The sequence below is a fragment of the Drosophila tropicalis genome, unplaced genomic scaffold (genome assembly GCF_018151085.1).
Source record: "Drosophila tropicalis isolate 14030-0801.00 unplaced genomic scaffold, ASM1815108v1 contig_758, whole genome shotgun sequence".
Classification (NCBI taxonomy): Eukaryota; Metazoa; Arthropoda; class Insecta; order Diptera; family Drosophilidae; genus Drosophila; species Drosophila tropicalis.
The window spans coordinates 175,060-247,148 of NW_027173245.1; the positions used below are offsets into that span (position 1 = coordinate 175,060).

The 72,089-nt window shown below is 40.4% G+C and overlaps 3 protein-coding genes across 3 annotated transcripts; 2 read left to right on the forward strand and 1 right to left on the reverse strand.

The window, feature by feature from the left end:
* The first annotated feature begins 29,849 nt into the window (after positions 1-29,849).
* On the forward strand, positions 29,850-31,208 carry LOC137579670 (uncharacterized). The gene is made up of 2 exons (XM_068293432.1): positions 29,850-29,978; positions 30,165-31,208. Exons 1-2 carry the CDS (start codon positions 29,850-29,852, stop codon positions 31,206-31,208), a joined length of 1,173 nt encoding a protein of 390 aa, XP_068149533.1.
* Positions 31,209-34,003: 2,795 nt separating this feature from the next.
* Positions 34,004-38,405, reverse strand: LOC137579671 (uncharacterized). Its single transcript, XM_068293433.1, has 3 exons — positions 37,475-38,405; positions 35,259-36,940; positions 34,004-34,090 (listed from the first exon to the last, which is right to left on the reverse strand). Exons 1-3 carry the CDS (start codon positions 38,403-38,405, stop codon positions 34,004-34,006), a joined length of 2,700 nt encoding a protein of 899 aa, XP_068149534.1.
* A 12,221-nt stretch (positions 38,406-50,626) lies between these two features.
* Positions 50,627-55,983, forward strand: LOC137579672 (uncharacterized). Its single transcript, XM_068293434.1, has 3 exons — positions 50,627-51,781; positions 51,841-54,887; positions 54,975-55,983. The coding sequence occupies exons 1-3, from the start codon at positions 50,627-50,629 to the stop codon at positions 55,981-55,983; spliced, it is 5,211 nt and encodes a 1,736-aa protein (XP_068149535.1).
* Positions 55,984-72,089: the final 16,106 nt, after the last annotated feature.

Sequence of the window (72,089 nt, forward strand, 5' to 3'; positions counted from 1 at the left end):
TTAGTCCACTAAGAGCGTGGGACCATTCTTTGTTTACACAAGTGTTCAGGACCATTCTTTGTTTATTGCCGAAATTTGTGGAGTGATTCTGGGTATCAGGCTTGTTGTTTATCCTAGCGATCGGACTGTTATTTGAGACAGGCGATCATGCGACAAATGGGCCTGTGACAACTGAGTGGGGTTGACCGATGGTAATTGCTTGTGTTGATGAAATAGGATCGGCCAATGGGCATGTGTTGACGGACTTGGTTTTTATGGTATAAGTACTTGACTCCTTGTTATGATAGAAGTGCTTAACTTGTATAAAGCTAAGCTACCTTCTTCATTTAATTACTATCTGTCTTTAGCTTAAGCTTTTTCGTCGACTGCTGTGTTAGTTGACGTAAATAAATAAATACGACCAAAATATGAATAAGCCTGTACGTCTTTCGCAAATATATATGAGTAAGTCGTTGCTTTACAGCAGGGGTAGGAACGCATACAATCAAAAATTAGGTTTTCCATCTGTGTGTGGCAACAAACACAAAGTACGAAACTTTTTCTTGCTTTACACTGAAAAAACAGTATAGCAAAAATAACTATTTTTTGCTGAACAGCAACTGATTTGTGTGTTGCAACAAACACAAAGTCCGCAACTTTTGTTTTTATTTATTGTATTATAACCTACTTTAAAGAAACTTGAAAGCAAATAACGCATTGCACATCGAATTAAAATTGTTAATCAAGAGAAAACAAATTTTTCCATTTGTCAACAAACATTTTTTTAAGTGTAGTTTTGACATGTGAACCAATTTTTTTTTTTTTTTTGAGAATCATTTTTTCTGACAAGCACGAGTCGAATTGTTTCCGAAGTGCCATTTCCGAACCTTCACGAGCATTTACAGTGTATGTGAGGCGACAGCGCTGCGGCAGAGTTAGGCTCTAGTCCGGGGAATGGGCCGTGCCGACCACTGCTTTAGAGAAAGTCATAGACTTTGCAAAACTCAAATGCTAAGTACAAAGTAACCATTTTAATCCATACAAACGGTACATAACCTGCACTCAAACAATTGTATATCTCAATGAATTCTGGAAAAGATTGAAAGCAGTTCACCACATACCCAGTTATGCCAACATTCTAGAACACGATCTGACAGATACCGCTGCAAAAAACGCTGGACTCTGAATGACGTCATTAACCAAATGCTAAACTACATTAAAATATAGTGGGAGAGTAAGTATAGTGCCATCTGCATTGATCGAAATAAGGGTTACTGTTTCCTATTCCCAATCGTCAAGTTGCACCCTTGGTTACACAAGATAGATGCATTTGAAAGACTAGACGTAAAGCAATTCAACAGAACAATAAGTAAACACGTCTTTGATAAAAACACCTTGGCAAAGATTAATGTTTTTAACGATTCCTTGTGCGATAGTTGTAACACCGTGGAGGACATTTCCCATGTTCTGCTGAAATGCACGAAATTCGCTCACATTCGGAGAGACTACCCTATACCACTACAAAACCAGGACATATATCGGCTTCTTACTATTGAACCAGTTGATAACTACATATCGATAGCACGATTCACACAAAAATCCACATCACACGCATTTCAACAAATACATTTCTTGCAGATTTGCTCCCAGAATTTGCATTGAAATTGGTTTTCGCACATTCGCTGTGGCGTTTACCCTTTCGATACGGGAAGGCCAAATAATCCTTCCTGAATTCCATGGAAGTAACTGTATGTTGGAATGTATGTTGGGTTTAGTTAATTGCTTATTGGCAGATTTTTAAAGGATGTGGAAGGTTTTCAAGTGCATATGGTAACCCATATCAGAGCGTTTTGAGCATTCAAAAAAATAAACGACACTGGATCAAAAATTAAAGATCAAATGTAAAGTGTAAAGTAAAATATAAAAGTATTAAATTAATCTATCCAAATGTCAGAATGGCCGAGTTGTGATAGGCTATACATAATTTTCCTTATCTATTCAAATAATAATCCTGATATACTTACCTTAAATAAATAATAATAAATAATAAATAATATATATTTATATATAAAATAGCCCTATTGTATATACGATAACCTGTGTTCTATAGCGATCAAGTTACATCGCTGACAATTAAATGAAACAACTCTGTTACGCTCTTTCTATTTAAAGCTGATAATAAACAAGCCATCCATCCATCCAAGACAGTAAAGTTTTTCACCTCATACAATATGTACATAGACACATTTTTACATTTTTGATGTTGCATTTATTAATCCTGCAAACGTCGTATTTGTGTATATGCTAGTTCAAGAATTGGTCTATGTAAAAGAAACTAAGAATTCTGATTTGTATTTTTGTAAATTGATGAATTTTTCTTTGGCTAAATTTAAATCATATTTAAAAAGAATAGAATAGTTTGTATTAAGCTTCTTTCGAAACAAATTTGTACGATTAGAAAAAGTGTTAATATTTTTATACCCTAGCAACTATAGACCGTATGTCAGTTAAATGCACCTATTAATGACTGCGCCAAATTTGATCGAGATCTGATGACTGTACCAAATAGCTTTTATAGGGACGAAAATTGAAAAACAATTGTTTTGGTAAAAAAAAAATTGTTTCTTCTTATGCGAACTATAAACTAAGTAATAAGCTTACGCATGTGATATTACATGATTCGGTAAAATTTCATAAAATGGGATCATTAAATTATATTGCTGTCAATTAAAACATACTTTAAAATATCATTCCGGATGCTCCACACTACCCAGAATGAGTTTTTTGACTGTGCTATGACGGAAACTCAACTTTTAGGTAATGATAAATGAAAGAAAATTGAAAACTTTGGCACATCTTAAATTAGCACGGCCCTTTTAAACTCTGTAGACTTAATTTGTCTTAATCTAAATATGTACCCGTTCAGGCATTTGTAGAACTTTGGTATCAACCACAGCTTTGTTACACAAATTTGATCGGATCAAACAAACTGTTGTATCTCGACTTTTAAATATGAGACTGTGGGAACAGTTTTACACATCCTAGAACTTTCTTTTTGATTTTCATTGTTTTACGTCAGTAACTATATTTTCTTGAAAATGTGAAGTTAATTCGCCGTCGAAAAGGATATTTCATCTAGCTACCAAGTGGGTAGACTTCTTCGCCTACCAAAATGCATTTAATAACAAATCATAAACTCTTGAAATATGCGTGGCTGTAAAGACATGTATAATTCAAATTTATCCTTACACTCAATACATTTTTGTATTTTTTCTTTGCAGGTGTCTATTAATAGTAAACCGTTTAAGCAACAAGATGTTAAAAATTAATGCAGAACTTGCTTTCTTCACAGAAGTATTTACGGAACTTAAATCTTGCGGCCAATTTCATTCTTCTTCTTTAAGAAAATCCTCGTGTGGTGGTGCCTGACGGAAGAATGATCGGGAGATCGTAGTTCGACTGTCACTGTCCGCGCATCAGCAGATATTTCTGGAAAAATGATATAAAAATAGTTATAATAAAAGTAAATATTTTATAAATCTTTAGACAATTTCATTATCTCACCATCCCAATCGTTCAAATAAATAATTAAGGCATACTGTTCAACTTAAAATATTTTGTTGTTGAATATCGCTTCTTGGATTCTTTTTTTGTAGCTTGCACCGATAGAGTAAAATGGTACATTAAAGTCGACAAAATAAGTGTAACCCATAAAATATGTAAATATATTCATGATCAGCATTAACAGCCGATGATCAGCATTAGAGCGAGCAATTTTTTTTGTAGAGTCGTGTGGCACATAGGGGACAGTGCGGCTAATCGTCGCATGGGGCAACCCGGTGCAGTCGAATTATCTTGAAATATAATAGCACGATCCAAAAGGTGACAAGTGTCCTAAGGTCGCATTTTGGTAGGCTATATTTGGATAATAAACTTAGACATATCTAATCCGTAGAATCCGAATTTTTTGGGATTATTTAATTTTTAACCTCAAAAATTAATTTCTTTTCGACAAGAAATATTTTAACTTATGGTGTTCAATTCGTTTTTTTTTTTTTAAATTGACACAGTTTTAAAATTTTTAGTTTAAAATGATAACTAGAAATTTCAATATGGCTTTTTAAAAGCATAACTATTTTTGAATAAAAGTCAGACATATAAACTAGTTATTGATAAAAACAGTGAAGATTTTAGAATCAGACGGATCAGAATACTGTATCATATAACTACCATACAAACGATGAAATTAACAATCATTAATGAAAGTCCAAACCAATCAACATTGTTGGTGGTACAAAAAGTTTTTTTTATAAAACAAATGTTTTAATATTAAACTATATTTTGATTCTTTTCGAAAAATCGCTTTACTCTATATAAAAAACTTGCAAAACGCCGATGCGCCAATTTGTCCCGCGATTTTCGACAACGCCAATTTGGGTGTTCTTAGTTGTATGGGGGAAAAAATATTAATATTTTTTTAAGTGCCGGGCATTTTTAGAGCGAAGCTCTCTTAGGCACGTCGCGGTAGGAAATTATTTTTAAAAATCGTCAGACGTCAGATCTGCAGCGCGTCAGATTTATATTTCTTGTAGCGCAATAAAACGATAATTTATCCATTAACTTCTACATGCCAATGTAGTTCTGAAGGTGTGTGTTGACCTCCCCTGCACCTGGCCCGTGGTTCAAATGATGTAGATGTCGTCGAATATTTTTTTTTTTTTTTTTTTAAATCATATGCTTTTATTATAAATATGTACATACATATGGATATATACATTGTACACAAATATATCATCTGTACTTTTATATGTATAATTTGTATAATAATTATGTTAACAAATTTTTAAGAATATATGTATGTATGTATGTATATATATATGTATATATGTACATATATGAACGTGAAACTTTATGTATATGTATAACTTTATTATATGTACCTATGTATGTATGTATGTATGTAACGTACATTTTTCTCATTTAGCTTTGAAAACGCATGCATATACAACCATGTAAATGCATTCATATGTATGTACATACCCTTCAGTACCGGTCGCCGCAAATTCCTCAGAAAATCCGAGGCAATTTTTCAGATGTCGCCTCGGATTTTCAGGGGACATGCCATACAAATTTGCGGCGACATTTAACAGCGGCGACATGTCCTAGCGCCTCGGACATTCTATCGATTTTTCGGCGACATGTCGACGGAATTTCCTCTGAAGAAGAATAACAAAGTCGGTCGTGTGTTCAACGGAACTTGCGGCGACATGTCGACGGAATGTCCCCGCAAAATAGTGGTTGATTTTTCAATCGAATTAGCGGCGACATGTCGACGCAATGTCCCAGCGAAATTATACCTCGGATTTACAATCGACATTGCGGCGACATTGTCGATAGAATATCCCAGCAAAATTATACCTCGGATTTACAATCGACATTGCGGCGACATTGTCGATGGAATATCCCCGCATTTTCCCAAAAATAAATAAAAACTTGACTTGATTTGGTTTTTTAACACGCATTAGTTTTTATTTAATAACATATATATAAGTTAATAGTTTCGTTGCTTTCAAATTTATTTAGGTTATTTATTTAGTTAGGTTAATTTATAAGTATGTATTAAACATCTACCGCTTTAGCATTGCGTGTAGTGCCTTTTGAGTTCTTTTTGATACTACTTTCGCACACGTGGGTGCGGGCTTCAAGCCTATCGAGCTCAAGCTGCTATCAGCTGCAATAAATAAGCTTTGTGGGACCAAAGCCTCGAGTGATAACTGTAGAGCTGGATATCACCTGCGAGCTGCGCAAGCTTTGGAGTCTTAAAGCTTTATATGATAACTAATCCCCCCTCAATCGGGGACGTCCTCGGTGCCGCAAAAGATGATTAACTCCTCTCCGAGATTGGCCATAAGTGTTTGCGCATAGCTGTACACATATGAGTTTTAGGCGTTTTGGTTGAAGCGTTGGTCCAGTAATTCAGGCAATACGGTATCGGTTTTGATTTTTGTTGGACTGTGGATAATCTTCTATTAATTTTAACTAATTTTACAAACTAACAAAATTCGTATGAATATAACGATGTGAACTGCTCAACCAGCATGAATTTTTGTTTATCTTTTTTCCTCTTTTTTTTTTTTTTTTACTCTTTATTTTTCATTCCTTTTCATTGATTTCATTATTTTTTCTCATTTTCTTTTTAGTTTTTTTTTTTTTTTTTTTTTTTTTTTATTTATTTTTTTATTTGATATTGTCTTTGTGCACAACTCTTCCCTTAACCTTAACCGTTGATCCTAAGTCTTCCTCAATTACCTCTTCTGTATATAAGGGCGTTAGTTTGTTACCAAGTCTCTTATTGGATTTCACCATAACTTTATCTCCTGTTTTATATTTACGATCAACAGTGTTCCTATTATGATTTATTAATTCAGTTTCTTAAGCTTTCTTTACTTGATTTATAGTCGCATTAATTCTTTCATCGTTCGAATTATATAAGTCAATTGGTTTTTGCCCTGTTACAGAATGAATACTTCGATTGTACTCTATAGTGGCTAGCAATATTATGTCTGTTGTGTCCTGGATTCCTCTTTCTAGCTTTAGGCATCTGCCTATTTCGCACAAGGTGCTGTGAAACCTCTCAACTTGCCCGTTAGAAGAGCTATGCATAGGAGCAGAGTTTGCAATTTCGATACCAAAATGATCGCGAAGACAGGACACAATAGTATCCGAGTTCAAAGAGCGCTCGTTATCACAATAAATTGTTTTTGTTCGATGGAATACATTTAACAGCTGCAGAAGTTGTATTTTTACATCCAAAATTGTACGAGAAGCTATCTTTTGTACTATTGCGAATTTAGATAACTTATCCACACATGTCAGAAAATAAGTTGAGTCCGTAGAGTAGATGTCAACATGCAAAAGTTCCCCGACATAAGTTGGAATAGGAGTCTCGCATACCGGGTGTCTCGTTGGATGTCTAGCATACTTGCCCTTTGAACAAATCTTGCAATTTAACGCAACTTCTTTTGCCTTTTTTTCCATTCTAGGAAAAAAATAATCGCGAAGAATTTGTTTGACGTTTTCTTGAGAAGATCTATGAGCTCTATTATGTTCTTGATTAATAATTTCTAGTTGTTCGTTTGGGTTAACAATATCTGTTACCATTACTTCAGTGTGTCGGAAAACTGTCTTAGGAAAAATCTTCACTAAACGATGCTGAATTTTGCCAAGCACAGGCAATTCGCACTTAATTGCGTTAACTACACCTAACTTCACGCAATCCTGTACAGTGTTAATTAAGTTTTGAAAATCAGTAAATACGATCATATGTCTTAATTTCTTGCCAAACAAAATAGTGGTTTTCTTAGAGTGAGATTTTCCATGTTCGAGAATTATTTGGTTGGCGTAACAGTTGACCGGTCTAGTAACGGATTCTATAGTATTTGAATACGACTCCTCACTAAGAATTGTTGCAGCGTCCGAATTTTGATCTTCCTCAGTATAATTTAAATATTGTCGAGACAAAGCGTCCGCAACCAAATTATCCTTGCCGGGTTTATAGAGAAGTGTAGCATCGAATTCTTCAATAATCGCGTTCCATCTTTGGATTTTAGAATTCGGATTTCGATCCGATATGGCGTAAGTAAGAGGCTTATGATCCGTATAAATCTTAAGACCTTTTACACCGTAAAGGTAGTTTCTTAATGATCTGAGAGCCCAAACAATTGCGAGCAACTCTCTCTCGTTGGTCGCATAATGCTCCTCTGCTTTTTGTAGGATTCTCGAGATCATCGTGATGGGCCGGCCATCTTGGGATAAAACTGCTCCCAAGGCATTTGAAGAAGCGTCGGTCGTAAGATCGAATGGCTTTCGAAAGTTTGGATATGAGAGCATTACCTCCTCTGAGATCAAAATCTGTTTTAATTTACTGACGCGCTGATTCTCGTCTAATGAAATTACTATTTTTTTTGACTGCGACGCTGGAACACTGCCGTTTTCGCCTCTCAGAATATCTGTTAAGGGTTTAGCTATTTTTGAGTAATCCCTTATAAATCGTCTATAGTATCCGGATAAGCCCAAGAAGGAGCGAAGCGATTTTAGGGTGCGTGGTTCCGGAAAAGCTTTCATTGCTTCCACTTTCTTGGGACAGGTTTTAATCCCACTGCGACTGACTATAAATCCCAAATACTCAACTTCTTCTTCAAAAAATTTAGATTTTTCAAGGGATACTCTCATATTTGAGGCAAAAAGGCTTGATAAAATTAACTCTACATGTTTAAGATGTTCCTCCATTGTTTTTGAAAAAATGATAACGTCATCTATATAAACAAAGCAATATTTCCCGATGTGTTCACGCAAAACATCATCGATGGCCCGTTGAAACACACTGGGGGCGTTTTTGAGTCCGAAAGGAAGGCGACAAAATTCAAATTTTCCACCGCTAACAGAAAAAGCTGTTTTTTCTCGATCCCGCTCTGCGAGCTCAATTTGGTGAAATCCAGATTTTAGATCAAGTGTTGAAAAATAATTAGAACCGCCCAGATTGGATACAATGACTTCGATGTTTGGAATAGGATACGAATCCTCGATTGTTTTTGCATTTAATTTTCTAAAATCTATAACCAACCGCTTCTTCCTAATTCCGTTTTCATCGTATCCTTTCTTATCGACAACCCATATAGGATTGTTGTATGGGGATATCGATGGCCTAATAATCCCATCTTCGAGCAGTAATTGTATTTCATTATTGACAAACGACCTAACACTCATAGGGTACGGGTATAATTTAGAATATGTTGGCTCTTCATATCTTGTTCGGATTGTTGCAACAATATTAGTATTGTAGGGAAGCTTCTCATTAGGATCGGCGAAGACCCCGAATTTTAGCTTTATCATTTTATGAAAAGGTTCCTTTATGGCAGAAGGCACTTCCTCAGCTTGTAACTGTAAATGACTCACATCTTGGCCTACCAAAAACTGAATAAGTTCACTGCCAGAATCATGAGTAATTACTTTGGTTTTGAAATTCAGAGTCGCGTTAACATTTTTTAATAGATCAAGTCCTATAACACCATCGAAAGATGCCAAATTCGGGAGAATAAAAAAGTCTGAAGTTACACCGAACAAGTTAATTTTACATTTATGAGATACAGAGGTAGTTCCATGAATGGATTTTACAAAAAATACTTTATCGACTAGCTGTATACCCTTTAGCATAGGTAATGGTTTGATATAGCTTCTCGATGCTCCTGTATCGATCAGCAACTTTATTTCTTTCCCCCTACATATCTACGAATCCATGGCAGGAGGGAACTACCCCTAAAAAATTAATCTCGTCATCTCTTGTTCTTTAAGCTCGTTGTATGCTGCGTCAGAGTCAGGCTTCTCCTCATTAAGATGATTAATTCGATTAGTTCTAGAGCTTTGACGATCAGGCGGGCTATTAACCCACTGCTGAGTTTCAAGGTTTTGTCTACCTAATTGGCCTCGGCCTAAGTGCGCGGTGTTTTGTCTGAAACGTGACGTGGAAGGGTCAACATCCATTGGTTCGCCCAAAGATTGTACGACACCCGGCGTGCTGTTAGTTTTTTGCGATACCCGGTTGTCAGTGACGGTCCTATTGGTCTGTGCTACAACATTGGCATCGCTACCTAAGTTTGGTTGTCTATTAGAAAAATATGGATTGCGATGACCTGGAGCTGAATCTGAGTTAATAATTTTTTGTGCTGGTTGCCTGTTCCTTACAGGGATTTCAGCACTACCCTTTGCAACATGCGAAGCAAAAGTATAACGCTCATGATTTGCTCCGACTTCTTGTGCTAGTGCCAATGCACATGGTAAATCAGTAGGTCTTGATGCAAACACTATATCGCATAGGGGCTTTTTTAGTCCTGATATAAATACTCTTAAAGCGTCTCCTCTATATTTTTCGTTTATTGCATCAGCAATATCTGTTTCATAGGTCATAATGGACTTGTTAGTTAACAGAGTCAATTTCTTTTCTATCTCATCATAAAATTCGAGAATTGTCGTTGTTCCCTGTCTTAAAATAGACAGTTCCTGTTCGATTAGATAAGCAGGGCGCTTATCCGAGTAAGTAAAGTCTAGCCTAGCAATTATGGCATCAAAACTGAGCACTGTACTAAAAGATGATAATACACCGTCAGCAGCACCTCTAATTTTATTTCTAATTATTGTTACCGCCTGAAAATGTCGTGAGCTTCCATCATATTCTTTGAAAATCTCGTACACATTATGTGCCGCCTCTCGCCAAGACACATATGTCCCGGGTTGGCCGGAAAATTCGGGAAGAGTTTTCACAGCATCGAGCGTGTCTTCACATTTTATTCCAGGAACAATTTTTACTTTTTCCCACTTTTTCGCTGTCGGCTTATTAGTAATGCCGTTTATTTTATTTTTAATATTATTTAATTCGTTTTCAAACTCTTTTCGAGTATTTTCAACTGCTTCCCTTACTAACAATCTAACCTGATCTGCATTCATTTTTAAGCTAATCTCGTTTAAATTTAGTTGTCCGAAAAAATATTCTAATTCAAGCAAGGAAGAGTCGCACATGAAGAATTATAGTTCATGGTTTTTTTTACAAAAAAAAATTTGAAATGAAAATTGAAATAATTGTTGGAAAAACATTATTTTTTTTTGCACGTGTTGGAGAATATTCATACACTGTGAGCAGAACACTTACAAAAATTTTGATTATTTTTAATTTTTGATTTTGATTTTTCTTTATTCAGTTTTACGAAGATTTTTCCGTAGTTTCCAGTTTTCCGTTGTTACGGGTTTTTCCGTTGGTACAGGTTTTTTTCGTTGGGCCCCAGTTAATAGTTTCGTTGCTTTCAAATTTATTTAGGTTATTTATTTAGTTAGGTTAATTTATAAGTATGTATTAAACATCTACCGCTTTAGCATTGCGTGTAGTGCCTTTTGAGTTCTTTTTGATACTACTTTCGCACACGTGGGTGCGGGCTTCAAGCCTATCGAGCTCAAGCTGCTATCAGTTGCAATAAATAAGCTTTGTGGGACCAAAGCCTCGAGTGATAACTGTAGAGCTGGATATCACCTGCGAGCTGCGCAAGCTTTGGAGTCTTAAAGCTTTATATGATAACTTATACATTTAAATTTGTTTATTTTTATTCTTAAATATATTACATTAAATTTAAATATTTATGTATATTTACATTTTTTTAAAGTTTTTTATTGCTTTACTTATTTTGGCTTTTGTCAACCAATGCTCATCCGGAATAGGATTTTGGATGGATTCTAAAAAGAACAAAATTGATTAGGGAATGAAAACTTCACAATATTTTAATAACACTTACCTTTACTGTATGTACATATGTATGTATGTATGTATACATTTTCGGCAGGCAAGTGTGCATGCATATAAGTATGTATGTATGTATGTATGTATGTATGTATGTATGTATGTAAGTACATTTGTCAATGCTGGCCGAGGAAACTAAAAAATTTGCAGAGTTCTTGCAAAGCTTTGGAATGGCGTGTTTGCTAATTGTTGAATATATTACTAATCAACTTTCTTTTCACGGGTTCTACCTGTAGCAGCGGCTGCCAAGTATCCTAAGCGCATGTTTTTTTTTTCTTTAAATTACATACATATGTATGTATGTATATTATTTTTCATACATACATATTTAATCTTATATACATATGTATGTACATACATATGTTTTGTGCTACATATGTACATATTCATTTACCTGTAAAACCTATACATATACATATATGTACATGTTTATATGTACATATATCTATGTCAGTACATACATACATACATATATATGTACATACATTTGTACATATCAGATTTAGTCTTGTAAACGTATGCATACGTATACATAACTACATATATGGAAATACGTATGTACATATGTATGAACATACATACATATGTATGTATGTATGTATAAGAGTTACGCTTAAACCAGAGGGCCGGGGCTAACTTTGACCGCGTCAAAGTTTGTATACCCTTGCAACATTTTTGGTAACTCTTTTTTTACATATAGCCATCAAAGTGGAAAAACGTTTAAGCTAAAAAGGCTAATGTTTCCGAAAAAACGGCGTACAATCTTAGCATAGGAAATAACGAAGTTATTGACAAAAGTCACTGTTTTCGAAAGATCGTTCCTATAGGAGCTATATGATATAGTCACCCGATCTTGATCAAATTTGGCATAGTCGTTTATGTGTAATTAACTCACCAATATTAAATTTCACGACAATAGCTCAGAAAATAACGAAGTTATTAAGAAAAGTCACTGTTCGTGCCTTTGTCATTTGTATGGGAGCTAAATGATATAGTGATCCGATCCGGCTGAATCCGAGATATACAAGCCTACATGCAAAATTTCAGCTCTATAGCTCTTACGGTCTAGGAGGAGTTTGCGTTGATCCAGACGGACGGACGGACATGTCTATTTGAACTCGTCTTGTCGTGCTGATCAAGAATTTATATACTTTGTATGGTCGGAGATGCTTCCTTCTATGCGTTGCACACTTTTGACCAACATTAATATACCCTGTTTGCAAGGGTATAAAAAGTATGTGTACACAAGGGCGTCGCCTAGTACTGGCATGGGGTGTTACCTTCACTCCCCCAATATTGCGATCAATTTAGTGAGACTTCAAATCGAAATGTATTAACAAAATTCAGCTACACTTCAGTGACCCCCTAAATTTGACGAATTCCTAGAGAGCTTCGCTTTACCCGGGTGTCCCGTGACACCTCATTGCTTTTTTTTTTTGTAATATAACATCAATAGTGTTCACAATGTACTGACATTTTATGGTGCTATGTATGCTTATATGGGAGCATCATATATGAGTTCCACGCCCATCAAACATTATCCGATCGGCCCCAAATTTTTTTGAGATTTTTTTTAGACTAAAAGATAAAAAAAGAACGGCACTTGGTGAATTTCGAATTTTTGAAAATAAGAACACCCTTAATGTACAGTAATCACTTTTAGCAGATTTAATATATCGTACCACATGCTTCTCTTCCTCCCAGCTGCTCAAACCAAACACTGGTAATCCTACTAAATGATACCGGCATTATCCCTATTCCTATCCTAGGATAAGAACTTACTGATCCGGGTTTTGCGCAAATATGCACATCACTTTCATAACCAATTTTCTCCAAAAAGAAGTTCGTTTTATGGGTACGGTAGAGGTAACAGTACAAAAACAAAAAGGTATGAGTCAAGACAGCTGATTTAGTCTCATTCTTTTCAATATCTATACAGCTGAAGTACACAACATCATCGATGCACCAAATCGCATTTTTTTTCCAATATGCTAATCATTTTTTCTTAACAAGCTTCCACAAAAACTCTCATTCTTTTCAATATCTATACAGCTGAAGTACACAACATCATCGATGCACCAAACAGCATTTTTTTTCCAATATGCTAATCATTTTTTCTTAACAAGCTTCCACAAAAACTTTTTAGCAGCTAAAAATAATTTAGAAAATCTAGTCAATAACTTTAACGAAACGTGCAATAAGATTATTCTAACTTTTAACTTCAATTTGTCGTCAGTAATACATTTTAACTTAAGTAGACATGAACAAAAAAATCCTGAAAGTCACTAACAGGTACCAAAGTAGACAAAACAATTTCTGCGCAGAAAATAAACGAGAACTATTGCCAAGGCAAAATCTTGAAAAAGCTTCCGAGCCCAACGTATATGACGTTATTGTAAATGACGAAGTACGAAAAGTAGTGACCTTGCGAATAACTGATTCCTCGACTACATTCAAACATGACAAGAAAGTTATAGCAAGAATTGACATTTGCGATATGTATACCAATGGAATTCTCGACTTAGGTCAGTTTTTTCAAAGGCTCGAAAAAAGAAGCCGGTATACTTAGTATATAAAAAGATCTTTGAAACTATTTCAATAGAATCTTTCAAAAATATGGGCAATAGAATTTTACAATTTTTAAGAGTAGCGCTACTCTAGCCAGTGACCCAAGTAAATAATAAGAATGAAAAAGAAGCTATATTGTCTACATTCCATGACGATCCAATTCAAGGAGGTCATACAGGCATAAATAAAACAATTACAAAAATAAAGAGACGATATTATTGGAAAAACATGACTAAATGTGTAAAAAAGTACATTAATAAATGTCCAAAATGCCTGACGTCGAAAACGACAAAACATACAAGATCACCTATGATTATAACCGAAACACCACTATATGCTTTTGACAGAGTGATAGTAGACACGATCGGTCCACTACCACATTCGGAAAATGGGAATGAATACGCAATCACATTAATATGTGACCTGACAAAGTATTTAGTAGCAGTTCCTGTTGCAAACAAAAGTGCAACAACTGTAGCAAAAGCCATATTCGAATCTTTTATTCAATAGTACGGTCCAATGAAGACGTTCATTACGGACATGGGAACAGAATATAAAAATTCCATTATTACTGAGCTGTGCAAATATTTGAAAATAGATAACATAACATCTACAGCACACCATCACCAGACATTAGGTACCGTTGAAAGAAGTCATAGGACCTTCAACGAGTACATTCGTTCATATATTTCAGTAGATAAAACTGATTGGGCCATATGGTTACAGTATTTCGTGTATTGTTTTAACACAACACCATCAGTAACACATAATTATTGTCCATATGAACTTGTATTTGGTAGACAAAGTAACCTACCAATTCAATTTAATAGCGTTAATACTATAGATCCAATATATAATATAGAAGACTATTCTAAGGAAGTTAAGTTTAGATTAGAAAACGCGTATAAAAGAGCTAGAATACTTTTAGAAAACAATAAAATTAAGCAAAAAGAAATAAATGATAAAAAAAGTATCAGATTTTAAAATAGAAATAGGAGACACGGTTTTCTTAAAAAACGAAACTGGTCATAAGCTTGATTCAGTGTATTTAGGACTCTCGATGTTTTAGAAATAGGTAAAAATAACAATATAAAAATTAGAAACAATAAAGGTAGGATACAAAAAGTACATAAAGATAGATTAAAAAAAAAAATAATAAAATAAATATATAATATCAAAAGGTAATTAAAAAATATATATATATATATAAAAATTTTTTATGGATTCATCTATTATCGAAAATATATTCATATGATTTCGAAAAGAAAAGAGAGAAAGAAAATTTGTCTAAGCAGACACAATCTAAAACACAAAAAAAATTTTTTTTCCCTAATATACACATTTACCTTACCCTTATTTTACCTTTAATTAATTAACTAATGATTATTAATAACTCCATAATATTACGTTATTCTCTAAAAAGGGGAGGTGTAGTATATTCATACAAATAATCATTCAGTACAATGAGCTCAACTTGTAACACTATAAACAATTAAACATATACGCATTAAAATATAATTGTGCACTTGAATATGTTTATATATATACATTGATGTATGTACATAAACATATTCACATAAATGTACAGCTAAGCATGATCATATATGTATGTACATTTGTATATGCACATACATATATTCACAAAAGCAATGTATGCACAAGCGTAACATGAGCTAGAGCCAGGCCAGCGTGTGAACGCTGACCAAGCACTTTGATGCAAGCGCTCCAACAATATGTATGTATGTACTGACACTCTCCCTCTCTTTTGTAGCTGTCGCATAAGTCGCAGCATAAGAATATATACATATGTAAACTTAGCTTAAGCAAAATAATAATTTGGAATAAAGAATCATTCTGAAAACGACTATGCATGGACACTGACGTGTTCATCTTGGATATATTATTTTTACTAAAGGAACCCGGTCTTGGCTTATATAACTCACAAAATATTGATTTGAAATTCACGAATATATTGTTATTGATAATTGTTGTAATATTATGTGCATATGTTTTATACAAAGCGTATTTATTACACAATAAATGTGTAAATAAAAGAGCCCTCAGCGTCGCAAACGATTTGGATAAAGTATACAATTTTTTTTTCTATATGCACACAAACAATTGATATAACAATACATTGCGCAAATAAAATATTTTTTATTGATTATGGCAATTTAAAAAAAAAGTAATAAACTTATAATAACTCTGAAAATCTCAAAAAAAAAAAATGTCCACTATTTATAAATATTTCGAGAAAGTAAATAATAGTAACCCTACAATTTGTTGAAAATTTTTAAAAGTGAGCAAATAACCTCACCTCAGCGCTCAATAAGCTTAGCGCAAATCAAATTAGCGTATTTAGACTTCACAGGAGAAACATTCCCTGTACAAGGAAATAGTAGAGTGCAAATGAGTTTCATTCTAACGTTACCATATGTATGCTGTTATCTAAACGCAGCGGGTACGTTATGTTTCTACTTGTAGGATGAAACACAGCACAGAAATTAGAAAAGTATAATGAATAAAGTAGAATTAGTACATTTACAAGTATACATACCATTTCTTGATTACCTGATACACTCAGGCGAAAGAAATTACAAATACAAAGAAATTAGGTATTGGATATCCAATAATTTTAAATTTGAAAGAAAAATAGTAGAACTTATGGAGAAAGCCATAAAGATAGCATATAATAGATTACTTGTTAAGGTGCCAAGAAGAAAAGACGTGCCTGAATGGGTTTACGAACTTTTCATGGATACAGTCGAAACGGTAATTATAGATGATTCTGATGTGGAAATAATAGAATCAGAGGATTAAATTAAAATGATCAGAGGCAGAACACATGCCAATTTATTAATACAGAATCCCTAAGAATGGATTGGGAAGAACTTGTCCCATATATTCTTCAAATTAAGGAAACGTTTACAAAATCTTATAAATGTTTAAACCAAAACAGAAAAATCCAAAAAGAAACGTTAGACAAGCACGCAAAGATTCTTGTGGACTCTTTTAACGAAGCAAGAAGCCTAGTGCATGCAAACAGAGAAAAGATAGACGGAACAAACTGGTCAAAAGTATCCAAAATATTAACCAGGTTACGTTCTAACTTAGTTACCGTTCAGAAAAAGTATAAAGTTAATATATTTATACCGACGATCCTAAATACACCTTTAACAATAGACGTAGAATCAGAAAGCCAACAAGAAATAGACTCAGAAGAAGAGGAGAATTTGGAATCTGACGAAGGTGCAGAAGTAGAAGGAAAAGATCCCTGCACGATTGACATTATCAGAACAGGATAAAGATTCAGAATCAGAAGTAGAAATAAAACAAAACATCATGGCTGATTTAAGCGCCCAAAGGGCATATATGAAGGACACTTCAAGCGCCGTTCCAGAATTCAATGGACAAAAATTACATCTCCGAAAATTCATAACAGCTTTGGAGATGGTAAATATGATGAAAGGTGATTTTGAAGATATAGCTGTTGTGGTAATAAAATCAAAAATTAGTGCCCCAACACTGTACACAGTCCAAAATGAGACATCAGTTGAAGCAATAATACAAAAATTGCAAGACACTATAGTTGGTGAAACACCCAAAGTGATTAAAGCCAAACTAAACGAAACTACTCAGTGGTAAAACAGCTGAAAAGTATACATCGGAGGTCGACAATTTACGCAAACTCCTAGAAGCTGCGTATATTGATGACGGTATGTCGGCAGAAATGGCCCAGAGGTATAGCGTTAACGATGCTATAGAAGCAATGGTCCAAAATTGTGAGCAAGCAAGACTTAAAGCAATTCTTGACGCCGGCAATTTTAAAACCATGGATGAAGTAATACTTTAAGTACTTACGAAATGGAAAGCCAAACGCTGTTATGTTTGCCCAAAGAGGCCGTGGTAATTATAATAACAGATATAATTATCGTGGTAGAGGTAATGGTCGCGGTAATTATAATAATTATAACAATTATAATAATAATTACAACAATGGCCAAAATTATAACCAGAAATACAACCAGAGAGGAAACAACAGAGGTTACGGCAGAAATAATAACAGAGGGAATAGAGGAAATAACCAACAAAACAGAGGTTATAACTCTAATAATAGCAATTTCAGGGTAGCCCAGAATACTTCGGGAAACTCTCAACAACCTTTAGATACTCAACAATAAAAAATTACAAGGTTTACACCATCAGTCTCAGTCAAAGCACATTTGCAAGTTTCACTAACGTAGCAACAGTAAAAGAGTTAGTATTTTTAATAGACACAGGTGCTGACATATCCATATTAAAAGTAAATTCCGACAACTTCCAATATATTGAAACCAATCAAATAATAAATATACAGGGAATAAGTCAAGAAATAACAAAATCAAAAGGACTTACTTCCATAGAAATACAAACCTCTAAATACATAATTCCACACGATTTTCATATCGAAAATTTACAATTCGCTATTCCTTGTGATGGAATACTAGGTATCGATTTCATAAGAAAATAACTGTCAATTAGATTTCAAACCGACTGAGGATTGGCTTATAATTAGACCAAATAATTTACAATATCCCATATATGTACCAATAGTTCTGGCAACAACTCCATAATTCTGCCAGCAAGATCACAAGTTGTCCGAAAAATTGAAATAACCTCAGCGGAAGACAGTATATTAATTCCGAACCAAGAAATTCAGCAGGGTATTTACATAGCAAATACCAAAGCATCTTCTCAAAACGCATTCATAAGATTGCTAAATACAACAAACACAAATCAAATAATCAATATAAATAACTTGCAGTACGAATCACTTTCGAACTACGAAGTAGTTAAAACAAGTTTAGAAGATAGAGAGAAAACGGTATTAGCGACACTCTCGAAGAATTTTCCACCACATTTCAATACCCAACTAACCAAATTATGCACACAGTATAGTGATGTATTCGGTGGGTGTAAACGATTTTTATGTATGTATGGTAGATGGAGAGAATAATAGTGGAATTGGACAAGTGCGGAAAAAAATTCGTGGTGGTGGAATGGAAAAAATGAAGCAAGTAAGTCGACTCGTCGACTCGGGTATACCATACACCAGGTGAAACAAATTTTTTTAAATTTCGAAAACCAAATGTACATATGTATGTCTATTAAATTGTTTTTACATGTTTCATAGTATGTGCTATCTCGCTCACTCTACGAACACACGAGCACTCTAGCGCCGCTACTAGCCAACGGCCAATTCTGGCCTTGTGGACCGCGTAGTAAAATACGTTCATACGCATATTTTGCATGTTTCTAGTCCGATTTCAATAAAATTTGGTAGTTTTGTAGAAATAGATAAGATTAGTTAGTCTGCAGAATTTGAATGCGATAGTCAAAAAACTACAGGAGAAAATCGGTTTTTTCTTAATTATGGAGGCGGAAGTGGGCGTGGCAAAATATGAAAATATATATACTCTGCGCGAATACTAAGCCAGTATACATACTAAATTTGGTGACTTTAGCTTTGTTTGTTTTTGATAAAATCAGTTTTGTTTGATTTGCGGGGGCGGAAGTGGGCGTGGCAAAATTTTTAAATAGCCAGTTTCTGCGCGTCTATTAAACTAGTCTGCATACCAAATTTGATGTCGGTAGCTGTCATAGTTTTTAAGAAAATCAGTTTTATGTAAATTCCGGGGGCGGAAGGGGGCGTGGCAAAAAGTTTAAACAATTAGTTTCTGCGCGCCAACTAAACGAGTATATAAACCAAATTTGATGTCTCTAGCTGTTATACTTTTTAAGAAAAACAGTTTTATGTGATTCCTGGGGGCGTAAGGGGGCGTGGCCGAAATTCCAATTAACTCTGAACATGTGCATACTACACGAGTATACATACCAAATTTGGTGGCTCTAGCTCTTATAGTCTCCGAGATCCGTGTTCATACGGACGGACGGACGGACGGACGGACAGACGGACATGGCTAGATCGACTCGGCTATTCATCCTGATCAAGAATATATATACTTTATAGGGTCGGAGAAGCTTCCTTCTGCCTGTTACATACATTTTGGCGACTTTAATATACCATTTCACCCTATGGGTGTATGGTATAAAAAGTTGGACAAACACACTAAGGATTGAGAACTACCATGTACCCTTGGGACAGGTCAGGTATGTACATACAAGTATATACAATATGTTCGTGGAGGGGCGGAGCGATATGCGGAGTACAACTTGGCGTGTGTCAATTTCTTCTGGGTCTGGTGAGTTGGGGGTGCAATTAATTATTTTATTTATGTTTTAAAGGATACCGATACACACGCGCAGATGCTTCGGTTAAAAATATACAATAAATGGAAAGAAATGTAAAAATGCTGGAGAAAAAACGGGTGTTCGGGTGAAGAGCTCGTAGCATGATGGCTCCACACAGAACCCATCCAAAGAAGGTTTCTAGCCCGAGGTAATCACCAATATCCTTTTTGATCCGCTCTCCGAGGATGTGGGGAAACAGGTCTACACCGATAATCATATCAATAGGTGCGGGGTTGTTGTAGTACGGGTCAGCCAGGGGGCGAAGTCGGCACTGCGTCGGAACCGTGTTAAGGAATAGAGCCGATGGAATGGCCCCCGAAAATTTGGATACGACCAGGGCGGAGACCTCAATCTTGTTCAGCCTGTCACACGGAGGAGACAGCATCAGCAGACACACTTTGTCGGCGCATCCTCCATCACTCTGGCCCATGCCAGTAACCGCGGCGTCTACTGGATAAAAGGCGGGCTGGACCATGTTGAAGACACGCTCGGATAGGAAAGTTGAATCGGCCCCCGAGTCGACCAACGCACGAATATGGTGTTCCACACCGCGATGATGTAGAGGGACAATCGCAGTGCCTAAGAGTCCTCTGCCTGGGGTAGATGCAAAATAACTTTGAGCATTGGTGATCTGGTCGCTCGTGGACGGACGCTCTGATGACCGCGAGCAAAATAATTCAAACAGAGTCCCTGCTGTCTAATGGTTTCCAAACGCCTCTGAACAGGCATGTCAAGGAAACTAGGGTAGAGCCGTATTGGGTGATTCTCCCGATGGCAAAGCTTGCAAGAGGCAGGTTTGAGCTGAGCTTTCGCTGGAAAAGCTTGTCTTGGACACTTCGGGCCGACTTATGTTCTTCGGTGGCATCCAGGACACGATACCGATCGGTGAGAAATTGGTTCAAATCGTACCAAGTGGAGACGACAGTCTTAATTGGCACTGATTGTTCCCACAGAAGGATTGTGGCCTTCGGCGATAAGTAAGACATCCCAATTCTCAGTGCTAACACCCGAACGCTCAAGAGCGGTGAGACACCCTTGAAACGTACTCTGCAGCTCTCGCAAGGATTTGCCCGACTCTTGAGCCACCGCGGGAATCTGAAGGAGTTGTCTAGCTTGAGTCATGACAAGCAGACGGCTATTTTCGTACCGCGCGGTGAGGTTATCCGACGCGGTCTGGAAACCCTCATTCGTCAGGGGAGACTTAGCCACGATGGTCCTCGCTTCCCCTCGCGTCTTGGCGTTCAAGTGATAAAGCTTCTCCACTTGTGACAACTACAAAATCGCGGAATGTGGGCTATGCTAGGCTGTCGCCATCAAATGTCTCCACCTCACACGGAGGAACTCTATTCCCCGGAGGCCCCGTCGGAGCGGTTGGCTGACGCATAAGACTCGCCATATGTGCCGAGATTCACCGCGTAAGCGGATTCATGCTTCGCCTTGATGTGGCTTATGTTGGCTAGGCTGTCCTCGCCTGTTTGGGTCGTCAAGGCCTTGTGACACCGGGAGTATTCCATCTCAATAGTTGACCAAAGGAATTTGAGCTGCTCTAAGTGCATTTTAATGGAAAATAAGGGCACTTCAGAAGATAGAGCTTCACTCTCGCGAGTTTCGAACAGAGTCAATGTGTCGCACGCCAGAACGAAATCGGAGAGGGACATTCTGGATTGTTCTCTACGCTGTTGGGATACGAATCGGGTGACGGGAACGTCAGAACAGCGCGTCACAATAAAGCTTGGAACGACCTTTGTGTTCGCTTGAGTCTTTAACCGAAAATCTGCGACCTTTAGGTAGGCTGGACGAGGACGGACGGGACTTTAGGGATTCGCTGAGGCTGCGAGCAGACGGGAACTTGCGCCGAATTCCGTACGCTTCTCGGTCACCGGAGTCTTTGGAGGCCGAACCTTCTCCGAAGTTGCAGAGGGGGACGAAAGACTTTTAGACCATGGCGCAGTCTTGGACGGCTCAGTGGACATACTCAGGGGACGACTTCACCGACGAAGTCCGAGTCTGCGCGCCCTTTGGTTTTGGAAAAACCAACAAGAAAAAAAAAGAGAAGCGGACTGTATTAGGACGCAAGAATTTTTCTCTGCACTGCAGGATTGCGGGAGAATTCTCTCGCGTGTGGCTCGAAAACGGAGCCCTATTAATGGAGATATATGCGGAACAATATACGAACGCACGAATGCGGATCGAAAACTACACGTAGACAACGCGGAGTGATTACAAAACAAACATAGATGTATTTGTAACTAACGATGGGAGGACGTATAAAACAAAACACGGATGAAATATATAAATAAGGATATATAGGGCAAAAAATACAGCTGCCGGGCACTGTTTATATATTTGGTTTTTTTTTTTTTTATGATTAATTGTGTTATAATAATTTTTGTGGTTGTGCGGAGGGAGAAAAAAAAACAAAAACGAACGCTTTTACACACCGCGAGTGTTGTTCGCGAAAGGAATAAAACAAACGATCAGTGCAAATGGATATATACATACAGAGGTAAGTACACAGAAAACTATATGTATGTATGTGTGCACGCGCGTTGTTCACAAAAACGTAAGTAATTTTTATTTAGCTAACTCGTTCGGATGATAGGAAATTTAATGCCCTTGTTGGGTTTTTTTTCCTCTCCACTTTTTTTTTTTAAATAAATGTGCGGCACCGAAATAAATTATGTCTATGTGGATATGTACATATGTGCGGCAAACAGCTGTGGGAAATACATGTACATGTGGGTGTAAACGAGTTTTATGTATGTATGGTAGATGGAGAGAATAAAAGTGGAATTGGACAAGTGCGAAAAAAAATTCATGATGGTGGAATGGAAAAAAAAAGTTGGACAAACACACTAAGGATTGAGAACTACCATGTACCCTTGGGACAGGTCAGGTATGTACATACAAGTATATACAGGTGTGGAGGTCGCTATGAAAGAGCGGGAAACCTCACACTTTTATTAGTATGTAGGGACAAATGAAGTGTGAATAAAGAAATTTTGTACTTAGCAGGAAATCTGCCGATGCAAGCTGGAGGAGCGGAAGGAAATCCGGCTCGAAGGACCAATGTTCGTGGAGGGGCGGAGCGATATGCGGAGTACAACTTGGCGTGTGTCAATTTCTTCTGGGTCTGGTGAGTTGGGGGTGCAATTAAAACGAGCGAGAACTTCGTTTAATTCACTGATGATTTTATTTATGTTTTAAAGGATACCGATACACACGCGCAGATGCTTCGGTTAAAAATATACCATAAATGGAAAGAAATGTAAAAATGCTGGAGAAAAAACGGGTGTTCGGGTGAAAAGCTCGTACTCAAGTAATATGGCGATGCCCATCAGAAAATCAAGTCACTCCCCTTAGAGTGACCGTAGCCGCCAAGGATCAAAAAACCCTCCTTACTCCTCACTGCTCTTTGCCGCTCACTGCTGTTCACCCGGTGAACACCTATCAACGGTTGGTTAGTAATTGTACTGTGCAAACTCGTAAATGTTTATATTATCTTTATATTATAGAATTTTAACTATAATTAAAGGCAAGGGAATTATTTACTCCTTGCGTGTCTTCGCTCTTTGGCGAAGTTCTACCGTGTTGTTCATGTCGGTGCTTGTCGTCCAGTCCTGTGTGGAGGAGGTCCTGGAGGAGCTTCCTTTCACGCCTTAGCCTGGCGTATTTTTCTCCTCTCGACTTCTTTTTGGGGTCTTCCTTTTGCTTCTCTTGGCGAGCCTGGTACTCAGCTATCGTGAGTGGGCGTGGTCCCTCGTTTGGACACACCTAATACCTGTTCGAGGAGGGGTGCGTCCCTTTGTACGGTAGGTACAACCGTCAGGAAATCCAAGTCCTCTGGATGTGACGGTTCGGTGCTAGTCATCAGCACGTGCCTTTTTTTCAATTGTTTATTTATATTTTTGTGTGTATGTGTGTGTGTTCTTTTTTTTTTTTTTTTGGATTATGTATGTATTTATTTGATTTTATTATTTTTTTTTTATTCCATCAAGTAGAAATGGAAAGTACCTGCTGCATTTGTGTAGCAGCATATGTTTGGTACACTCAGCAAGAAGCACATTTGTATTCTTGTGTCTCCTTTTACTGGGAATTCGTCTCCAGCTAGTTCTAAATGTATTGTTCTTATCTGCACTAGAGTTAGCAAGCTTTGAGGGGAGTGGCTTTGTTCACTTCCAAACACCACTATTATGTTTCCCCTAACGCCCTGGTTCCGTAACTCTTTGAAAGTAGTTATCCATCGTTACCGTTTCTCATTTTCGTGCTTATATATATTTTTATACCCTTGCAGAGGGTATTATAAAATTGGTCACCTATTTGTAACGCACAAAAGAAGACGTTTCCGACCCCAAAAATTATATATATTTTTGATCAGCATGAGAAGCTGAGTCGATATAGCCATGTCCGTCTGTCTGTCCGTGCGTATGAGTTTTACTCAGCCACCTTAAGAACACCAATCTTGCAAACACCTCGCCTATAGAGTCCACCAGGCATATCGGTCTATAGGAGGGCGAAGTATCTGTTGGCTTCCCCGGCTTTGGCAGAAGGGCCAACTTCTGTATCTTCCATTGCTCGGGAAAGACTTCCTCGGTGAGGCAGCGGTTGAAGACGGCTGCGAAGACATCTGGTCGTAGAGACAGGGCCAGTTTAATGGCGCGGTTTGGGATCCGATCTGGGCCGGGTGCTTTGCCGAGTTGGAGTGACTTGGCCGCCAGGACATCCGACGAGATCGCATCAATGGTGATGCTGGAACTGGATGCTGGGCTATGCTTGGGGAAACCGGACGGTTGGGGAATAGGCCGTCGATAATTTGTGAGACTTCTTCAGCGTCAGATGGGACGAGCTGGCTGTTTTCATGTATCCGCTTGACCACTATTTTGTATGCTTTTCACCATGGATCGTGTTCTGCGGAGTCACACAGCTGCAAATAAACTTCCCTTTTCGCGGAAAGGATCGCCTTTTTGAGGGACCTTCTAGCCGAGCTGTAATGGGCGTGGTGGTGTGTCCAGTCCGAGTCCATGCGTTTCCTTGCACGTTGGTATTTCCTTCTAGTGACCATACATGATCTCCTCAAATCTCTAATTTCTCCGTTCCACCTGAACACCGGTTTGTGGTGGCTTCTGAATGGTCTGGATTGGGCCATACTTGCCGTGCTGGCAGCTGCTAACATACTGCAGGCTTCGTTAGCCATTTCGTGCGCCGTGGTTGCTGTGAAACTTTGCCGGGACAGCATTGACGAGAACGCCTGGGGGTCCAGCGTGTCTTCTTTGAAGGGCATGTCGACAGGGAGGGGGTGCGCTGCGTGCTGAGGGCCACCGCTGACTGCCTGCTACGTGTTTTCGGTCGGTGATCCCTCTTGACTCGCATATACAGCAGTTGAAACTATTGCTGCATTCCTTCGCTTTGTGGTCCTTGCCGCCGCATTTTAGGCACTAGTTTATCCTGTCGACGGGGCTGTTGCACGTTGCCGCCACGTGTCCAAATCCCAGGCACCTGTAGCATCTTCACGCCGAAGTGCTTACGCGTACCCTGCATATCGAGTATCCAATCTTCAGGTTGGCTGCTTTCAAGATTGCTTCTGCTACCGCTCCCGGGACACAGATTGTTGCCCTCTGATTTCCTCCGTGCGCTGGGCGGAGACTCTTAACATCTGCAGTAACAATTCTCAGACTCAGCTGGTCGGGGACGGCCTGAACGATTTCCTCCTTGGTGGTTTCGCCATCCATGTCCAGAATCTCCAATCTGGTCAGATTCGATAGTGCCCTTACCTCGACTTGACCTTCAAGAGCGGATCCTATGTCCTCCTTCAGCTGGGTAACATTCTCTGCTCCTGCTGCGTTTAGTTCCCGTAGGAAGTCTCCTTTGGCGGTTCGTCTCACGGAGCTTTCACCCACTGCCTGCAGCTTGGTATCCTGGCTCCTTGTCACCAGTTCTAGCATGTTGCTAACTGTCATCTCACTCTTCCGTTGTACCTCCTGTATCTCCTGGTTATCGTGCGACAATAAAGTTTCCCGCGGCCGGAGATTTTTCGGCGAAAAGGTTTCCGAAGTGTCGGCAGCGGCGGCGACTGCACTCTGGCGGGGCATCCTAGGATGCTGTTGCGGCTTCTCCGCTTGTTGCCCTCTGGTGTCGAGGGACACTTTGGTGCACTTGGGGCATGCCGCTACTGGTTCAGGGTCGCTATCGCTGAACAGAATGCTGCTCACTGCCTGCTGCAATTCTTTAAGTATGTCGACTTTCTCTCTGAGAGCATTTGTAATGGCTCGCTTGCCTCCCTCCTTTTCTGGCTTGATACGTTCGGTAGTAATGCTCCCATTTCTGCCAACTCGCTCTTGCCCCTAACTTGTTGCAACTTAGACTTCTTTGGTTGCATCGCACCGCTTGCTGGTGGACTCTGAGAATCTTCACGCAGCCTCTTTTGAGTATCGGTCGTGCCAAACAACTCATCTACTCCTACTCGCTTATGACCGAACAGAGCCTCTATCGCAAGCTGACTGCATGGACTGTCGACGCAAACAGATTCAGACCATAGAACCGGCTCTGAAGCGAGCGCCATTGATTGACGCCGCCTTCGAGCCAGCCGATCTCAAGCCCTCCATGCTTGCAGCCAGGTATTTCCCCCTGGTGTTTTATGGAAGTTGTTGCGGTGCAGGCTTAATTGCCGTCCCGCGCCAGTAGAAAGGTTTACACAACGCGCCCCTGGGTTTTATTCTCTCTCATTCGAAGAAGAACAGTTAGAATATACTTTGTCTTTGTTTGCACTGGTGACAGAGCGGCAACCCGCTATGACGGCGCGCTACTCATAGAAAATTAGGCAAGCAGGAAAGACGTGAAAAGGAGAGAAAAACACAAATGTAAGATAATATAAAACATGTGAGAAATTTGAATTAACATTGAAATAAAGATTTCAGCCAACCGATCTAACCGATCGATTTGCCCCACAAATTGTGCAACTGAATATAGCGCAATACAACACAAAACCGGCGTTTAATTGTTTGGTTAGAGGGCTCGGGATATATGTTCGACTCGCGAACCTTTTTGGAGCTGACCCACATCTCAACCTGAACATTTTCTACATCCTGAAATATTTATTTCTTTGGCTCCAGAGATATTAGCAGAGTCTGAATATCTCTGAACCACGTGGATTGAACGTGGAATCTTCCAGAAGCTTCCTTCGTGAGAGCGACCGCGGCAGACGATTACATTCCGGCTCGCTGAGAGAGGAAAAGAGAGGGAGATAGTGAACCACGTGCAACAGGCAAACATAACCTCATTGTTACGCAACATACGCAATGAGCAATAGTGATAGAGTACCAGTTCAACCTAGCGCTGAGAGTCAAGAAGACGGCGCTGAGGCGACTGAGAATGAAGGGACTCAAGTGACAGAGAATCTGATACACCAACGATGTCAACGCCATCAAGAGGCGACGGTTGGTCAGTGCAACAAACGATTCTTAATGGAATGTTCGAGAGTCACGCAGGAAACGGTACGGCAATTAAACGGTCCAATAAAACTGATCCAACTCCGTGGTCCGTACCTGCGTTGGCGTAATCGACTATTCAAGGAGTGAGTCTACCGTTTCTGGCCAATACAGCTTATCTTCATGGCGGATTGTGGACCCAAGGACAAATGAGTAACGCGGCTGGAATGCAGCATGGACCTAGAAGCCAACTGCCGGCTACCGGACACTCGACGTTAAGCCCTGGAGTGCACTCTACGGATTTAGGACACAAGAAAACTTTATTGTCATCGGAACAGATAGCGGCCCGCCAAGTACTGAACAAAGACTTACCCGTGTTTTCCGGTAAGCCAGAAGAGTGGTTGTTGTTTATAAGCCACTACGAACAATCTACTGAAAGATGTGGAATTAGTAACGAAGAGAATCTTATTCGGCTCGAAAAGTGCTTAAAAGGAGCGGCTTGGGATGCCGTTCGAGGAAAGCTAATGTGTCCAGAGACGGTGCCGTATGCAATCGGTACGTTACGGATGCTTTATGGAAGACCGGAGATTATTCACTCGAGCCTTCAAAGGAAACTAAGAGAAGAACCAGCGGCACGCTCAAATAATTTGGATTCGGTTATTCAGCTAGCCTTGGCAGTGCAGAACTACTGGGCGACACTGGTCGCAATAGGGCTTAAAGAGTATCTGCACGATCCAGCTTTACTAGGCGAGCTTGTCGAGAAGTTGCCGGGAGACTTGAAACTCGATTGGGGAAGACACCGAATGACACTAATTGGATGTGTCGCTAACTTGTCTATCTTTTCCAATTGGTTGTTTCGTATGCAGTTCCAGCTAAGTATATAGCAAAGAGAAACAAAGAGCGAATTTTTTTGCACAACGAATTGCAAAGTGGATCTAGTCAGGAATCGAAAACGCAGGAAGTACTCATCCGAATTGCAAAAGTAAAAGAAGTTGTGGTGTCGATGGGTGCAGGCAGATACACCACTCGTTGATCCACGAGACATCGGAATACAAGGAAAGCAAATCGCAGTGGCAGACGAATGAGGATGATAAACCAGTTCACCCACCAATTTAATTCATGGAGATATAACAAGCAAGGCTTTATTCAGATATATGCCAATCATGTTATACGAAAGAAAGCGAAATTTAGCGACATATGCCTTACTGGACGAGGGCGCCGCTTGCTCTTTGATTGAAGAAACTCTGGCAGAAGAGTTAGGACTAGATGGCCCGGCCGAAGAACTGTGCTTAAAGTGGACCAGTCAAGTCACTCAAACGGAAAGCGCGTCCAAGTTTGTGAGTGTCGGAGTGTCGTCGATGTGTCAAGATGCGACGCGGTTTGAACTCAGGAGTTTGCGTACGGTACGTAAGCTAGACTTGCCTACGCAAACAGTTACCGACGAACTGGTAACCTCGAGAAACCATCTACAGCATTTACCAAATTTAAGTTACTGTAACGTAAAAGCAAGCTTAATTATTGGTCTGGATAATTTGAAAGTTTGCGTGCCTTTGGAGATACGGGAGTCCGAAGGAGACGACGTGGTCGCGGCGCGCTGTAGATTGGGCTGGTCTGTGTATGGCCGGCACAGCGACGCCGCTCCAGCGTCCTCACACATATTACACATATGTGAGTGCAATGAAGCGAGCAGCATGCGCGCTTTGGATGCGTTAATGAAAAAATACTTTGCTATGGAGTCATCGGAAATACGTGTGCCAAGCAAGCCACTAGGATCGAAAGACGACAAGCGCGCGTTGCAGATTATGGAGGCGACCACAAGTTATTGCCCGATCGACAAACGTTGGCAAACTGGACTGTTATGGAGGTTCGACAAAGTAGATCTACCAGATTCATACTCAATGGCCATGAGGCGTCTTCAGTGTTTAGAAGCGAAAATGGCAAAGGACATCGACTTTAGAAGCTCTATGTTGGTAACTATGCAAAGCTATGAAAAAAAGGGATACATCCGGAGATTAACCGAAATTGAGCTAAATAAGGGTAAAAGTTCATGGTTTCTTTCTATATTTACAGTCACTAACCCAAACAAGAACAAGACGAGGGTGGTCTGAGATGCAGCTGCGAAAGTCAAAGGCACGTCATTGAACGACGTCTTGCTAAAGGGCCCGGACATATTGGCATCACTAGTTGGCGTGCTAATACGTTTTCGGGAGCGACCAGTAGCAGTGAGATGAGTTGCAGAAGACGAAATGACGGAGTTGGCCATGGAGGTACAGAGAATTCACTTGGTAGGTGGATTCAACATGAGGCGCTGGACCTCGAATTCTCCGAGCGTAGTGAGAGCGCTCAAGAACCAGGAACGAGACGTGCCTAGGGAGGTGGGATCCCTTGAGAAAACGCAAGATAAGGTTTTAGGCATGTGGTGGCTGCCCGTGACAGATCAACTTACGTATGTAGTCAAGCCGGATTTGCTTAACACAAACTGTGTTAAGTGTGGTTATGTCAATTTTTGACCCACTTGGATTTTTCACTTTTTCACTGTTCGTGCTAAAATTATTTTGCAGAATATCTGGCGAGCAGGAACGGATTGGGATGAGTCTCTTCAGGAAAAGGACCAAGCAGACTGGAAAATTTGGGTGAAGCTGTTACCCAAAATCAACGAATTGAGGATTTCAAGGTGCATGCCGAAGGTTTGTTGTGCACGAGTACAACTTCACACGTTTGTGGACGCCAGCATCAACGCTTATGCAGCGCTTGTGTACCTGCGAGCAGAAGTGGATGGAATAGTCCACTGTTCCCTGGTAGCGTCTAAGACACGTGTGGCCCCCTTGAAGCCAGTCTCAATACCACGGGTGGAACTGATGGCTGCTGTTTTAGGTTTACGGCTGACAAAATTCATCGAACCAGAAATCTCAGTAACAGTATGTCAGCGTATTTTCTGGACGGACTCTAAGGACGTTTTATGCTGGATTAGATCAGATGCCCGCAAATACAATCAATTTGTGGCATTGCGTGTTGGAGAAATTCTGGAAGACTCTGACGTGCTATCTTGGCGATGGGTGCCCACCCAGCATAACGTTGCAGACGATGGCACGAAATGGACAAAGATGCCAGACATGACCGGAAATTCAAGGTGGTTTGTTGGCCCGAGATTCTTGTATGAACAAGAGACACAATGGCCTAGCATGGAGCAGAGCCCGAGCAAGACGAGTGAAAGTATCTTGCACCACGAGGAGAAAGTCAAAAGAAACTCTTGTTTGGCTTGCATCACACCTGATCCGGAACGATTCGGAACGTTGGTACAAAAGCGAATTCTAAACTTTTTGCAAGGCATATGTAAGAGCCCTTGCGGAGAACAATTGAGGAACATTTTGGCTATAAACCGCGATGTGGAAACTGATGCAGTTTTTATTCGTGCATGCCAAGAAGAGGAGTTCCCAGAAGAGATCAGATGCTTAAACCAAGGACATGGCATAACAAATATGAAAAGTAAGCTATTTAAGTGCACTCCTTACCTGGACGAGTTAGGAGTGCTACGTATCAAAGGACGAATCGACAGAATTGTAGGCGTAGACATGGACACTAAACGACCCAAAATCATAGAGTAACGTTTCTGATTGTGGAGTACTATCACAGGAAGAATTACTATTTGCACAATGAAATTGTCGTTAACGATGTACGACAGCGGTACTGGATAACCGGCTTACGCGCTTTAATGAGAAAAGTCGCGAACGCCTGTGTAGCGTGCCGTATACGAGTGGCCCGACCAGTGCCATCAAAGATGGGCGATTTACCAAAGGAGAGGTTATCGCCGCACACACAACCATTTACCTTTACTGGAGTGGACTGCTTCGGCCCATTTGAAGTCGCAGTGGGCCGCAGGCACGAGAAGAGATGGGGCGTGTTATTCACATGCCTTACGACCCGAGCGGTACACCTAGAAATTGATGCATCACTGTCAACCGACTCATTTCTCTGCGTATTGAAGGCGTTTGTAGCCAGAAGAGGGGTGCCGAGCTGCATACTTTCGGACAATCGTACATTTTAGAGGAGACAGCCGCGTAATGAAGGAGCACATAGAACGAATATCAACTTCAGCTGTGGAGCAACAGTTTCCAACGTTGGAGTTTAAGTTTAACCCTCCCAGTTAACCGCAAATGGGCGGCGTTTGGGAGCGACTGGTACGTTCAACAAAATCAATACTTTCAGAAATACTGCCAAAGGCCGGCCTGAAGGAAGAGGTGTTAAGAGGAGCGTTTGCTGACGTACAGCAAATTTTGAATTCAAGACCTCTGACCTATGTGCCTTTAGAAAGCGCCGAATCGGAAGCATTAACGCCGAACCATTTTCTAAAAGGCAGTTCTAGTGGAACAGACTGGTCCGCAACTCGCAAAAGGGTATTGTGTTGCCAGCCAAATTGCCGACCGTTTCTGGAAGAGGTGGCTAAGAGAATATCTACCTACAATTACAAGGCACGAAATGGTTCCAACCGCATCTCAAGCCGATAGCAGTAGGTGACGTTGTGATAATTGTAGACGATGCCGCTAAACGTAATACTTGGCCAAAGGGAAGACGTTCATCGTGGGAAAGACGGACAAGTGCGAAGCGCAGTCGTTCGCACAGTAGATGGACTTGTGACGCGACCAACAGTGAAGCTGGCCGTACTGAATTTGGAGAGTGATTCACCGCACGAAGACGCTGGTCAATTACGGGGTGGGGAATGTTGCGGTGCAGGCTTAATTGCCGCCTCGCGCCAGTAGAAAGGTTAACCCAACGCGCCCCTGGGTTTTATTCTTTCTCATTCGAAGAAGAACAGTTAGAATTTACTTTGTCTTTGCTTGCACTGGTGACAGCGGCAACCCGCTATGACGGCGCGCTAGTTCCAGAAAATTAGGCAAGCAGGAAAGACGTGAAAAGGGGAGAAAAAACACAAACACAAATGTAAGATAATATAAAACATGTGTTGGTTAACGGCTGCGCCCTTGCGGAGCCCCAAACTGCTCGTCTTATATGATGCGGCCTTCGGATGATTTCCACCGAAGCGGCTTCGAGGCACTTGCGATTGGCAAGAAATGAGATGACCAGGTTGACTTCAATCGGTTGCTTTATTTTCTTAACCTAAAACTATAGTACAATTGTCGGCGGGCACAGAAGGTGCAACCGCATCGACCGAGATTAATTTCAAGAGTAAAAATCAAGTGCAGCAAATCACGCTGTCTTTTACAAAATTCAAAGTTCTGGAAATTTCCATAGAAGAAATAAGAAAGAAAAGAATTGAAGTAACGGATCTCCAAGTTTGTCACTTCAAAGTAACTTGCGCTGTTCTTGGTCTCTCTCTCTCTCTCTCTTCGTTCGTTTTCTCTTTTTAGCAAAGAGAGTCTGGCTTCAGTTGCAGCTTAAACATTCTCCCCCTTTGATGATGACGATCTTCATCATCAAATTCACGTCTGGAAGACTCCTGCGAAAAGAAAACTGAAACGAGAAAGTAACAATTTAACACTTAGCTGTAGGAATGGTGTCATTCTCTATCCAATTCTCCTGAATAGGCAATGGACAGAGTTTGGCTACCGGTCGTTTCATGAGTCCTTTGACTGTCTTCAAAGTCACCACTCTCACTAGTCCATCGGGTCCTGCATGTGTCTCCATAACCCGACCTAGAGGCCATTGATGAGACGGGAAAGTTCGTCCCTGATGAGCACTATGCATCCAACTGTTAGATTTTCCTTGGTCTGCAGCCATTTTGGTCTCCTTTGTAATCGTGATAAATATTCCGAGTTCCATCTTCTCCAAAACTGTTGTGCATAATATTGACAATTCTTCCATCGATCAATCAGAGTAACTTTAGCCAATTCCGGAGCAGGAGGTGCTAAAGGCGCTTCACCCATCAGAAAGTGACCGGGTGTTAATACCATTAAATCTTCAGGATCATTTGATAGGGGACATAACGGTCTTGAATTTAAGCAAGACTCAATCTGTGCCAACACAGTTGCCATTTCCTCGAATGTTAAAACTTGTTCTCCGAGAGTTCTCTTCAGATGATACTTCATGGACTTCACTCCAGCCTCCCACAATCCACCAAAGTGTGGCGCTGATGGTGGGTTGAAATGCCAGTTCATTCCTTTTCTCAATAATGTTGGCGCAATATGTTTCGTAATGTACGAACAATATGCCAGTTTGTCCACTTGCAATTTTTTGTTGGCTCCAATAAAATTAGTACCGCAGTCACTATAAACGTCTGTGCATAGGCCACGTCTGCCAATGAAACGGTTAAATGCTCCTATAAACGCATCTGAGGTCAGATCTCCAACTGGTTCCAAATGAATGGCCTTTGTCACTAGACATACGAACACAGCAATATATCCCTTCTGGGATACACGTCCTCTTCCTTTGCAGGGCGAAATATTTACGGGTCCAGCGTAGTCCACTCCAACGGATGAGAATGCTCTAGAAGGGCGTACTCGTACTGCAGGTAACATTCCCATTTTCTGACCTGCAAATTGAGGCTTCATCTTAAAACATGTGATACATTTATGAATTCCAAACCGAACTGCATTGCGTCCATTAACAATCCAGAATTTCTTCCTTATAAAATTCAGCGTTAGTGAGGTTCCACCATGCAAGGTGCAAATATGACTGTAAGATATGACGAGATCTGTGAAAGGATGTTTATACGGTAATATATAAGGATATTTTTCATTTATGGGCAACAGGGAATCTCGGAGCCTGCCTCCGAGACGTAAAACACGTTCGTTCGAATCAAAATACGGATTAAGAGACAGGAGTATGCTGTCCTTCGCTATTACCCTGCCTTCCGATAGCGCCTTCCATTCAGAGTTAAAACAATCCTTCTGCACCATCCTAATCAATTCACGTAGGCCCTCTTCTAATTCCACAATTGAGAGTCCAGATCCTCTTCGTTCTGCCACAGATGTTCGACAATTATATACGAAACGTTTTATATATGATATAATCCAGACGAGTCGTGTATACGATGAATACTTGCTGATAAATGCTTCTTCCACTGATATCTTATGGCACGTCACCCTTTTGACTTCAGTGTCAACAACCGACAGCGAATCCTGATCAATAGCATTACAAGGCCATTCGATGTCCGATCCTTGTAGCCATGATGGCCCATGCCACCATAATTCACACGATGCCAACTTGGTTGCACTCGTGCCACGGCTTAGATAATCTGCAGGGTTATCTTTCGAGGCGACGTGTCTCCATTGCCATTCGTCTGAGATTTCCAGGATTTTGTTTATTCGATTGGACACAAATACTTTCCAGTTGGCAGCTCCACCACGGATCCAACTGATGGTTATCATAGAATCTGACCAAAAAATAGTGTTCGAATAATTAGTGTTAATTCTTAGATTCTCTTTTAGATACTTATACATTTTGGCTGCTTCAAGCGCAGCACATAACTCTGCCCTAGGTATGGTTAGTTGTTGTTTAGTTGGCGATACTCTCCCCTTTGACAATAGCAACTCTGTGTGATACTTATCCTCTCCAATTGGGAAGCGCAAGTAAGCCGTAGCTCCATATGCTCGTGACGAGGCATCGCAAAACAGGTGCAATTCAGCCACACCACCCGGTAGCCCCCATGTAACATGCCGTGGTATTCGTATAGTTACTATGTTTGGTAACTCTTTTACGAATTTCTCCCATTCTCTCTTAATAGTGTCCGGTAGTGTGCTATCCCAGCCAATTTTCTCCTTCCCCAGTTGCTGCATGAGAATTTTGGCAGTAATCATTATCGGACTAAGCAATCCCATGGGATCAAACAGTCGTGCAATTGCTGATAGTATTGTCCCCTTTGTTGGTGAGCTCATTGGTGGAACGACATGCAAAGCAAAACGGAACTCATCTTCTTTGGGACTCCAGTATAGACCTAACGTGCGAATAGTATCATTACCTTCCATGTGTAACAATCCGCTTGATTCTCGATGCTCAACTGGTATGTTCTCTAATAGCTTTGTGCAATTACTCGCCCACTTCCGTAGTTCGAATGTACCACTACGAAGCATTCCAATCACTTGGTTCTTGACATCCTCCGTTTCTGCAATACTGTCGCCACCAGACAGTATGTCATCTACATACATTTGATGATTTATAACATCCACAGCCAGTGGATACTTCTCGTATTCATCCATAGCTAATTGTTTCATAACTCTCATGGCTAAATAAGGTGCGGAGCTCGTTCCAAACATCACCGTTGTGCAGGCATATTCTTCCACATAATCACTTGTGTCCGGATTCCATAGAATACGCTGGTACTGCGCGTCGTCGGTTGGAATATTAATACATCTGTACATTTTTTCAACATCCGCCATAAATACCCATTTTAGCCCTCGCCAATTGAGAATGATTCCTTGAAGATGTACGTGCAATTTTGGACCTATTGCTAGAATCTCATTAAGCGATTTTCCATTACTCGTCTTGCTCGATCCATCGAAGACAACTCGTACCTTCGTAGTTGATGACGATTCCTTTATGACTGGGTGATGCGGTAGGTAGCAATGATCGACTCCCCCCAATGCAGGATTGCCCGTCTTACTAGCCCGTGACGTTACACGTTCCATTTGACCCAGCTCCAGATACTCATTTATCGTGCCAACATAAGCGTTCTTCAAACTCGCATCGTTACGCAACCGTCTGTTCAGAGAATGTAATCGTTTTAACGCGCTCTTATATGATTCTCCAATTACCATTGATTCGTCCAAGTATGTTAGAAAAGGAAGACGAACAACATATTTCCCAGACGGCATTCGGCTATGTGTCTTAACGAAGAAATCTTCGCACCAGTTATCCTCTACTGAAACCCCACGTGGCTCCTCGTCGAATTGTTCTAGCTCCCAAAACTTACATAACAATTGTTCAAGTATCTCATCAGCTTCCTTCCTTCGTACCGTTATGGTGTAGGACGATCTCCTACCAGCTTCTTGATTCGTTTTTCCTGATACAATGTATCCCAAATGCGTATTTTGCGCCAGAGGCATACCACGTATTCCTCGATGCACTTCTCCCAACATCAGCTCATCGTAGACGTCATTTCCCAACAAAATATCAACTCCTTGTGGACTGAAGAAGTTAGGGTCGGCCAACGGTAAGCCCTTCAGATGAGTCCACTCTTCAAACGGCAGTCGTTTGATTGGCATGCGCTTACTCACTAGAGGTATTACTGACGCGAGCAGCTTGTATTTCGCATGTGGGTTGTAGATTGATCTTATGACTAGCTCCACCTCTGCTGCCGCATCTGTAATTTTTGTATCTGCTAATCCAGTAATAGTGATGTGAGCTTGTTTGCGCCGTAAACGTAGCTGCTGAGCTGCATTCTCTGAAATGAACGAAACTTGTGAACCTTGATCCAAAAACGCTCTAAACTGTAAGGGATAGCCTTCTATCGACACCATTGCTGTTGGTAATAAAACCTCGTCTTTGTGCCTTACCGCAGTTTCTGTTGTACTCTTTCCAATTAAAGCATTCGCAGATGCTGTTGGGATAACTCCCTTCCTTAGTGTGCCAAGCGGCCTCTCGCATCCTGATTTGTCTACATGGAGTAGTGTATGAAGCCGTCCTTGACATTTTTCACAATTTACCGCACTGTCACATGCATCTATTCGGTGATTTGGTCTAAGGCATCGAAAACACAGTCGATGCCTCACTACACACGCCTTTCGTTCCGATAGCCTCATCTCCTGGAATATCCTGCATACTCCGATAAGGTGTGCATCCCCTTGACACACAATGCATAGGTCTGTCTCTCGAGTAACAAATGAAGCCTTTGTGTAGTTCTGGTTAACTCGTAACCCATGTACACCTGGCTTTGCATTCCGATGTCTATCCCGTGATAGAGTTCCCTCGATATTACCTGCTGACGCCGTAATCATTGTTCTGTACTGTGTTTCAAGATACTGACTGAGCTCCTCAAAGCTCGGCAGATTCTGCGTTGAAGATATTGACCGCTCCCAATCCACTCTTAATTGATTCGGTAATCTCTTCATCATGTAGTACACTAAAATTTCAGACTGTTGTCGCACATCCACACCAGTCTTCTCCAATGAATTCACACATGAGCGGGAAGTTTGCACAAATCTTCTCAAACTTTCCGCATCTCCATATTTTATTGGTAATTGCTGATCGAACACATCCATGTAATGTAAAAATAACACTCGGTTGTTATCATACAAATTTATCAACATTCTCCAAGCCACTTCATAGTTCGCCGCTATTAGCGTTAGATGTTCAATATCCTTAGCTGCGTCTCCAACCAACGAATCCTTCAAATAATGAAAACGATGTAAGTCCGTCAGCTTGTCGCAGTGGTGTACTCTTGTTAAAAACACCTCTTTAAACGCCGGCCACTCAATAAATTTCCCGCTGAAGGTAGGCAGTTTAACTGTTGGGAGTTTCACTTCCTCCAAACATGGTCCCATTTGTTCATGCACCGTCTGATGCAAACAAGACTCATCAAATGCAGTCGACGCCGGGATTCTCCGATCCTTATGTCTCTGCAACTCATTTCGAATCTCAGCTACTCCCATTATGTAGGTTTCTTCGAAACAGTCTCTGATGTCTTTGTCAAAATATCTGCCCTTTATTTCCGCATTATCTCGTTCTTGAATCAGTTGGTGATGATTGCGCTGAAAATCTGCGTGAAGGTGGGCAATCGAGTCCAATCTGGCTTCCAGATGACTCTCGGTATGTCCCGACTCCTCCGATTTATATCGCGCCAATGACTTCTCCAGCGAAGTGAGCAATGTGATTTGCTCCGTAGCCAACGGTAACAGTTTTTCAGCCATAATGAACACCTACCCAAACACATCAACGTTAAATTGTACTCACCCGAATCAGTCTATCCACTGGCAATCACACTCTAAATCCAATCGCCAAGATCATTCCTCCCGGGTTTCGGCACCATAAATATGTTGGTTAACGGCTGCGCCCTTGCGGAGCCCCAAACTGCTCGTCTTATATGATGCGGCCTTCGGATGATTTCCACCGAAGCGGCTTCGAGGCACTTGCGATTGGCAAGAAATGAGATGACCAGGTTGACTTCAATCGGTTGCTTTATTTTCTTAACCTAAAACTATAGTACAATTGTCGGCGGGCACAGAAGGTGCAACCGCATCGACCGAGATTAATTTCAAGAGTAAAAATCAAGTGCAGCAAATCACGCTGTCTTTTACAAAATTCAAAGTTCTGGAAATTTCCATAGAAGAAATAAGAAAGAAAAGAATTGAAGTAACGGATCTCCAAGTTTGTCACTTCAAAGTAACTTGCGCTGTTCTTGGTCTCTCTCTCTCTCTCTCTTCGTTCGTTTTCTCTTTTTAGCAAAGAGAGTCTGGCTTCAGTTGCAGCTTAAACAACATGTGAGAAATTTGAATTAACATTGAAATAAAGATTTTCAACCACTGGTTCCAAAATCCCGAATCAATTATTAGAAATTTTCTCACAATTAATTTCTATAAAAAAAAAAAAAAATGCAATTCAAAAATTTTCCACAGGGCGGATTTGAACCTGGTACTTTCGCCTCCAAGGCAGAGTGAAAGTACCAGGTTCTGACAATAAATTTCTATAACAAAAAAAATATTGCAACTGAAAATTTTTTCACAGAGCGGATTTTAACCTGGAACTTTCGCCTCCAAGGTAGAGTGCTTGTCTTGGTGCCCACAGACCGCGTTGACATATATTCCTTCAGCTTCAGATATCATGACCTACCTGCACCATGCTGACGCTTGGCAAGCTATTTTTAGACGTCTTGAAAATTTCTTTATAGTTTTAGGTGATTTTAACTTGCCTAATATTTCTTGGCTGGTTAATGACAATCTATATTTTTTAAGGCAATGTAGCAAGGCAATCTTGATAGCCTACTTGAATGTCCGCTATATCAGTTGAATTCTTTACTTAACTCTTCTAAAAGAATCTTCGATTTTGTTTTTGTCTCGATTCCCATTGTTAGTTCTGTATCTGAAACTCAGCTCCTTGGGAAGCCCAAAGATCCTTATCACACTGAAAAAAAAGATCGCATTTACAAAAATTGTGTAGGGCTCTCAGACGCCTCAGAGACGCACATTTGCTATCATATTGCTATTAGTTTGTTCTAATAGCAATAAATACTAAGTTGCAACAACAAAGTGCGTAATTTTTTAGAAAAGCCAAGTCCACCAATTCGGGCCCAAGCTCTCTCGATCCCCACCAGCAACAGCTACAAGAACTAATAGTGCAACAACAACGTGAGCGACTCTCGACTCTCGGTCCAACGCAACAACGCGTACTTTTCGGTGGTGTCGCCAACCGCACTGAATGCTACCGTAAGCAATAACACCGAAAGTGCAAGCCACTCAGCAAACAACAGCAATTTACCGTGGAGAGAGCAGTGTGCTTCTCCATCAATATCGACAACTGGGTCATCGTTTGCACAGCCCAGCACCGTCAGCTCGTTGAGAGCAACGTCTGCCGAAGTATTGACCTGCCTCAAGCCGTCACCGACAAGTCACGCAGAGTCAGCCACAAGAATAAACCCAACGTCTTCTGTCCAAACTGGAATGGATAGATATATTAAAATAACTAAGCGGAAGCTAAGCCCGCAAAAAAAAAAAACTGGCAATACGCCGAAAATAACCAAACCAAATGAACAAGTAGCACCCCTTAGCAGGAATCGTTTGCCGATCAGCAAGATGATCAAGCCGGCGCAGTAGATAAAGTTAAGTCGGCTAGTCCACCCCCTTTATACATCCGTGGAGCCAACTGCAGCGCCCTGATTTCGAAGCTAGTAGAAACAGTAGGGGCAAACAACTTTGTTGTAACCCCTCTCAATAGAGGTAACATTAAAGAAATTAAATGTCAAACCCAAACTGAGGACAATTTCCGCATCATAGAAAAGTACCTCCGTAATGCTTATATCAACTTCGATACCTACCAACTAAAAAGCAGTAAAGGGCTCCAGGTTGTGTTGAAGGGGATTGAGCCATCGGTCCCTACTCAAGAAATAGCAGACGCGTTGGTCGAAAAAGGGTGTGCGGTCAAATCCGTTGTCAACATCATCAACAGGAACAAATTCGCACAGTCGCACTTTAAAATCGAGCTCCAAGCAGATGCAAAGCGGTCGAAGCCAAATGAAGAACACCCATAAGAGATACCAACCACCGGAGTGTAAAAACTGCTAGGAATACAACCACACCTCTAACAATTGCAATCTCAGGTCAGTGTGTGTTGTCTGCGGCGAACATCATAACTAAGACTATGCAGTAACTGTGGAGGGAACCACACGGCCAACTACAGAGGATGTCCTGTCTTCAAGGATCTTAAATCACACCTAAACGGGCGCAAACCCCCAGCTGGACCAAAAATCACCTTCAACGCATCTAAAACTACACCGGAGGTATTCTTCGCCAAGGCTGTAAGATCATCTAACATGCCGTCTAAAAACAGTCCTAGTGTATCCTTCGCTAGTGTGCTCCGAACTGGACAGACGGAACCCGAGAAGGAGACCCCGTCACTCCACCATCTACAGAATCCCCAACCTAGCGCACCAGAACTTGGCCAGCAAACTCCAAGTGGCTTAGAGGCCCTTTTAATCTCACAGAGTCAAAACATGACCGCCTTTATGGCGATTATGCCAAACTGTATGCAGGAGTTGATGCGGAATCAATCAGTCTATGCAGCAAACCATCCAGACGGAAAAGCGCATGGCGGGACTGGTATCCTAATCAAAATTCGTATAAAACACTCGTTCCTCAACAGATTTGAAACACAGCACCTACAAGCAACTGCTATAACCGTCCAAACCAGCTTCGGCAACACTACTTTGGCTGCCCTGTATTGCCCACCACACTTCTCAATCTCTGAAAAGGAATTTACCGATTTCTTTAACACACTCGGAGATCGCTTCATTGCAGCAGGGGACTATACCGCCAAACATACGCACTGTAGGTCTCGCCTGGTGAATCCTAAAGGCAAGCAGTTGTACAACACAATAGTCAACCCACTCAATAAGATGGATTGCTTCTCACCGGATAGGCCTACACTGCTAGATTTAACCTCCGATTATTCTCCAGTGCTATTCACACTATTAACAAGACCTCAAGTACTTGATTGCCCATATAGGCTTACAAGCAACAAAACAAATTGGCTTAAATATAAAATGTACATGAGTGCCCACATTGACTGTTCGCCGAAACTGGATGCTGCAGAGGACATTGACATGTGCGTCTCTGCACTTGAGTCGATGAAGAAAGCTGCAGCAAGAGTGTCTACTCCACATGCCCCTACTTACACTAAACCTGTTAATAGGCCTACGAACCGGCGGATAGAACAATTAGTAACCGAAAAACGACGTCTAAGAAGAGAATGGCAGATTACTCGATCACCAGCAGCAAAACTTCGCCTAAGGCATGCCAATCGCAATCTCTCCAAGGAGTTAAGACAAGAGGAAAGCTGGGCTCAAAGGAAATACATAGAAAAGCTCAGCCCAACCAGCACTAAACATCCTCTGTGGAAAGCGCACCCAACTTTAAGCGCTCCCACAGAGACAGTTTCACCGATAAGGGGTCCAACCGGTGGATGGGCCCGCAGTGACGAAGATAGGTCATCCGTATTTGCCACACATCTTAAAATGGTTTTCCAGCCAAATCCAATATCAAACAAATTTTTAGTTCCCCCTTCGAGCACATTAACGGATAGTGAGTACTCGGAATTCCAATTGGATGAGGTCACTGCAGTTAATCAAAACCACATAAAGACGAACAAAGCCCCTGGCCATGACCTAATCACACCGAAAATGATCCTAGAACTCCCTATCATCGCCATACAATACATCTGCAAACTGTTCAACGATATAATAAGAATTTTCTACTTCCCAAGAGCATGGAAAAGGTCCACTATCATCATGATTCCTAAAGTGGGAAACGACAAAACCAAGCCATCATCCTATAGGCCAATTAGTTTGCTGCCATGTCTTTCAAAGCTTTTTGAAAAGGCACTGCAGATCCGACTAAACTCATTTCTGGCATCGGAGAACACAATCCCTTCACACCAGTTCGGCTTCCGAAAAAAACATGGTACAATTGAACAAGTCAATCGCATAACATCCGAAATACGAACAGCATTCGAACTAAAAGAATACTGTATTTCTGGCTGTATTTCTCGACGTTGCCCAGGCTTTCGACAGTGTTTGGCTGGAGTGTCTGATGTTCAAAATCCGGCAAAACTCCCACAGTACACGCACAAACTCATGGAATCATACCTTTAGAATAGGAAATTCGCTGTAAGATGTAATGGCTCCGTCTCGGCTAACTTTGAAATCAAAGCTGCTGTACCGCAAGGCAGTGTACTCGGCCCATTGCTCTACCTGCTGTACGCTGTAGACTTACCAATGAGTTTAGGACTTACAACATCCACTTTTGCCGATGACACGGCAATCCTCAGCAGATCAAAATGCCCAATACAAGCCTCTGCAAAATTAGAGGAACACCTCAAGGTGGTAGAGGAATGGCTAGCAACCTGGCGTGCAGAAATGCAAAGATGTCACATTTACGCTTAACAGAAGAAACTGTCCAGCTCTAATGCTAAACAACGTACCAATTCTTCAAGCCGTGGATGTCACTTACTTTGGCATCCACCTAGACAGAAGACTAACTTGGCGCAAGCATATCGAAGCAAAAAAGTCACAGCTTAAACTGAAAGCGAGTAGCTTACATTGGATCATCAATGCTGGGTCCCCTATACGTCTGGAGAATAACACTCTTTGTTTGCTTGTCGTAATCTGGCACCATTGTCTACTCTTCATTTGCACCCCTCCATTAGCTGCCTGGACAAGGCATCGGCGACGATGTTTAGTTTGCCCTTTCGCTATTCGAAATCATATTGCTGCAGTTCCAGTGCCCATCGAGCTGTACGAGCTGCACACTTATGTTTTATTGCAACAAAGTGTTACAAGTTGAGCTCTTTGTGTTGAATGATTTTTGGTATGGATATACTACACACATATTTATATCTTTACTATAATTAACTTAGTCTATTGTTTTATATTTTAGCATGATTATTCAATTAAATACTAGTAGTTGATTTAATTGTATCGCGATCTACCGCGCATAATTTATCCACCAGAAAGAGGGCTTCCCCAATACTTATCCCTCCCTCTTCGGCTTGTATATTCCCCTCACATACCCACAAGCCGTCCGTTATCGTTCTCGCATTTATTTTCTTACTACCTGCTCCCCGCTTCACAAGCATAGCCCTCAATTGATTTCGTTTCGGCAACATGCACCCCCGCACCCGTCTCGTTGGCACTTACTTTTACTCTCTTCGGGCTTCGGTTTTGCACGATCCCATTCCGCTTGGTTCGCATGCGTAGCGCAGACAGAGAGCACCGGTACTCTCTCTCGTACACGCATAGTCTTGCTCCATTGGCCCACGCATGCTAGACTAGTGCATGCATTTCTCTTAAGAGTCTTAACGCCATGGCCTTATGACACTTTTAAGAGTGTCTTAACACCCACTCCAAAAGTGAAATAGCGAAAAGTGTCATAACGCCAGAAACTTCTTGCAAAGCGCATTATTTATTTTTTTTTTTTTAACGTTTAATATATATTTGTTGAATCTACTCTTAAATTAGAGCCTAACAACAAGTTTGAGATATTTTTCTTAATCTAGTACTTAATATAAATCCTGGGGATATTGCAGGCGGCCCGAATCACTTGTTATTGGGTTGGTAAAGCGCATTATGAACCGATGAAACAACCTTTCCAAAAGAACCGTTTAATATGTTATCCACTTCAATATATTTAATATGACACAAATGAAGGCCATGGGCATTATGACACTGGGCGTTTTGACATGCACCCGTGGGACATTACTATTATATATAATGTTCCTCACACTGCCCTGAAGTGTTGAGTTTATTTGCGTTGCAGTTACATGTTCCAACTTTAGCTCATATATTTTTTGTTCATATATTCCTTCAGCTTCAGATATCGTGACCTACCTGGTTCATGACAATCTATCTTTTTTAAGGCAATGTTGCAAGGCAATCTTGATAGCCTACTTGAATGTCCGCTATATCAGTTGAATTTTTTACTTAACTCTTCTAAAAGAATCCTCGATCTTGTTTTTGTCTCGATTCCCATTGTTAGTTCTGTATCTGAAACGCCCCTTGTGAACCCTAAAGATCCTTACTATGAAGTCTTCTTTCGTACCTGGGCCTGATAATATACCTAGTTGCATCCTTAAAATGTCTTCGATTACCCTATCTAAGCCTTTATTTCGGTTATTCTTAATATCGAGTTAGACTTGTAGCTTTCCTGATGTTTGGAAGAAGTCTTTTATTATTCCGTTTTATAAAAGTGCAACAAATCGGATATTTCTTCGAAAAAATTATTACGTACATAGGATTTTGGGTGACGGAAAGGATTTAATAGAATATCAGTGTTTACCAATTAGAGAGCTATCCGAAGAAGCACAGGAATGTAAAAACAATGACTACAAAAGGTTCAGATATACAAATACATTAAAAACTTCTCGTGTTAGACAAAATGAAGACTTTTGTAACATGCTAGCAGCGTCTGCGGACCCACTTATTGCATCACTGAGACACGTGCGATCACGAAAGGATTTGGAAAATTTGTTCGCTTGTCGTAATCTGGCACCATTGTCTACTATTCATTTGCACCCCTCCATTGGCTGTCTGGATAAGGCATCGGCGACGATGTTTAGTTTGCCCTTTCGATATGCTATTTCGAAATCATATTGCTGCAGTTCCAGTGCCCATCGAGCTGTACGGACCGTCGGGCTTTCTATGCTGTTCAGCCATTTCAACGCCATGTGATCGGTCACCACTCTAAAATGGTATCTTTCTCGATATGGTGTTAATTTACGCACCTCCCACACTATTGCCAGGCTTTCTTTTTCTGTTGCCGAATAGTTTTTTCCGGCAGGATTCAGCTCCGTTGATAGGTATAACAGCACCCTGTACCAGGATGGCAACCAATCCCATGTTTCTTGCTTCTGTCTGTAGCACGAACATTTTTGTGAAATCTGGACATGCCAATACTGGGCCGTTTATCAATCTTTCCTTCACTGCCTCGAAAGCTGCCTAATGCTCATCGTTCCAGTGCCACCTTGTTTTTTTTCTTAAGCAGTGTTAATGTTGCAAAACCTGGTACAAATCGTCGGTACCATGAGGTCACTCCAAGATACTGGCGTAATTCCTTTGTGCAGGTTGGTGGCTTTAGCTGTGCTATTGCGGCCACCTTGTCTGGGTCAGTGGCAATACCGTCTTCTGTCACCAAGTGACCTAGAACCTTTAGTTCTTTTGTGAAGAATTGGCATTTCTCCGCATTAATTCTTGAATCTGCCTCCTTCAATCTTCTGAACACTTCTCGAAGGTGTTTTATGTGTTCAATTGTTTTTCTTACTATCACGATGTCATCTTGGTATGCAAATGCGTTTGGTACCATTTCTGGGCCAATTACTGTAGACCAAACGGCATCACTTTTCACTGAAATAACCCTTTGCCTGGAACAGTAAAGGCCGTCATTGGTCTGCTTTTTTCCTCCAATGGGATCTGCCAATAGCCATCTTTCAGATCCAAGCTGCTTATGAATCTGGCTTTGCGTAGCTGATTTAAGATATAGTCGATGAGTGGCATTGGGTGTGCATCATTTATCGACTTTGCGTTGATCTGTCTGAAATCTACGCATAATCTCCATTTGCCTTTGCCTGCCTGTTTCTTTCTCACCATCACTATGGGTGAGCTATATGGGCTTTGTGATGGTTCTATGCATCCCAATGTCAACAGTTTATCGACCTTTCAGTTGATTTCTCCTTGTATTTTAGGCCATCTGCTCTATTCTGATATTTTTTCTTAATTATTTTATTATGCATTGTATATAATTTCAAATTTCAAATTTTGTTTCGTGGTCGTTTAGACCTGTTTTCTATTGGTTTGAGAAAAAACATTTTATGGATTCGGTTGTTATATTTTTTTATTTTAATATAAATTAAAAATTTTGAAAGAGAGAAAAATTATCTCATTTAGTAATAGCCTATCAATGGTTGGTTAGTAATTGTACTGTGCAACAAGTGCAAACTCGTACATGGCAAGGGAATCATATACTCCTTGCGTGTCTTCGCTCTTTGTACTCTGTGTAGTGCTGTCGGTCCTCGTCGTTCAGTCCTGTGTGGAGGAGGTCGTGGAGGAGCTTCCTTTCACGTCTTAGCCTGGCGTATTTTTCTCCCCTCAACTTCTTTTTGGGGTCTTCCTTTTGCTTCTCTTGGCGAGCCTGGTACTCAGCTATCGTGAGTGGGCGTGGTCCCTCGTTTGGACACACCTCTAATACCTGTTCGAGGAGGGGTGCGTCCCTTTGTACGGTAGGTACAGCCGTCAGGAAATTCAAGTCCTCTGGACGGTTCGGTGCTAGTCATCAGCACGTGCCTTTTTTTCAATTGTTTATTTATATTTTTGTGTGTATGTGTGTGTGTGTTCTTCTTGTTTTTTTTTTTTTTTTTTTTTGATTATGTATGTATTTATTTGATTTTATTATTTTTTTTTTATTCCATCAAGTAGAAATGGAAAGTACCTGCTGCATTTGTGTAGCAGCATATGTTTGGTACACTCAGCAAGAAGCACATTTGTATTCTTGTATCTCCTTTTACTGGGAATTCTTCTCCAGCTAGTTCTAAATATATTGTTCTTATCTGCACTAGAGTTAAGGAGCTTTGAGGGGAGTGGCTTTGTTCACTTCTAAACACCTCAATTATATTTTCTCTAATTATTTTCTAATATATATAAGCACGAAAATGAGATACGGTAACGATGGATAACTACTTTCAAAGAGACCAAAGAGACGGCTTTGAAAGTAGTTATCCATCGTTACCGTATCTCATTTTCGTGCTTATATATATTTTTATACCCTCGCAGAGGGTATTATAAAATTGGTCAGATGTTTGTAACGCACAGGGTCGTTTTCGACCCCATAAAGTATATATATTCTTGATCAGCATGAGAAGCTGAGTCGATATAGCCATGTCCGTCTGTCCGTCCGTGCGTATGCGTTTACTCAGCCACCTTAAGAGATATTGGGCTGAAATTTTTTTCTGTGCTTTTATCAGGATCGGACTACTATATCATATAGCTCCAGAACAAACATTTTCATAAAAATTTGAGTATCGCTATGAAATTTACATATTTGATAATATTGGATGTAAAACACCAGATCCCATTTGAATCGGATCGGATAAATATAACACAAGTTACAGTCAATATAATAATCGCTGCTCTGCTCCTAGCTCTGCCGGCAGCTCTGCTTGCTGTCTACTACATCATACGTCATCAACAGAGCACATGCATACAAATTTAAGGATGCAAATACGTATTAGGGGGTTTCTGCGGGACGTCCCATGGGGAATTGTTTCGCAAAAATCTAGAACCCATTTCGCTCACGCTCTGCCTTTCTTAGGCTTAGCCTGTAAAGCTGCTCACGGCTGTGTTCTGACGAAAGTGTCAACCACTAGTTCCAAAAATCCCCAATCAATTATTAGAAATTTTCTCACAATTAATTTCTATAAAAAAAAAAAAATAAAAAAAATGGCAATTGAAAAATTTTCCATAGTGCGGATTTGAACCTGGAAATTTCGCCTCCAAGGCAGAGTGCTTGTCTCTGACAATTAATTTCTAAAAAAAGAAAAATATTGCAACTAAAAGTTTTTTCACAGGGCAGATTTGAACCTGGAACTTTCGCCTCCAAGGCAGCTCACTTTAAGCTCCGCTTTAAAGCTTTCAGCGATTTCGCTGAGTTGACAGGTGCCAATGTTGGGGCTTTTAAGCCCGGGTTGGCCTGACAAGTGCACAGCTGATATCTGCACCACGAGTCGGCTTTTCAGCTGTGGAAAAAAGGTGGGAGAAAAAGAAAAAAGGAAAACAAAGACGAAAAATATTTGCGTATGTATGTATGTAAATACGTATATTAGAAGAGATGGCTCAAACCAGGAAGCACTTCAGTTGGTGTTATCGATGTCGATGATGGTGATAGTGATAGGGGTGCGGCCACCCCACTACTACAAACGCGCGCGCGAGGGATGCGATGAGAGCAATTTACGCCCCTCACCCACCTGAACGGATGACCGCAGCAGCCCCAGCAGGTTTTAAAACGAAATCGCGAACGGGTGCCAGGCGATTCGGGATAACCGTGAGTAGGCCTGCGTAGCCAACACCGTCTCACACCGTCCGCTTTACTTTGCAGATAATACACGTCCCGTAGACTAACGAAAAAAACCGGATTACAACGGAGCGTCGAATCAGCGTCGTTTCTCTAGTTGCGAACTCTGTGTGTGTCTACATGAGTTACGAAAAAAAGTCATTAACTTACATTTGGTAGTGTTAAGATTTAATAGATTAAACTGGCACCAGGATTGAAAGTTTTTAAGATCAGCTTGTAGCCGACTAAATGAATCTGTATCATTATAAGTAGGACAAAGCTTGACATCGTCAGCTTACATAAGCGCGCGCGAATGAACAATGACTGATGGAAGCTCGTTAATGAATAATGTGAAAAGCACAGGGCCAAGATGACTACCTTGAGGTACACCAGAAGTCACAGGAATGGAATTCGAAAAAGAAGACCTAAAAAGTACATTCTCTTTTCTATTTATTAAATATTCTCGAACGCAAGAAAGGGAAAGAGGTGGAAATCCAATGTCGTTCAGTTTAAAAAGTAATAGAGTATGATTAACAGAAACAAAGGCTTTGCTGAAGCCCGTGTATATGACATCAGTTTGTTTAGCATTTTTGAACCCCTTGATAATTATAGAGGTAAATTCTAAAAGGTTAGTGGCTGTAGACCTACGTTTCACAAACCCATGTTGGGATGGCGAAATAATGGAGCTGCAAAAATGTTGCAATTGAGAAGTTATAATTTTCTCAAAAGCTTTCGGAATAGCGGACAATTTTGAGATACCCCTGTAGTTAGAGGCTTCGGACTTTTTGCCATTTTTATGCAGAGGAATAATATACGACTCTTTCCAAATAGATGGAAAAGAGGCAGATTCGACAGACTGAATCCGTTTCCGTTTGCACAGAACCGGAGTACACATCAAGGTAGACCATCTGGCCCCGGAGAATAAACAGGTTTAACTAGTTTAAGTTCGCTAAGAAGAGAACTTTCATCAATCACTGGATTGAAAATGCAATTAGCCTTTTCTAAATGATAAGGATACGGACTTGCTCGATATTCCGTTAAGGAATAAGTTATTTTGAAAAAAACTCGCAAACATATCGGCAATTGGCTGATCAGTGCTCGCTTTTTTATTTTGAAAAGACAAAAAAAATGGGTGCACAGAGGTATTACGTTTAGAATTAACAAAATTATAAAATTGTTTAGGGTCTGTTGAGGAACCAATTGTCATTTGACTCGCATTGCTATACGCAGCAAGACAAAGACTCATGAATGATCTTGCACATCTCACAATGCTTTTGTTTTTGTATTTTCTCTTAAGTTTTCTAGAATATACTGGCGTCAGTCTGGTATGCTCTGTCTCTGTCACTCTTTATAAACCTATATGACCTACGTAGTTGCGTAAGAATTGAAAATTTAGTAATAAGCAAGCAAACGAACGATCAAGACGTGTTCTGGCAGTGGCAGACACAGTTCAGTGAAGTTTAAGTAAAAATAAAGTTAAGTTCTTATGAGAAATTAAACACAGTGGTTTATTGTTCATCATAATTTGGTCCTTCGAGCCGGATCGTTGGGCATTGTTTGTTTGTTACTCATTGCTTAATAATTTGTTGCAACGTGGTTGCAATTAATTGTTAACCTCAAAGTTAGTAGTCGATAGTTCTGGCCTACTATCGAATAGACAATCGCGTGCTTATTGGAAAAAGCGCGGACAAACGGTGGCGCCACTCGCCTATCGGTATCTGTTATCGATATAATCGACGAGATCGTGAGGGAACACATCTCTGGAAAAAGACGCGTCTTGAAATTTTTGGTCCACACAAGCAGTGGAGATTTCTTGGTATTTCATCATGGAGGAAATGAAAACATTCATAAAGGCCAGAGGAAGATTGAAGACAACCATTACCCGCATATATGGATATGCAGAGAATCCTGCACAGGATGCCGACGTCTTCGCAATTGATACCAAATTGGAAACTTTGTCCAATGCGTGGAACGAGTTCGTAAAGTCTGGCGACGAATTGGCCAAATACGACAAACTAGAGGGTTATGTGGACCCTACCGAAGACTTCGGGATATACGAGGAGAAATATGAAATAGCAAATGCCCGCCTTAAGGCTTTACGAGCTGCCTTGGCTCCGTCCGGCAAGTTGGAAGAAATCGGCGCGGCTGGTAACGATGGTTCGCTCTTCCAAGGAATTCTGCAACAAATGCAGAATCAACAGCAACAACTACAACTCCAGATGCAGCGTCAAATGGAACTCCAGATGCAGTGTCAAATGGAACACCAGCGACGGCAAATGGAGCAGCAGCAACTATTGGTTGAGAGATTGCTCTCGCCACAGCAATCTTCGTCTTCGTCAGGCTCACAGTCGGTTGCAACAGCGGCACCAAGAGATTGTGAGTTACCGAAAATCAACATCAAGCCCTTCGGTGGTGATTACAAGGAATGGCATGCCTTTAAAGACCTGTTTGAGAGTACCATTCACGGAAAGACAACTTTAACGAATATCCAAAAGTTTCATCACCTTAAGTCATGCGTCATAGGAGAAGCAGCGATACTTATCCAGCATCTGCCCGTAGTGGATGCAAATTACGTCACTGCATGGAAATCATTGAGTGATCGATATGAAAAGCCCCGTTACTTGGTGAATTTACTGATGGACACATTCACCGCATTGCCAAAAGCTGTTGGGCAAAACTCATCATCGCTACGCGCTCTGACTTGCGGAGCCAGTGATGTTATTCGGGCTTTAGACACTTCTGGACAAACGAGCCGTGACTGTTGGCTCATATACTTGCTCATCAACAAGGTTGATGAGGCTACCCGACGTGAATGGATCGACAAAAGCCAAGATATCGAAAATCCTACCATTGAAGAGTTGCTCAAGTTTTTGGACTCACGATGCGATCGCCTTGAGCTCAGTCAAGTTATCGATCATGTAGCGAGCAAACCGAGGGATGAAAAGGGAAAAGGCAAGCACGCACCATGCTTGCCATTACAGGTAATTGTATGAAATGTCATAGTACTGAGCACATACTGTCGGCTTGTCCTCAATTCCAGAGCTTGACTGTCAAGCAACGTTACACCTTTGCGAAGGAGAAACATATGTGTTTTAATTGTTTGAGAACTGGACATGGAGTAAGCGCTTGTGGCTCGAAGTCTTCTTGCAAGTATTGCAAGCGCCGCCATCATTCTATGCTGCATTCTGAAGGCCATTCTACACAGCAAAATAGCTCAGAGCAGCACCAAGGCAACTCAGGCCAGGTTTCTGAGGAGTCACCAGCGGCATCAGCGATAGCAATGATGAATGTTACCAGACCCAGTAAGCCAAATGGCCAACGAAGAAGCACTCTACCTACTGCATTGGTACACGTCCGAAATTCTCAAGGAGCCTTGCTGACGTGCCGTATTTTGTTGGATAGCGCCTCAGACTTATCGTTCATTTCGGAACGGTGCGTACAGACGTTGGGGCTTGCACGTTCGCCATTTCGAGTTGCCACATCGGGCATCTCAGACGTCAAGGCGGGAATAACCAGAGGTTTCTGCTCTCTCCAGATGATGTCTCGTGTGTCGAGTCATTGCATCGATATTAAAGCTTACATTTTAGGAAAGATCACCTCACCATTGGCACGTGAAAACATTGATGCTTCATCACTGTCGGTATTTAAGGGATACCAAATGGCTGACCCTGACTTCAGAACTAACGCCTCAATCGACATTTTGCTGGGCAATGATTACATTTGGTTAGTTCTCACCGGGGAGAAGTTATGCGATGGTCAAGGGCACCCTATTGCAGTTAACACCATATTTGGATGGGTAATCACATCGGTATACACTTCAAGATTGCAAACATCATCTACGTCATTGCTGACTACGGTTAATATAGATGGACTACTGCAAAGATTTTGGGAACTAGAGGAAGTTCCATCACACACAACTGTAAACAAAGAGGATGAAAAGGTCGAAACGCACTTCCGCCGTACCCACAACCGCAACTCGAATGGAAGATACATAGTCGATTTGCCCTTCAAGGAACAAAACCCACAATTTGCGGATACATTTCAAGGAACAAGATCGCGCTTTCTCGCAGTCGAGCGTCGTCTAATGAAGGACTCCAGCTTGAAGTTAAAATATACTCAGTTTATGAGAGAGTATATCCAGCTGGGTCACATGAAGGAAGTAGCTGCAGACGAAGACACAAACGTATGTAAGAAGTCATTCTATTTGCCACACCATGCAGTCATAGGCGCCAAGCTGCGGGTGGTGTTCGATGGATCATTTCAAGATCGGGATGGACGATCTCTTAACGACGCACTTCACATTGGCCCATGTATCCAACGCAACCTCTTCAACGTTTGTCTGCGTTTTCGAATGCACAGATTGGTATTTTCTGCGGACATCGTCAAAATGTTCAGACAGATTTTAGTGGCCCCTGAACATCAGAATTTTCAACGAATCCTTTGGAGAGAAGACCCTAAGGAACCATTGAAGCATTACAAGTTGACCACAGTCACCTATGGCACGGCATGTGCACCGTTTCTGGCAGTTAGAGTGCTGGAACAACTGGCAACTGATCACGAATACGAGTTTCCAAGGGCGGCTAGGATACTTTTGGATGATTTCTACGTCGATGACGTACTGACAGGAGCCATGAACGAACAAGAACTGCTCGACATTAAGGAAGAGCTGATACTCCTTATGTCACGGGCACAATTGGAGCTAAGCAAATGGGTCTCGAATAGTAAACGAATTGCCAGCAACGAGGGAAATGAAATCGATTTCTCAAAGATGGCAGCAAAGGTGCTTGGGCTGCATTGGCGTCCTGGAGAAGACGTCCTAACATATAAGGTTTCATTATCGGAACATATGACTTGTACGAAGCGACAAGTGCTATCTGACACGGCACGCATCTTTGACCCACTCGGCATTTTGGCGCCAGTGGTGATCAAGTTTAAAATTCTGCTCCAAGAATTATGGCTGCTTAATCTGGATTGGGACTCGGAACTGCCAACGAAGCAAGCGCACTTATGGCAAACATTCAGAAAGGACATTTTCACGTTAAGGAACTTGAAGATACCACGATTTGTAGACAATCAACCCGATGACATCGAACTCCATGGATTTTCAGATGCTTCTTTAAAGGCTTACTCTGCTGTCATTTACAACCGTGTGACACACCTAGATGGAAGCATCGGAGTGGCACTCATTGCAGCTAAAACAAGAGTTTCACCATTAAAGCAGAAGTCGTTGCCACGGTTGGAACTTTGCGGAGCTCTACTATTAGCTCGTTTATTCCAAGCAGTAAGGTCTGGTCTGCGCCAGAAGGATGTTAAGATACACGCATGGACCGATTCTACAATCGTTTTGTCATGGCTTTCGCATCAACCCTGTAAACTTAAAACATTTGTTGCCAACCGAACGGCAGAAATACTAGAGACCATACCACGTAGCGCTTGGAGACATGTCAGCACTAAAGAGAATCCTGCGGATTGTGCATCACGAGGCATGCTAGCGAGTGACTTAATTAACTTTGATCTATGGTGGAAGGGACCATCTTGGCTGCACGACTGTACACTATACTCAGAGACAATGAACAGACCACCAACTTGCTGCTCAATTCTCAAGCCAGCAGCAGAACTTGAGTTCAAAACCAAAATCTTGACAACCATTTCCAAGGATATTGAGGATTCCCCATTTGAGGTACTACTCGGAAGGACATCATCTTGGATCAGACTGGTTCGAGTGGTCGCATATGTATTCCGCTTCGTTCATCGAATCAAATCAAGCAAGTCTAAATATTCAGGACCTCTAAAGTTCGATGAAGTTACCAGAGCAAGGAAGTTTTGCCTACGACAGGCACAAAATCAATTCAATGACGATAGACAGCTGCTTTTGAGGAAGCAATCGGTGGAGCGACGATCAATTTTAAGCAAACTATCTCCCTTCGTTGACGAAGATGGAATTGTACGTGTGGGTGGACGTTTGGAAAGGTCGCAATTGCCTGCAGATGCCAAGCATCCAGTAGTTTTGCCGAAACAACATCGCCTTGTGGAATTGCTGCTGAAACATGAGCATAAGGTCAATCTTCATCCAGGAGTTTCAGCAATGTTTGTAATAATTCGCCAGAAATATTGGATCATTGGCGCACGAAACCTTATTCGACGTATCACACATGAGTGTTTAAACTGTTTTAGACAGCGCCATCACACAGCAAATCAGTTTATGGCCAATTTACCGGCTGTTCGAGTGCGACAAGCCTTTCCATTTGAGCATACTGGATGCGATTATGCTGGACCTATCTTGTTGAAGGTTCACAAGGGACGAAACCCCAGGAAGGAAAAGGGCTACATTTGCCTGTTTGTATGTATGGTTACTTCAGCTCTTCATCTGGAGCTGGCCACTGATCTCAGCACCGACACATTCTTGGCGGCATTAAAACGTTTTATGGCTCGTCGTGGGAAGTGCTCCCAAATGTATAGCGATAACGGTCGCAACTTTGTTGGTGCAAAACGTGCACTAGACGAAATGGTACAGCTTCTCGCTTCACGCGAGCACAATGATGTCGTTTCAAAAGCCCTTGCGGATCAAGGCATCAAATGGAATTTTATTCCTCCATATTCACCACACTGGGGTGGTAAGTGGGAGTCGGCAGTACGCTCGGCTAAGCTGCATTTGCGACGTGTAATAGGAACCAACGTCCTCACCTTTGAGCAGATGCACACACTGCTCTCGCAAATAGAATCTGTCGTAAATTCGAGACCATTGTGCACAGCATCGGATACTGAAATTGCCTACCTGTCACCGGCACATTTCTTAATTGGCAGAACATATACAGCAGTTCCTGAAGACGGCTATTTGCAGATTCCGACCAATCGATTGAGCTACTGGCAGCATGTTCAAGCAATGCTTCAAGGATTTTGGAAGCGTTGGCATCAAGAATACTTGACATCGCTACAACAGCGCCCGAAATGGACCACCAAGTTACCAAACATTGCGATCGGTAAACTTGTACTCATCAAGGACTCTAACGCGCCTCCATCGGCATGGCTCTTAGGACGGGTAACTCAGGTGTTCACAGGAGATGATGGCCTCGTCAGAGCGGTTCAGGTTCTCACCAAATCAGGAGAAGTCACTCGCCCTATCACAAAGATTGCAGCCCTACCGGGTTCAGAAACGGAGTTTCAGGGGGGGGCGGGATGTTGAGGAACCAATTGTCATTTGACTCGCATTGCTATACGCAGCAAGACAAAGACTCATGAATGATCTTGCACATCTCACAATGCTTTTGTTTTTGTATTTTCTCTTAAGTTTTCTAGAATATACTGGCGTCAGTCTGGTATGCTCTGTCTCTGTCACTCTTTATAAACCTATATGACCTACGTAGTTGCGTAAGAATTGAAAATTTAGTAATAAGCAAGCAAACGAACGATCAAGACGTGTTCTGGCAGTGGCAGACACAGTTCAGTGAAGTTTAAGTAAAAATAAAGTTAAGTTCTTATGAGAAATTAAACACAGTGGTTTATTGTTCATCAGGGTCAGAAGAAAACTGAAGGTTACACCGCTGAAGATAATTCTTATAGCATTGTGTATTAAGCATCATGAATTTTGAACGAGCGACTGTATACAGAGCATAATCTGATGAACGACGTGTTTTTTGAAACTTCTTATAATATTGAGTCTTACCGTTTTTCAAATTGGATAACTCTCGAGAGAACCAGGGAGGGTTGTTAAGCCACTCCAGACTACCAAGAGGCACACAAATATCAAAGAGTGAATTCAGAGTATCATAAAAAAAACGAACAGCTGAGTTCATATCTCTACAATTGTACAGATAAGACCAATCGGGGGTAGTAATGTTTTCATTAAGGCTGGCAAAGTCAGTCTTACGAAAGCACCTAGTTAGAGGTAACTCATTTGAACCAAGTAATGGTGAAAGCAAGGGCAGATCTATTTTTAAATTTAATGTAGTATGAAATTAGTCTTTGGGGAGAAAAAATGGTTAATTGTAATTTCGGCCACGCACCCTTACGCCCCCAGGAATCACATAAAACTGTTTTTCTTAAAAAGTAGAATAGCTAAAAACATCAAATTTGGTATGCAGACTAGTTTAATAGACGCGCAGAAACTGGCTATTTAAAAATTTTGCCACGCATACTTCCGCCTCCATAATTAAGAAAAAACCGATTTCCTCCTGTATATTTTTGACTATCGCATTCAAATTCGGCAGACTAATTAATCTTATTTTCTACAAAACTACCAAATTTTATTGAAATCGGAATAGAAACATGCAAAATATGCGTATGAACGTATTTTACAAAGCAGACCGCAAGGCCAGAATTGGCCGATGGCTAGTAGCGGCGCTAGAGTGCTCGTGTGTTCGTAGAGTGAGCGAGATAGCACATACTATGAAACATGTAAAAACAATTTAATAGACATACAATTGGTTTTCGAAATTTGAAATATTTGTTTCACCTGGTGTATGGTATACCCAAGTCGACGAGTCGACTTACTTGCTTCATTTATTTTCTTGCGGGTACTCGATATTTTAACTTCGATGTTTCGAGGTTTAGAGGTTTTTCGCATCACTAAAAAAATGGTCATCACTTACAAAAAATTTGTAATATGTACGTTCTTCTGTGTAGATTGCGATACTGACTCTAACATATAACAATAATTAGTTACCATTGCTTATATAAATTAAACGAAATATATGAAACACGTTATTTTTTGTTTTGAAATTTATAATTTATTTTTTTGAATATTAATATTCTTTCAGTGTTATTCTTTAAACGTGAATTTAACTTCATTTTTATGCTCTAAGTTAAATATTAATTTAAACTTCGATACATCGATACATATCGAGGTTTTTTTTCAAAAGTTTGCGTACCTCGAGCAAACATCGATGTTTTACCAGCACTAGGGTAAAGAAGATCTTAAATTCAAATTCAAATTAATTTAAGTACACAACCACTGAATATACTGAGCAATAATTAATCTTTAAGAGAAGTAGACAAAGTAAACAATTTAGGTAGACTTATCAACGCAAATATGTAACTCCTCTATAGATCACAAAAAAAAAGCGAAATATGTTCCTACAAATGTTGAGTAGATGATGAGTGGTTCAGTACTCGCCTCACTAAGTCTCTGTTACACTATAAAGCATTCATAAGACCAAAATATGAATATGCCTGTACGTTTTTTGCAAATATATATGAGTAAGTCGTTGCTTAGAGCAGGCGTAGGCACGCATACAATCAAAAATTAGGTTTTGCATCTGTGTTTGTGGCAACAAACACAAAGTACGAAACATTTTCTTGCTTTACACTAAAAAAACAGTATAACAAAAATAAATATTTTTTGCTGAACAGCAACTGATTTGTGTGTTGCAACAAACACGAAGTCTGAAACTTTTGTTTTTATTTATTGTATTATAACCTACTTTAAAGAAACTTGAAAGCAAATAACGCATTGCACATCGAATTAAATTTTTCCATTTGTCAACAAATTCAAAATTTGTCATTCATAATTCAACCGCCGCCGTGTGCAGACTTTTTTTTAATGCACTCCGCAAAATTTAGTGTAAAAATAAAAAAGATCGCGTTTGGAAAAATTGTGTAGGGCTCTCAGTCGCCTCAGAGACGCGTATTTACAATCATATTGCTATTAGTTTGTTCTAATAGCAATAAATACTAAGTTGCAATAACAAAGTGCGTAATTTTTTAGAAAAGCCATGTCCACCAATTCGGGCCATAGCTCTCTGGTGTCGCCGACATCACTGAATGCTACCGTAAGCAATGACACCGAAAGTGCAAGCCACTCATCAATCAACAGCAATTTACCGTGGAGAGAGCAGTGTGCTATCGATAACTGGGTCACCGATTGCACCGACCAGCACCGTCAGCTCGTTGACAGCAACTACTGTAACGTCTGCAGACGTACTGTATCAAACCGTTAACGACAAGACGCGCAGAGTCAGCCACAAGAATAAACCCAACGCCTTCTGTCCAAACTGGAATGGATAGATATATTAAAATAACTAAGCGGAAGCTAAGCCCGCAAAAGAAAAAAAGTGGCAATACGCCGAAAATAAGCGGGAATCGCTTTAAAATTCTTGCCAAACAGCAAGACGATCAAGCTGGCGCTGTAGATAAAGTTAAATCGGCTAGACCACCCCCTTTATACATCCGTGGAGCCAACTGCAGTGCCCAGATTTCGAAGCTAGTAGAAACAGTAGGGGCAACTAACTTTGTTGTAACCCCTCTCAATAGGGGTAACATAGAACAAATTAAATGTCAAACCCAAACTGAGGACAGTTTCCGCATCATCGAAAAGTACCTCCGTAATGCTTATATCAACTTCGATACCTACCAACTAAAAAGCAGTAAAGGGATCCAGGTTGTGTTAAAGGGGATTGAGCCATCGGTCGAAGCCAAATGAAAAACACCCAATCTACAATCTTCGGCTTCTACAAAAGAATCACCGTAGAGGAGCCCCATAGGAGATACCAACCAGCGCAGTGTAAAAACTGCTAGGAATACAACCACACCTCTAACAATTGCAATCTCAGATCAGTGTGGCATTTGCACCAAGGCAGAAACAATGTCGCACTAAGACTATGCAGTAACTTTGGAGGGAACCACACGGCCAAAGGATGTCCTGTCTTTAAGGATCTTAAATCACACCTAAACGGGCGCAAACCCCCAGCTGGACCAAAAATCACCTTCAACGCATCTAAAACTACACCGGAGGTATTCTTCGCCAAGGCTGTAAGATCATCTAACATGCCGTCTAAAAACAGTCCTAGTGTATCCTTCGCTAGTGTGCTCCGAACTGGACAGACGGAGCCCGAGAAGGAGACCCCGTCACTCCACCATCTACAGAATCCGCAACCTAGAGCACCAGAACTTGGCCAGCAAACTCCAAGTGGCTTAGAGGCCCTATTGATCTCACAGAGTCAAAACATGACCGCCTTTATGGCGATCATGCCAAACTGTATGCAGGAACCGATGCGGAATCAAAACCTGCTTATCCAGAAGCTTATCGAGAATAAATAATGGCTTCCCTACGTCTATGTCTTTGGAAGGCTAACGGCATCTCCAAGCACAAAAACGAACTGCAACTATTCCTAGACTCATGTGAAATCGACGTTTTGCTGATATCGGAAACACATTTAACATCAAAAACTAATTTTCAAATACCAAAATATACCTTCTACGCAACAAACCATCCAGACGGAAAAGCTCATGGCGGGACTGGTATCCTAATCAAAAACCGTATGAAACACTCTTTCCTCAACAGATTTGAAACACAGCACCTACAAGAAACTGCTATAACCGTCCAAACCAGCTGCGGCAACACTACATTGGTTGCCCTGTACTGCCCACCACGCTTCTCAATCTCTGAAAAGGAATTTACAGATTTCTTTAACACACTCGGAGATCGCTTCATTGCAGCAGGGGACTATAACGCCAAACATACGCACTGGGGGTCTCGCCTGGTGAATCCTAAAGGCAAGCAGTTGTACAACACAATAGTCAACTCTCTCAAGAAGATGGATTGCGTCTCACCGAGTAGGCCTACTTATTGGCCCACAGATCCACAGAAAGTGCCTGACTTGATTGATTTCGCAATAACCAAGCGGCTTCCGCGTAATCGGATCACTGCGGATACACTGCTAGATTTAACCTCCGATCACTCTCCAGTGCTATTCACACTATTAACAAGACCTTTAGTACTTGATCGCCCATATAGGCTTACAAACAACAAAACAAATTGGCTTAAATTTAAAATGTACATGAGTGCCCACATTGACTGTTCGCCGAAACTGGATGCTGCAGAGGACATTGACATGTGCGTCTCTGCACTTGAGTCAATGATGGGAGCTGCAGCAAGAGTGTCTACTCCACATGCCCCTACTTACACGAAACCTGTTGACAGGCCTTCGAACCGGCGGATAGAACAATTAGTAACCGAAAAACGTCGTCTAAGAAGAGAATGTCATATTACTCGATCACCAGCAGCAAAACTTCGCCTAAGGCATGCCAATCGCAACCTCTGCAAAAAGTTAAAACAAAAGGAAATACAAAGAAAAGCTCAGTCCAACCAACACTGAACATCCTCTGTGGAAAGCCCACCCAACTTTAAGCGCTCCTACAGAGACAGTTTCACCGATAAGGGGTCCAACCGGTGGATGGGTCCGCAGTGACGAAGATAGGTCATCCGTATTTGCCACACATCTTAAAATGGTTTTCCAGCCAAATCCAATATTAAACAAATTTTTAGTTCCCCCTTCGAACACATTAACAGATAGTGAGTACTCGGAACTCCAATCGAAAGATCACTGCAGTTATTAAAAACCACATAAAGCCGAACAAAGCCCCTGGCCATGACCTTAGGAATTACAACGTCCACTTTTGCCGATGACACGGCAATCCTCAGCAGATCAAAATGCCCAATACAAGCCTCTGCAAAATTAGAGGAACACCTCAAGGTGGTAGAGGAATGGCTAGCAACCTGGCGTGCAGAAATGCAAACATGTCACATTTACTCTTAACAGAAGAAACTGTCCTAATGCTAAACAACGTACCAATTCCTCAAGCCGTGGATGTCACTTACCTTGGCATCCACCTAGACAGAAGACTAACTTGGCGCAAGCACATCGAAGCAAAAAAGTCACAGCTTAAACTGAAAGCGAGTAGCCTACATTGGATCATCAATGCTCGGTCCCCTCTACGTCTGGAGTATAAAGTCCTCCTATACGGAGCCGTACTATGGGGAAATGCAAGTACCAGCAATGTCGATATTATACAAAGAGCGCAGTCGGAGATTCTAAGATCAATCACGGGGGCCCCGTGGTATATACGGAACGACAATATTCAAAATGATCTAAATATACCTAGCCAAAAACCTGAAATAGGTAGTCAACAACTAAAGTATTCTGCGAAACTGAATACACACCCAAATGTTCTTGCCAATTCCATTACGCGAACTAACAATAGAACGCGTCTTAAAAGAAATGACAGACCAACCCAATAATAAGTGATTAAGACCGCCTGCAATATCCCCAGGATTTATCTTAAGTACTATATTAAGAAATATATCTCAAACTTGTTGTTGGATTTATCTTAAGTACTATATTAAGAAATATATCTCAAACTTGATGTTAGGCTCTAATTTAAGAGTAGATTCAACAAATATTTATTAAACGTTAAAAAAATAAAAAGAAGTGTAGTTTTTACATGTCGAATTGTTTTTGAAGTGCCATTTCCTAAACCTACACGAGCATTTACAGTGTATGTGCGGCGACAGCGCTGCGGCAGTGATTACGGTCAACAGATTTAATATCTGGTACCACATGCTTCCTTCCTCCCAGATGCTCAAACCAAAACCAAAAACTGGTAAGCTTGCTAAATGATAACGGCAATTTCCTATTCATTTCCTAGGATAAAAAATAACTGATCCGGCCTTTGAGCAAATATGCATCACTTTCATAACCAATTTTCTCCAAAAGAAAGTTCGTTTTATTGGTACGGTAAAGAAAACAGTACAAAAACAAAAAGGGTGTGAGTCAAGGCAGCTGCCTTAGTCTTATTCTTCTCAATATCTATGCAGCTGAAGTACACAACATCACCGATACACCAAACAGCATCCTCTTTTCTTAATAAGCTTCCACAAAAACTTTTTAGCAGCTAAAAATAATTTTGGAAATCTAGTCAATAACTGCAACGAAACGTGCACTAAGATTATTCCAACCTTGAACTTAAATTTGTCATCAGTTATACATTTTAAGTTAGGCTTTCGATACGGTTGATCATTCTATGCTTCTCGCGAAACTTAACATCATGGGTTTTTCCTCAAAACTATTGGCTTGGTGTCTTTTCGTTCCTCGATATATAAAACAGTTCGAGTAACGTCAGGTGTACCACAAGGCAGTCATCTGGGCCCACTGTTATTTACCTTGTTTATAAATATTTTGCCTTTGGCCTTGGCTCATTCATGTTTGCAGATGACGTCAAGATTTGTTTTTTCTATAATGATCCTTGTTTCCAACACTACTTGCAATCAGATCTCGATACGTTCTGTGATTGGTGCCACGTTAATAAATTACACCTTAATGCCTCTAAGTGCTCTTTTATGACTTTCAGTCGTTTGTCTCCGTTCCTAGCTCATTACTCTATTAAGTCTGTTCTGTTAGATTGTGTACCATCATTCAAAGACTTAGGCGTTATGTTTGACCCAAAACTTTCATTTAATGTTCATATATCTTCAATTGTCAATAAAGCATGCAGTCTTCTTGGCTTCATTAAACGTTGGGCCAATGCATTTTATGACCCCCATGTAACAAAGGTTTTATAAACTTCGTTTGTTCGCCATACTCTAAAATATTGCTCGCCAGTGTGGAACCCTCACATAGACCCGAGTCTTCGCCTACCTTCTTATTCTGACAGACTTCTTCTTATTTGGCATTATCTTCTTCCATAAACTAGTCAACGGCGAAGTCATTTCTTCTAATTTACTAGATACGATATATTTTTGTGTTCCCTCATGTAATACCAGAAACTTTTTTCCTATTCACCTTAGTAGATGTCTGACTAACTACTCTTTTCACGAACCGTTTCGTGTTCTTTGCCAATGTTTTAACAACCTTTCTCACCTTATTTCTCCTCACCTTTCCGTCACTTCTCTTCGCGCTATACTTTGTAATCATCTACAGCGAAAGCACTGAAAATATTCTGGACTCGGATCGGCTGCAATTCATCCCTGACCACACTGGCTGTGAATCGCGGCATAGCTGGCACCTTGTGCGAAAAAAAACAACTCCAACGGGTCGGGATGTTTAGTTGTGTATAAAGCTAAGCTACCTTCTTCAATTTAATTATTATCTGTCTTTTAGCTTAAGCTTTTTCGTCGACTGCTAGTTAGTGGACATAAATATATAACCCTGCGCATAACACATGATTTATGTTTTCTCAAACATGGAAAAAAGTTATAGCAAGAATTGAGGTTGGAGATTTGTACACCAATGGAAATCGAGACTTAGGTCAGTTTTTTCAGAGGCTTGGAAATGAAGCCGGTATACTCGACATCAAACAACTTAAATTGGCACCGATAAAAGATCTTTGAAACATTATCAATAAAATCTTCTAAAGAAATGGGCATTAAAATATTGAAAACATTAAGAGGAGCGGTAATCCAACCGGTGACCATTATAGAAAAAGATAAAGATAAAGAAGCAACATTGTCTACATAGCATGATGATCCAATACAGGGTGGCCATACAGGCTTTACAATACAATGTTTGGCCACATCGATGTTTCGATGTTTTTCAGGAAAGAACATCGATGTATACTAATGTATATACATATATGTATATATATAAATCTTTATTAAAAATAACATACTTTTTCCAATCTTAAAACTATAAAACAGAAATTTAATTTTTTTCAAGCTTAATACTACAAAGCAGAAATTCAATCTTTCAACTTAATACTACAAATGTTTGGTTCGCACGGCCCATTCCCCGGACTAGGGCCTAGCTCTGCCGCAGCGCTGTCGTCTCACATACACTGTAAATGCTCATGTAGGTTCGGCAATGGCACTTCGGAAACAATTCGACTCGTGAAAAAAAAAATTGGTCCACATGTCAAAACTACATTTAATAACATGTTTGTTGACAAATGGAAAATTTGTTTTCTCTTGATTAACAATTTGAATTCGATGTGCAATGCGTTATTTGCTTTCAAGTTTCTTTAAAGTAGGTTATAATACAATAAATAAAATAAAAAAGTTTCGGACTTCGTGTTTGTTGCAACACACAAATCAGTTGCTGTTCAGCAAGAAATATTTCTTTTTGCTATCCTGTTTTTTTAGTGTAAAGCAGAAAAAAGTTTCGAACTTCGTGTTTGTTGCCACACACACAAATGCAAAACCAAATTTTTGATTGTATGCGTGCCTACCATTGGTATAAAACATAAGCTCTAAGATTTTTCCATTATAAACGCTGCCTGCCAACACCAATAACCCCCAAAATTACGTTCTAGCTTTTACTGCGTTTGTTTTTTTGAGTGATGAAATTCACAAAAACATCGAACATCGGAGAGAAAAAATCGATGTTTTTTACGAAAGGAGAAACATCGATGTTTCGCGCAGCTCTAGTAGACACCATTGGTCCACTACCAAAATCTGAAAATGGTAATGAATTTGATGTCACTCTAATATGTGACTTGACGAAATACTTAGTAGCAATACCAGTTCCCAATAAAAGCGCTATAACAATCTCAAAAGCTATTTTTGAATCCTTCATTCTGAAGTACGGTCCAATGAAGACCTTCATTAGAACACAAGAACTCAATAATAAATGACTTGTAGTATGTTCAGTAATAAAATAATAATACCCGACGCAATGTAGAGTATTCTACATACAAAAGCATCACATGCTCAACACATGATAGTGACACATAGTGACACTTTGTCGCTATGCATAAACAAGGCGAGCGCATAATATGTATATACAAATGTAATGCGACCCCACTTATGTGTGGCTGACCACCAGCGTGGGATCTGCCTCGTCAGCATATTATCCATTCCATATGCGCCTGCCAAATATATATGGCATGTGCATATACATACATATATGCATTCTCGTTCTGCTGCCTCCAGCGGCAGAACTTATATACTTTAGAATTCTTAGGTACCCCATCATAAATAGAAGCCTGTGGAGTCAGTGCCAGCAACGTCTGAACCGATAGCGCCACAAACAGCGTCATTGCACAGCTTTCACTCGTTGCAGAGGACGGACGTGTTTTTTTTTTTGCGCTTATCAATTTTTATTTTTTACTCGCGATTAATTACTTTTACAAATTTAAATTAAATTAAATTCATTATCGGTTTAATTAATAAAAATTTCAACATCCGAATTTTATTTTCATTTCGCGAATTCTTGCTGTCGCTTTTGTTTAAATTTAAATAAAATCAAAACTTACAACAATACTTGCATTAGCGGTGTTGTTGTTTTGCTTATCTCTTTTGCGTTTGTGTCTTTACCGTTTTAACTAACTCTCGCGCTCTTGCGTACAAATTGTTGTTGCATGTGTTCAATTTGACGCGCTCTCCCGCTCTTTCCTATTCTTGATTGATTTGCACTCTCGTCTTTTGCCTACCCGCGACTCTGTGATACGTGTTTTTGTTTTTTGTGCTTTCATCTCTTTTTATTCTCTAGTTGTGAAGGCTTACTCTGCACATTAACCCTTGTGTCAGAACTGGTCAGTATATTCTTATACACAGAATTTTAACCCTTAGAATTTTTATTTTTTATTTTTTGTATTTCCTTTTTTTAATTAAATTAAACTTTTTGATAAAATGGTTGTCTGCTCAAAAAATAATTGCATAGTTGCCACTAATGCGGTTGACTCCCATGATTATATTCTGTGTTGGTTGTGTGACAATGCGGTTCACGTTAAGTGTGCAGGTTACACAGGCAGAATCAAGGAGTCTATTGCTAAAGGTGGTGGCTTAAAATATGGATGTGATGCTTGCCGAGAGGTCGAGAATGAGATGCGCTCTTTCATGAGGCGGACTAGAGATAGTTTTGACACTTTAAGGGCAGGTTTTAATAAACTCCAAGCGGAGTTTACTGCGGTGGAGACTCAGTTCAGAAGTTTATCGCTTATGAATGAGTCTCCGAAACGTAAAAGGACCAGTCCTTGGGGTGTTTCTGCATCTGTAGACCCGCCAGCGTCTCTTATCGTCCCCGACCGGTCTCATGCACCGTCCACTCCTAATGTACAGCAATTGATTTCGTTTAAGAGCCCGGTTGTGAATGCTATTAGTAAGGAATTACCGGTATCACCTGGGAATGATCTCTTAAAAACGATGCCTATTGTAGTGTCCGATGTGTCCGGGCAATTACCCATTCCAATGGAAATTGCCGATAGTTCTAAAAGTATCGAGGGCCCCGTAAACAAGTCGACTGCTGCAGTGGGTAACTTGTCCAACGTTACTGCTGCGGCTGACGCTTCGGGACCGCGGCCTCTCGTTGGCATACCACCAAAGAAACATATATTTGTTTCTAGGCTAGACCCTGTTGTCACATCTGATGATGTAATAGCCTATATTCGGAAGAAAGTTAACGTCTCGAATATTGCGGTGGAGAAGTTTAAATTTTCTTATTCTCGGGACATTTCGTCTTTTAAAATTAGTGTTTCTGCCAATATCTTCGACACTATATGTCGAGAAGATTTTTGGCCAAAGCATATAATAGTTAAGGAATATACTGTGAAAAAGAAAAATCGGAAACCGATTCGCTTGCCAACAACAACAACTAATACTAATCCTGTCACATCAGCATCTGCTGGTGTGTCAAAAAACTAGCTTCGTCCCTTAACCTGGGTTACCAGAATGTTAGAGGGCTGAGATCTAAACTTTCTAATCTCTTTGTAGATAGTCTTTCTTTTGAACATAACATTCTAGCTTTTACAGAGACGTGGCTAAAACCTGATATTGCTGATGCATCGGTTTTTTCCACAAACTTTTCTATATTCAGACGTGACCGGATTTCTCGTATAGGTGGTGGCGTTCTGATAGCTGTTGATGCTGCTTTATCATCTGAAATGATTCAATTTTCTAGTACCCAGGAGATTGAGTTTGTCGGTGTTAAAGTAAATTTTAAATCTTTTAATGCTTTCATTACTTGTTCCTATATTCCACCATTGTCAGACATGGCGGTATATTTAAATCATTTAGAGGCAATTCAGTTTGTCTCCTCTTTAGTTTCCAGTCAAGACTTGCTCATAGTTGTAGGTGATTTTAATTTACCCGCTTTAGCATGGTCACTAACAGATGAATCTACCACGTTGCTGCCCTCTTTGTCACATGACTTTATTGATGGCCTTCTAGGCTTATCTTTATCCCAAGTCAATCCCGTCTTAAATTCTAATAGAAAATCGTTAGATCTTATTTTTGTATTGGATTCTTCTTATTGTGAGGTTTCTAGGATCGAACCTTTTGTTCTTCCAGAAGACAAATTTCATCCTACATTAAATTTAAAAATTGATTTGCCCTTGCTTTCACCATTACTTGGTTCAAATGAGTTACCTCTAACTAGGTGCTTTCGTAAGACTGACTTTGCCAGCCTTAATGAAAACATTGCTACTACTGATTGGTCTTATCTGTACAATTGTAGAGATATGAACTCAGCTGTTCGTTTTTTCTATGATACTCTGAATTCACTCTTTGATATTTGTGTGCCTCTTGGTAGGCTGGAGCGGCTTAACAAACCTCCCTGGTTCTCTCGTGAGTTATCCAATTTGAAAAATGTGAAGACACGATATTATAAGAAGTTTCAAAAAACACGTCGTTCATCAGATTATGCTCTGTATACAGTCGCTCGTTCAAAATTCATGATGCTTAATACACAATGCTATAAGAATTATCTTCAGCGGTGTAAGCTTCAGTTTTCTTCCGACCCTAAACAATTTTATAACTTTGTTAATTCTAAACGTAAGACCTCTGTGCACCCATCTTTTTTGTCTTTTCAAAATAAAAAAGCAAGCACTGATCAGGCAATTGCCGATATGTTTGCGAGTTTTTTCAAAACAACTTATTCCTCAACGGAATATCGAGCAAGTCCGTATCCTTATCATTTAAAAAAGGCTAATTGCATTTTCAATCCAGTCATTGATGAAAGTTCTATTCTTAGTGAACTTAAATTAGTTAAACCTGTTTATTCTCCGGGGCCAGATGGTCTTCCTGGATGCGTACTCAGGTTCTGTGCAAACGCATTATGTAAACCCATTTTAAAATTGTTTCTATTGTCTGTCGAATCTTCCTCTTTTCCATCTATTTGGAAGGAGTCGTATATCATTCCTCTGCATAAAAATGGCAAAAAGTCCGAAGCCTCTAACTATAGGGGTATCTCAAAATTGTCCGCTATTCCGAAAGCTTTTGAGAAAATTATAACTTCTCAATTGCAACATTTTTGCAGTTCTATTATTTCACCATCCCAACATGGGTTTGTGAAACGTAGATCTACAACCACTAACCTTTTAGAATTTACATCAGTAATTATCAAGGGGTTTAAAAATGGTAAACAAACTGATGTAATATATACTGACTTTAGCAAAGCCTTTGATTCCGTTAATCATACCCTATTACTTTCTAAGCTGAGCGACATTGGGTTTCCACCCCTTTTCCTTTCTTGGGTTCGTGAATATTTAACAAATAGAAAACAGAAGGTACTTTTTAAGTCTTCTTTTTCCGCTTCCATTCCTGTGACTTCTGGTGTACCTCAAGGTAGTCATCTTGGCCCTCTGCTCTTCACACTATTCATTAACGATCTTCCATCAGTCATTGTTCATTCGCGTGTGCTTATGTATGCTGACGATGTCAAGCTTTGTCTTACTCATAAAGATACAGATTCATTTAGTCGGCTACAAGCTGATCTTAAAAACTTTCAATCCTGGTGCCAGTTTAATCTACTAAATCTTAACACTACCAAATGTAAGGTAATGACTTTTTTCCGTAACTCTCCTCAACTGGTCACTTATTTTCTAAACAATAGCCCTCTGGAACGTCTAAATAATATGAATGATTTGGGCGTACTTATGGACCATAAGTTAAATTTTAACACCCATATTTCCACCACGGTCGCAAAGGCCATGAGTGTCCTGGGTTTCATTAAAAGATGGTCAAAAGAATTTGATGACCCCTATACAACTAAAGTTCTTTTCACTTCGCTTGTCCGTCCTATTTTAGAGTATGGATCTTGCATTTGGTCACCTCAATATGAGTCGCACCAGATTAGACTTGAATCCGTTCAAAAGCAGTTCTTGTTATTTGCTCTTCGTGGCTTAAGCTGGGATCGCAATGTCAATTTGCCTTCGTATTCTAGTAGACTTCTCTTGATTAACCTTCCATCCCTAACTAACCGTAGAATTATGCTTGGTGTCATTTTTATGCACAAGCTCCTAATTGGTGATATCGACTCGCCTGAGTTATTAGCTCAGGTGAATCTGTCGGTACCATGTAGACGGAGTAGACATCCTTTGATACCTTTATCCCTTAGTCGTTGTTCTTCTAACTATGCTATGCATGAACCTTTTAGGGTCCTCTGCTCTGATTACAACCTTCTATTCCCTGTAATCGGCTCAGAGTTTTCTATTAATATGCTTAAAACATCTATCCTATCCCATTTAGTTAATAGATAGCTGTAGTATTATTTGTTTGTCTGTTTTTTCTATTGTGTACTTGTCCACGCGATTCGTGCCGTGCGTTATACGGCTGCACCCCTCGGTCGGTCGGGTGGGAGGTGGTGCTTGGGCTCGCGCGTAACAGGCTATGTCCTGGTGTCGTAGGGGCCACTTGAACGTACTGCGCATAGTATCGTCAACGTCCGCTACCATAATAATTATTTAAACAACTATGCGCTGCGCCGCACATTTGTTATAATGCACTGCGATGCATATTTTTTTTATAATTATAACAATTCATGTACAATCGTGCGGCATTAACAGCTGTCCAAATAGAGTGTGGACTGAAAACCACATGCAAAAAGGCCATATACCTCGCAAAAATAGGCAGAGGTATATGGCAAAATAGGCAGAGGTAACGTACAAATGTATTAATTCCAACAAAACAATAAGGAATGATACATTAGTATACCATGCGACAATAATTGTGCTGTGCACAATATAACAATATTGTAATTTCAATAAACGATGTTAATAAGAAATTAACTCAACAACATAGGTATCAATGTAACAAAATAAAACAAACATTGATGACAAGATTAAACAATATCGCAATAAGACGAAATATTGTTATAACAATAAGAGAAGACCTAAATCATATAGCAGAATTCGATGAGGACCAGCTAGAAGGTTTAGACGAGTCTAATCCAATGATGGACATTGATACAGAAATCGATAGCGAAATCGAAACATTACAGGAAAATACAATGTCTGACCAGGTTACCCTAGATAGGGAATATGTGAAGCAGGTTTCCTCTTCCATCCCTGAATTTGATGGCAACAAGTTGTCATTTAATAGTTCTTGACGGCATTAAGAATTGTCGAACGAACCAAAGGTAACGAGGAAGATTAGGCAGTTGAAGTAATCCGATCGAAAACAGTAGAAACAATCCATTACAGGATACAAAATGAAAACACAATGATAGGCATAATCAACAAACTAAAGGGTAACGTCAAAGGTGAATCAACCGACGTATTAAAAGCCAAACTGTTAAACATAAAACAGAAAGCAAAACGGCATCGCAATATGCAACCGATATAGACAGCTTGCGAAAACAACTTGAGGCTGCCTATATTGAGGACGGCCTAGACCCTGATTATGCCGAAAAATTCTCAACAAAAGAGTATGGACTGCATGAAAAGCTAAAAATCGTGCTAGAAGCTGGTAACTTCGTCACTTTTAATGATGCAATTGGTAAATATATCCATTGCAGCAGTGAAATGACTGGAAGTGCTAGCACAGTACTATTTCAGCGCGGACGAAGTACTAGGGGAGGTAGTTACTACACTTAAAGAGGTAGAGGCAATGGCCGAGGTAACTACAACTACAATGACAGAAGAAACATGGGTTTGTGAAACGTAGATCTACAACCACTAACCTCTTAGAACCTACATCAATAATTATCAAGGGGTTCAAACTGATGTAATATACACTGACTTCAGCAAAGCCTTTGATTCCGTTAATCATACTCTATTACTTTCTAAGCTGAGCGACATTGTGTTTCCACCTCTTTTCCTTTCTTGGGTTCGTGAATATTTAACAAATAGAAAACAGAAGGTACTTTTTAAGTCTTCTTTTTCCGCTTCCATTCCTGTGACTTCTGGTGTACCTCAAGGTAGTCATCTTGGCCCTCTGCTCTTCACACTATTCATTAACGATCTTCCATCAGTCATTGTGCATTCGCGTGTGCTTATGTATGCTGACGATGTCAAGCTTTGTCTTACTTATAAAGATCCAGATTCATTTAGTCGGCTACAAGCTGATCTTAAAAACTTTCAATCCTGGTGCCAGTTTAATCTACTAAATCTTAACCCTACCAAATGTAAGGTAATGACTTTTTTCTGTAAGTCTCCTCAACTGGTGACTTATTTTCTAAACAATAGCCCTTTAGAACGTCTAAATAATATGAATGATTTGGGCGTACTTATGGACCATAAGTTAAATTTTAACACCCACATTTCCACCACGGTGGCAAAGGCCATGAGTGTCGTGGGTTTCATTTAAAGATGGTTCAAAGAATTTGATGACCCCTATACAACTAAAGTTCTTTTTACTTCGCTTGT

Coding starts and splice junctions, on each gene's coding strand:
- LOC137579670 (XM_068293432.1), top strand. CDS start 29,850: ATGACGGAGTTGGCCATGGAGGTACAGAGAATTCACTTGGTAGGTGGA. Junction 29,979..30,164: donor AACGAGACGTGCCTAGGGAG/GTGGGATCCCTT, acceptor ATTATTTTGCAG/AATATCTGGCGAGCAGGAAC.
- LOC137579671 (XM_068293433.1), bottom strand. CDS start 38,405: ATGGCTGAAAAACTGTTACCGTTGGCTACGGAGCAAATCACATTGCTC. Junction 36,941..37,474: donor AATGATTACGGCGTCAGCAG/GTAATATCGAGG, acceptor CGTTCATTTCAG/AGAATGCAGCTCAGCAGCTA. Junction 34,091..35,258: donor AGAGAGAATGGGAGAAATTC/GTAAAAGAGTTA, acceptor CTCAATTTGCAG/GTCAGAAAATGGGAATGTTA.
- LOC137579672 (XM_068293434.1), top strand. CDS start 50,627: ATGGAGGAAATGAAAACATTCATAAAGGCCAGAGGAAGATTGAAGACA. Junction 51,782..51,840: donor CACCATGCTTGCCATTACAG/GTAATTGTATGA, acceptor CCTCAATTCCAG/AGCTTGACTGTCAAGCAACG. Junction 54,888..54,974: donor CATCCAGGAGTTTCAGCAAT/GTTTGTAATAAT, acceptor AAACTGTTTTAG/ACAGCGCCATCACACAGCAA.